Below are 59,700 nucleotides of genomic sequence, written 5' to 3'. Positions count from 1 at the left end.
TTTTCAATGAGACCCCTAGATTACATGTAATTGTGTCATGTACGTCTATGCTAACTGTTTTCATGTATTGTTTGTGTGGGAAACAATTTAACAAACTCTGACTACTTCATTTCTTGAATTCATTTTTATTGTGTACTAAAATTACTATTTTTATTTTTGGCATTCCTAGTTAAAATATACATGTGAGGATTTACAACTCTATTTTGGTGATGTATTAAAAAGCCTGATAATACTCAGCCTAGTGGCACACACCTTTAACCCCAGCAGAGGTAGAGGCAGAGGCAGAGGCAGGTGGATCTCTGTGAGTTCCAGGCCAGCCAGGTCTACACAGAGAAACTCTATCTCGAGAAACTAAAATTAAAATAAAATAAAAAGTCTGATAAAGAGGCTGGAGAGATGGTTCAGTGCTTAAGAGCACTGGCTTCTCTTCCAGAGGACCCGGGTTTGGTTCCCAGAACCTATGTAGCATCTCAAAGCATTGGTAACTCCAGTTTCAGTGGATCTGACACCCTCTTCTGGCTTCCTCAGGTACCAGGCACACAGGTGTTGTACAGACATACTTGCAGGCAAAACGCCCATGTACATAAAATAAACATGACACACACAATAATAATAATAAAAATTTAAAGGCCTGATAAGCACATACTACCTTATAAACTTGAGTGCTCTGAACATCTTAAAAATCTATTAAAATGATGTCTTTGAGTCTATTTATAAAACTTTAAATTCTAATTATTTATATAAAACAACATTCATTAGAGTCATAAGATAAAGATTTTTTTTAATCTATAAAATTTAGCTTATATAGGTGTGTATGTATGTTTATATCTATATATTGAGAGATAAAGATTGCATTTCAAAGTAGGTTCTAAGTAACTGTATTAATTTAATTTAAAGCTTCATTTCATTTATATAATAGTCATAGGCTCAGAAAATCATATTAAAATATTATTTTTAAAAGAAGTCTGTTTTTATTATTTGTTTTTATTTCATGTGCATTGGTGGTTTTGCCTGCATGTATGTCCATACAAGAGTTTCAGATCCCCTGAAACTGGAGTCACAGACAGCTGTGAGCTGCCATGTGGGTGCTGGGAACTGAACCCGGGTCCTCTGGAAGAGCAGCCAGTGCTCTTCATCACAGAGCCATCTGCCCAGCCCCACAAATACTCTTTTTTTTCTTTTCTTTTTCTTTTTTTTTTTTTTAAGACAGGGTTTCTCCGTGTAGTCTTGGCTGTCTAGGATCCACCCTGAGGATCAGGCTGGCCTCCAACTCAGAAATTTGCCTGCCTCTGCCTCCAGAGTGCTGGGATTAAAGGCGTGTGCCCAGCCCAAATACTCCTAATATAAACTGTCTCCCATCACAAACAAGACAGCCATAGAGTACACATGACTGCCAATATGGGGGAGTACCTCCATCTAGTTTTTTTTTTTAATGTGTAAATTTGTGGAGCTGAAGAGATGGCTTAGCAATTAAAAGCACTGGCTGCTCTTTCAGAGGTCCTGGGTTCAATTCCCAGCAGCTACATGGTGGCTCACAGCTGTCTATATCTGTAGTCTCGTGGGGTCTAATGACCTCCTCTAGTGTGCAAATAAAACACATATACATAAAATAAATAAATAAATAAATCTCTTTTAAAAGATGTAAATTTGGGGGCTGGAGAGATGGCTCAGAGGTTAAGAACACTGACTGCTCTTCCAGAGGTCCTAAGTTCAATTCCCAGCACCCACATGGTGGCTCACAACCGTCTATAATAGGACCTGATGCCCTCTTCTGGCAAGCAGATACATATGCAGAACACTCATATATAAAAATAAATAAATAATTTAAAAAATAAAAAGATGTAAATGTTGGGTGTAAAAATCTGTGTGCCCAGGACTGGGGAGATGACTCAGCAGTTAAGAACACTTACTGGTCTTGCAGAGGACTGGGGTTTGAATCACAGCACGCGCATGCCCTCACAACTATCTCTAACTTCAGTCCCAAGAGCTCTGACGCCCTCTTCTGGCCTCCACCAGCACTGCACTCATGTGCACAGACTCACAGACATACACAGACAAAAATACAATCTTTAAGGGGGGATGGGGCAGGTGGCCTAGGTCTGTTACCCCCAAGCTGGGGAGGGAGAGGCACACAGCCTAGCAAACAGTGAACTCCAGGTTCAGTGACAGGGTTCTGTGGCAATTTCCTCAGAACTGAAACCCTTCCAGGAGACAGGAGGCTTAAGAGCCACAGGAGGTAAACCAAAGGTCCTAGGTCTGGGTGAACAAAACCTTGCAAGAGTCTGGAGGGTCCCTCCCCAGAAAATGAGGCATACTGCTGGAGAAGGGCACGGGAGTGATAACTTGGAGCGGGGATAGGGACTGCCAACTGACGCCACTCAGAGACTCCGTTGTAGCTGTCGTCTGTGTTGGGTGGGCTTTGCAGTGATGATCTGCTTTTGGTCACCCCACTCCTGTGAGTAACCCTTCACCCACACTCCTGTATGCAACACCAATAAAACTCATTGGTTCACCAGCTTGGACTTGAACTTTAGTCTGTCATGGGCTCCCGTTCTGGGAGGAATAGATGTGTGTATGTTGCATCTCCCCAGGAAAAGCCTAACACACACACACACACACACACACACACACACACACACACACACACACACACACCACTAAGGAAAAGGAGATGCCCCATGTGTGTGACACAGCTGTGGCCATGTGGCTTCCCTTTCTGAGTGATTCTCAAACCTCTAACCCATCCCAGAGCACAGACATCTTTGGCCTTGCCATCTAAAGACCTCCCCACAGGCAGGCCCCCAAACCTTCTCCCATGAGAAAAGACTGACGCCAATTTTAGAAACTCGGCAAGTTTTAAATATGTTAGCAAAATATTAACATTAAATATACATTATAAATAAGCCTTATAAATATAAAACTGATTAAAAACTGATAAAAAAAATCAATAAATTAGTCATGTCCCTCCAAGTAATTGCTCTTCAGCTTTTGAGTCCCCTTCCAGGAGGACCGGTTCAGCGTGTGAAAATTCCACAATACACCACCAGAGGGAGCAACAAGCAGCGAGGACCCAAGATGGGGCTTCCAGGCGCTGGGAGATCTCCCATAAACCCACCCCACGACCGTTTGCACCGTATGTTCCCATTTACAGAGACTTTGATGTCCACCCTATGGCACAGAGTCCAGCAGCTGACAGGCGGAGGGGCCTTACATAAGGACGGACACACACACACACACACACACACACACACACACACACACACACACACACACACTCGACACAGCTTTCCATAGAGAACGCTGACGTTCAGATACATAAAGTGTCCTGCCCACAGTCACGCAGAGACTCAGGGAACAAACTAGAGTTCTGAGCTCTCTTCCCTTGAACTCCTAGATCAGTGCTCCTTTTAGGACACCCTGCCCCTGTCGCAACTGTCCAGCGTGAGGTCTCCCAGACGTCCAGGTATCTGGTCTGAATGGGATGAGGCACAGGAGAGAGCCCCGGACCTGACCTTGCCTTTGGAACTCAGCCACAGGGAAAGGAGGAAGTCTGGAGGCAACGGCTTCAAGTCATGAGAGGAAAGGACCAACAGCCTCGGGGGTTCAGCCCAGCCGTGAGTCAGCTTGTGTCATCAGACCCCTGAATCAATGGAAAGCCGTCCCCACGTGGCCTGACCCAGACGCCCCACTCGGACTGGAGGCTTGGAGCGGGCCACCACAACCTGACCATCCTCGTCGTCCAGCCGTGGTGGGAGGGGCCTCCCAGCGCCACGCCTTAAAGTGCTGTTCTGCACCGCTCTGAATGCAGGAGCATCTCCGAAAGCCTCTGAGAGGCGACATCCCGCATCCACAGACTATGCCGTGTCCATCCATGTGTCCTCAGGCTACCGGGGCACCTGGACCCTGGACGTGGGGCTCTGGCTGCTCCGGGAGGGTCTGATTCTGCGGGCTCCCTTGCGCCAGGCCCGGAGCGGGCTGTGTCTCGGGCTGTGTCTCCGGCTGCGGCTGGAGCCATCTCCCCACTCCCTGAAGACCCTCCCCACTGAGCTCATGAAGCAGTGGTAGCCCCACAGGAAGCGGCAGCTGTCTAGCTTGGCCTGGAAAATGCTTGGTGTTGTAGAGGTGGACGGTGAGGTCCCAGAACCGGCCTGTGTGGGCTCGGGTTTCTCCAGGGTATGGTGGAGCAGCTGCGCCATGCAGTAGACATTGTTTCTGATGCCTTGGATGTTCTGCCTGGCCCTCTCCAGCTCTGGAAAAGCTTGAATCTTCGGAAACTGCTGTCTGAAAGCACCCAGTTGGCGCCAGACTCTGCCCAGTGTGGCGTGGACAGTGTTCAGGAAGCGAGGCTTGCTCAGGGCCCGTAGGGTGTCCTCACTCGGGAAGGTCACAGGGTTCTCTGTGCAGGCAGCTCTCAGGTCCGATGTGTTCAGGCTTTGGAGGAGAATCTGAGGAAGGGAAAGAGTGAGGAATGCATGCCAGAAACCGCCCCCTCCCCCAAATACACACCGATGAAGCTGCCTTTGCTGCCTTTACAACACTAGCTCTTGTGTGTTTCACACTAGATTTTCCCAGCAAAGAGACACAAAAGCCAAGGAAGAAGAGATAACCCAGAACGGCAGAGATGGGACGCAGAACTGGGATGGGAGTGCTTCCAGGGCCCCGGGGGGGGGGGTCACTGTGCACGCAGTGGATGGGGTGAGGGTCTGCAGAAGCACTGGACTAGTTCACTCTCTACCACATCTGGGAATCTAAAACAAAGTGCCAAACCATCCAGACCAGGGGATGGAGTTGGGATCCAGACAGCTCCACCTGCCCCTTACTGGTCCTCCCTCCCTCCACTTTCTCACTAGTCCCCGAGATTCTCTGAGGCTCACGCGCCCTAAGGGCTGGCTGAGGCTTACATAGGGCTCCATGAGCGATCCCGTGTTCCCCGTGATGTTCGCCTGATTCTGCAGCTGGCTGAGGAGCTGTGGGGAAGAGCTGGAGCAGCCGCGTGTGGCCTGTGCCATGCTCAGGAACAGGAGACGGAGGGCCAGACCTGGGGCAGAGAAGGAAGGGTATGTTTACCTGACTTGTGGCATGGTACAGTTCTTACGCCTGGGGGTGCAGCCCAGAGCAAGAGCTGGGCATGCAGCAGGCACCAGGTCTGCACAGGACACCCCCCAGGCTGCCACCTCCCCAGTGAGTCACCACGCAGACCAAACAGGGTGAGGGGGGTGCAATTACTAAGCACGGAAGCTGGGTGTTTGCACACAACATCCCTGTCCTGACCTTAGGGCACGGGCTGAGGCGATGAGTCCACTATAAGACGTCTGGCCTCACACAAGGGTTGGTCTAGACCTAAGACTGACTGGTCAAGTCCCTGACTCCCATACAATCTTAACATTCCATGTAGACCGAATGGAGTGGACCTGGGTGCAGCCTTGGGCATCAGGTCACCTGAGTTCTGTTCACAGAGCTAGGGAAGGCACTCTCCACCCACAGGGCCTGCCAGTGCTGATACCCCGTCTACTGAAAGGTGAACTATGTGCCAGAGAAAGTCCTGCCCAGGTCACACATGCCCAGAACTCTGCTTGACCTTCCTGCCCCTCAGTCAAGAAACCCCCACACATGCACACTCCAGGGATACTGGGACTCCCCAAGAAGGTTGTGGGGGTGAGGGTAGACTAGCATAGTTCCAGCTCGCTGGCCCCCACCCTCAGGCACCGGCAGCCACGTGGTCGGAAGGGGCCTGTGGTGCAATGGCCCGGAAGGCTGTGACACCATCCTTCCCTTCCTACAAACCGACCAGCCCCTTGGGGAGGGCCAGGAGCCCAGGCATGCCAACCACAAGTGCCCTCCCCAGCTTCCCCAGGTGTCTGTAGCTACACTACCAGCGAGGGCCCACGGCGAGCACGTAACAGGTGCACGTGGAGCAGCGTCTGTAGGGGTGTGCCCGCGAGCCTGTGTGAAGCCCTGAGGTACCTGCCCCGTTCACTGGGGCTTCTGGTCTGCAGGTAAGCCTTCCTGCATCAGTGTGAGGGAAGACCCTCACCCACATTGGGGGCTTTGTTTGCTTGTCCCCATGGGGGTGTGGCTGTGTGTGCAGATCTGAGGCCCTGAAGCTCGGCTGAGTTTCCATCCTCCCTAGACCCTGGCAATTGAGTCAGGACAAGAAGGAGGCCCCATCCCAGGACCTGCCGCACTTCCTCACAGATCTGCAACTTCCTTTTCTGCTCCTCTTCCACCTGCCTCCGGCTTCTCCACCTTCTTCCCGCTCTATCCCCTTCCCTCATGCCCTGGGCACCAACACAGTCTATCTCACCTCCCTCTGGAAGCCCTCCAGGAATACCACATCTCCATCTGTGGGTATTCTGGGGTCTCAGTGGACCCCTGACCTCCTAGTTCTCCTTCTCATCAGCATCATTCACCTGATGCCAGATCTCCAGCTCCCAAGGGGCAGAAGGTGCCCACCGCAGCCAGTTGGCACAGCTGTGCCCTGGGATGGCAGAAAGGAAGGAAGTACTTACTGAGCAGTGTTCTCTGTGGAAGCTGTGTCTGCATGCTGGGCGCTGGTGATTCGGCCCGTGCCGCTCTGGGGTGACACGGCTCGGCTGGGTGTCCTGCGGGCTGGCAGCCACTTTATGCCCGACAGGGCGATTGGCCAACACCTCGTGAGGTGGGTGGGGAAGGGCAGGCCTTCTGGGAACATGACCCCAAAAACCAAAGTCTCCACAGGCGGCCAATGGGCGCCAGGCGCCATGACAAGCCCGCTCCTCCTCCCGTTTTCTTCGAATTCGTTCTTCGAGGTCAGCCCCACGCCCAAGGATGATGTAAACCGCAGCCTCAGCCTTTTTGGGGTGAGCGGGCAGCACGGGGGTCCATGCCATCTTCGGTGAGTCAGCCCGGGGGTCAGAGCAGGAGCTGCATGCCAGGCCTCTGGAAGCCCAGGCCACCCTTGGCCCAGGAACCGCCAACCTCACAGGACACTGAGGTTCAGGGCTCAAGGGAGCTAAGACATCTTCCTCGTTGAGTGCCCTTCCCACCCTCTCGCTTGGGCTGTCGGGACATCTGTGAGCGGAAACCACCAGGCTCTGGGCACAGAGCCAGACTCGGGCCCCGAGAATCTAATCCTAGGCCAGCATCCTCTAGCCCGGCTCCTCATCCCTGCTCTCCCCATTATCTGGTCCCTACAGCCTTCCCAATCCCAGAGCCCCTCTCTGGAGAGAGGATCCTCTAGGGAGACCCGGACACTTGGAAAGGGAGAGAGTAGAGACTAGGTCTCAAACCTTCCGACATGCTGTGTGGCCCGAGGCAGGTCACTTCGCCACTCTGAGTCTCACCTGCACAGCGAAGAGGAGAAAAGCATTTCTGGGTTTCACCCCACAAGGCCACCGCCAACATGGACATAAAAGGCAAAAAAGCCTTTGAAGGAAAAGAAAAGACAAAACTCGAATTCCAAGTACCGGTTTTCGGGGGATGGGATGCAGGGGGGCGGGGGAGATGGGGAAGCTGTGAGCTCAGAGGGGGAAGCTGGAGTCGGGGGGGGGGGGGGGGCTGCGGCGGTGGCAGTTGGAGACCAGGTTTCACTTTCTCTGAAAGATAGTGATCCATCATGGGTGGGTCTTCTGTTTCTTAGCACCCGCAGCGGAACATGACGACATTCGGCCCTGGAGACAGCGTCTCCTGGTCTGTTGGCGGCTTTGCTGTGGTAAACTGAGCCAGGCTGACCCAGGTCCACGGTCCATGCTTGGAAGCCCCAGCATGCCTACCCAGCTAGGATGAGCATCCTCAGGCTGTAACCTCGGGGACCAGAGGTAGCCTGAGGAGGTTGGGTGTGGGTCCTGGGACTGGGGGGGACCTGAGCTGCTCCAGGTGCAGGGACCCTGCAGAAGGAGCCCAGCCCCGGCCATACCACCTGCTGCTGGTCCTCATGTGTCCACTGAACAAAGATCTTCACCCCCACCCCCCATCTTGAGGCACCCACCCACTCCCTGTGCCCAGCAGAGTGCTCGCCTTGGCGGCAAACCGCCAGACTGGCCCGGTCCAGATCCTCTTCTTGAGGTCTTCATTTCCTTCTGCTGAATTTCTCACCTCTGCCCACCCCAGGGTGCTGTTCCCTAGGGCCCTGGACAGGGCTCCTTCTGCATTTCATATCCCTGATGTCATCCTGGGACATCCTATCCCCCTACACCCAAGCCCCGGCAGGGAGCTACCTCATCTCACTGTGGCGAGGAGACAGAGGGCAGCTCTGTGCAGCCCCGGGGTCTGGCAGGAGAGCACCTCTGGACCACTGTGTTGGCACGAGGGTCTCCATCACCGCAGCTCTTCCTCCTCCATCATGAATCCTACTCTGTCTCCTCTGTTCAAAGCAAGAGGTGACCCCCCCCCACTAGAGGTCCCTCTGCAGAGCTGAGAGGTCATCCAAAGCTGGTCATAGTGGTACACATTTGTAATTCCAGCTTCTGGAGAGGCTGAGGCAGCAGTGTGAGCCAGAAGCCAGCCTGGGAGAGACAGGGAGACCCGATCTCAAAATGGAATCGAACTGGGCATATGGTCCCAGCGCTCAGGAGCCGGTGGCTGACAGGGAGACTCTGTCTCAAAGAAAGAAATAAACTGAATTAAATAAAGGAAAGGGGGCTGCCAGCATCTGCCAAGGCGAGGTGCTGGCCTGGACACTTGATGTGTCTACCAAAGAAAAGAAAAAAGGAAGGAAGGAAGTACACTTTCCCTGGTGTCTAAAGGCCCATGCTCTTAGCTCTGGGGCCAATCTGAGTGTTGTGTGCACAGACTCCTGGGACCACTGTCACCGAGGGCAAGACCTGTGTGTGCATATTTATTTCCTGGAATTGTCATAATGGTGTACAGCTGACCCTTGGTATATACAAGTGACTGATTTCAGGGCCTCCTTCCCAAAGGTACCAAGATCTACCGAAGTCTCAGACCCTTTTAAAAATGGTGTGGTGCATTCATGGAACCTCCATCTGGCCTCCTTGGACCGAAACCTCCCTAGATGACATAATCCCCAGCACAAGGCACATGCTATAGCAAACAACCGTGTCGTTGGGGAATCACAGAAAAGAACGTCTGAGCATGTTCCTTGCAGAGGAGCCCATCTCAGTCGGGCTCCTTTTCTGCACACACCTCTTTGTGTCCTCTGATGTGGAGCCTATGGATGGACAAGTGGGGCACTGTCCCCCAGGCCATGCAGCCTCAGCTGTGTGCTTCCCACCACTGTAGAGCTGGACGTTTGAGTGAAGCTCTCACCGGGGCTGGCTCTTTCTCAGGGACCTCTCCTTAGCTGTTTATTTATTTAGGCCGCTTCTCAACGGTGTAGCCCAGGCTGGCCTCCGACTCCCCCTGGAGTCCAGATTGGCTTCAGGTTCTCAATCCTCTCGCCTTGGCCTCTCTGGTGTTGGGATTATTGGAATATACCACCCCACATGGCTGTTCCTTGGCTTGTAAGTGGCCACATTTTCACTGGGTCCTTACACAGTCATTTGCTGCTTCTGCAATTCTGTACCCCATCTCTGTGTGTGGCACATGCATGCCTGTGTACATATGAGGGTGGGTGCACATACAAATCGTGTCTGTGCTTGTGGAGGCCAGAGGTCATAGTTAAAGCGTCGTTAACTGTCTTCCTCTGTTACTCTCCACATTTGCATACAGGGTGTGTGTGTGTGTGTGTGTGTGTGTGTGTGTGTGTGTGTGTGTGTGTGTGTGTGTGTGGTGGATGTGGAGGTGTGTGGATGTATATGCTGTATGTGGTGGTGGTGATCTGTGGATACATGGGAGTGTGTACGTGCACACAGAAGCCACAAGAGGACACCATGCATCCTGTTCTAGCATTCTGTCTTATTCCCTTGAGATGAGATCTTTCGTCTGAATCTGGAGCTAGGCTAGCAGTTGAAAGCCCCAGGCATTTCCGTTTCTGCTCCTCCACAGTGCTGGGGCTGCAGGCCTGCATGACCACATCTGGCTTTTCACATGGATTCTGGGGATTTGAACTCAGATCCTCATGCTTGCAAAGCAAGCTTTTTCCTGATGGAGCCACCTCCCCAGCCCCCAATTTCTTCCCTAATCCAGTTACACTGAATCAGAGCCCACTCAATGACCCTTTTTGGTTTACCTCTTTAAGGGCCCCATTTCCCAATACAGTCATATCTGAGATGCCGTGAGTTAGGATCGTACATGATGACGTCAGGAACAGGCTCCAGACCCTAACAGAGGAGTCGGGATTGGAGGGTGAGACACCAGTGGAGGTCCTTGGGGCTACGCAGGGGCCGTGGGAGTGGCCCAGAGGCCCAGAGGCGGAGCCTCACCACCACCCAGGCCAAGCGTGAGGGAAGATGCGTCAGCGATTCTGGTGAGGTCAGCTCCTAGTGACGTCGCCGCCGTCGCCAGCAGGAAAGGCTTGCAACAGCCCGTATAAATAGGATCCTCAACCACAGGGCCCGGGCTGTCCCCCCTTCCTGGGCCACGTCAGCCGGGTCCTCGTGATGCGGAGAGGAAGGGAGGGTGGGTTTACTTCCTCAGAACTGCTATCTCCCGGCCTTTCCGGCCCACCCTCCGCCTGTGAGGGCTCTGCCTCTTTAAATGCATGGACAGGACCTGCCACAGCCCGAGGTGGGGTGCAGGAGGCTGCTCCACTGGGCAGAGAGAGTGGACCCCCACTTGCTGGTGGACACAGATTCAAGTTCTAGCCTCTGCTACCCATGAGCCTATTGTTCTCAACCGAGTCACGTCCTCTCTCAGGGCCTCGGTTTCTCTTCCCTGTAAACCTCAGCGGCACAATTCAACAACGAGAAGCAAAAACAATTCGATTAAAAATGGGCAAAAGGTGTGGTGGCACATGCCTGTGATCCTAGCACCGAGAGGTAGAAGCAGGAGGATCAGGAGTTCAAGGTCAGCCTCAACTACACCTTGAGATCAAGGCAGTCTGTGCTTCACGAGATCCTGGGGGATGGGTGAGGTAGTGAAACTGGGAAGAGTGTGCTGGCGATGGAGCAGTCAATGAAGCCTGGATTTCATTCCCAGAACCCGCATGGAAATGTCAGGCATGGCGGCCTACGCCTGTGAACCTGGCAGCTGGGCAGTGGAAATGGCATCCAGAGGTTCACTAGCCAGCCTAACTGGTGAGCTCTGGGCTAACAAGAGACCCTGTCTCAAAGGAGGTCACTGGTATTCCTAAGGATGACACCCAAGCTTGTCCCCAGCTTCCAAGTATGTGTGCGCACGTGTGCGCGCACGAGCACACACACACACACACACACACACACACCCTTGACAAAGGATTTGATCAGACATTTCCCACTGAAGAAAAAGGTACAGGAATGTCCTAGAAGTGTGTGAAAGGTTGCTCCCCATCAGGAGGTCCTAGGGAGGTACAGAGCCAGCACCGTGCCACCCCGTTCTGGGATAAGTCGGAGACAGACGGTAGCAAGTGTTGGTGACGATACGGGGACACTGGAACCCTTGTAGAGTACGGGCAGGAAGGCAAGACAGTGCCTGGGAAGCAGACGACAACCACGAGAATAAGCCCAGCAAGTCCACTCCTAACCTCATGCCCCAAAACACGACCCAAAACACCTTTTAGTTGTTTTTCTGAGACAGGGCCTCACTCTGTACCATAGGCTAGTCCTCACTCTGTACCACAGGCTAGTCCCCACTCTGTACCATAGGCTAGTCTGTAATTCACTAATCAAGGTTGGCCTCAAACTCATGGCAATCTTTCTGCCTTAGCCTTCCAGGCACTAGGATTACAGGCGTGCACCACCACATCAGGCCAAAAAACCTTGTCCTAGTAAGAAGCAAAACCAGAAAATACATGCCTCCACAGAAACCTTCAGGAATCACAGGAGAGATTATCTGCATTCCCCCAAAGCACAGGCCCAGTGGTCAGAAGAAATGGATAAACAGTACAACACAGTAGACTATTAAGTCCCAAACATGGGGAAGTACTGACATGTGTCACAACATGGATGAGCCTTGGAAACCTTCTGTCCGGCGAAGGAAGCCAATAGGAAAGGCCGTTGACACTGTGTGATGATGCTGATGGGGATGCTGATGCTGATGGGGATGCTGATGCTGATGCTGATGCTGATGCGCACACACCGGGGCGGGGCGGGCAGCAGCAGAATGGCGGCCAGAGTGTGGGAACCCAGGGATGAGGAGTGCCTGCTAGCAGAATCTGGGGACGAATGACGGACTAGTCAAGAACTGGATAGTGGTGATGACCACGTAACCCTGAATGAAGGGAAAACACAGATCTGCGTAAGTCTGATAATATCGAGGGCTGTATCTAGATTTTTATAAGTGTAGTGAGTGGTGCAGGGGACCTCTTAAGATACTTAGTGCCACTCAAGGGCTGAGCCTGACCTCAGGGGGAGTTTGGTAAACATGTACCTGGTAGTTCCTGGGGCACACAAAGGCACACATTGGTTTATGTCATTGGGTGGTTTTGGGGGCAGTTGGGAAAGGTGGGGTTACGTAAGACCTAGTGAACAGGGACATGCTGGGTCAGGGAGGTCATGGGCCCTGGGGATCCCTTGTTCTCCAGTTACCAGAGTCTTCCTGGGACCTGGTGAGAGAGACTAGCTCCCTCTCCCCCCCCCACCCCCCACAGGGTACTCTTGAGCAGGGAGAAACGAGGAATATGTAGATAGGAGTATATATAAGAGACAGGCAGAAAACACAGGCTAGCCTCGGGAGGGTCTGGGTCAAAACCCACCAGCCCTGTCTGTCTCTACTAAAGGGCTTTTAAAGGAATGCCAAGGGGTGGAGCAAAAGACCCCGGCCCCCAGCACAGCCAAGTGCAGACTATACAAGACACCTGGTGACCTTGCACATGATCAAGTCCTCCCCTAATGCAGCCCTGCTGTGTAAAGCAAGCTCGGACCTCACCAGGAAGCTTTCCTGGGCTCCCAACAGGCGTGCTCTATGCCTCCCAAATCGAGTAACTGACCCCAGGTCTGAAGCCTTATTCAGAGGAGAGCAAGAAAAAGTGAGAGTTCCTTCAGCTCTCTCTCTCTCTCTCTCTCTCTCTCTCTCTCTCTCTCTCTCTCTCTCTCTCTCTCTCTCTGACACACCAGCCATTACCACAGCTCCTGTGACCAGACCCGCCTCAGGGAAACCCAGACGGAGGGAAGCCTGGGGACAGTGACGTCAGGCAAACTGACAGGCTGACAACAGAGCAGGCTGCCCAGCAGTCCATTGGCTGTTTGCTCCAGGATGACCCCACCACCCACTATGAGCCCAGGTTATACCTGTGAGATAAGTGAAGGCACAATGACCACAGAAGGTCCAAAGCCCCGGCAGAGCTGTGTCCCTTCAAGGGAAACACCACGTCAAACAGTAACGTGGTAGGACTTCGGCTGTACGCCCACGTTTCTTGTGACGACAACGTAGAGCACAGTGCCCACTTTTTGAGACAGGGTCTCGCGTAGCCCAGGCTGGCCTTGAACTACTGTGTAGCTGACACTGAACTTCTGACCCCATCACCTCCACTATAGTGCCTGCCATTGCAAAGGCCTATAAGGTGTGGAGACTGAATCCCGGGCTTCGTGTAGGAAGCAAGCACTCTACTGACTGATCCACCTCTCTGGCCTTTGGGGCACCTATTTTGAAATATCAGATTCTTGCCTAAAATGTTTGGTTTCCCTGCCCCCCCCCAAACCAGGTATGTCTCTAGATTTTTCATGTGCCAGACTTGGCATTACACATTCTTGCAGGGCACACCACTGGATTCTCATAACCACTTTAGGAGCCAGCCCCATTTTGCAGATGGAGAAACTGAGGCATAGAAGGCAGAATCCTGGAAGGGGAGAAAATGCAGGCTGGGGTCCAGGTAGCCTTCCTAGGCCAAGAGATCCGGCAGCATGTTCAATGGCTTGTCCAGAACTGATGCTGCCAAGTGACAAAAATGACAGTCTCTTCACAGGGGCCGGGGTAAGTGGCACAGGACCAGGGGTAGGCGGAGGAAGGAAAACAGGGAAGGAAAGTGTGCCCTGTGCTCAGGGCGCAGACAGTGCCCAGGGTACAGTAGCGGTGAAGAAACATCAGGGGACATCTGCGTGGCCGTCCAGATGTGGCCATCTACAGAAGCTGCAACACGGGGGATTCCTGGCTGCCAGCCTGCGGGAGCCAGACGTGCCAGACATGCTCTGCTGGCACGTCTGCACTGACCATCTGCGGCCAGGCTTCTGGGAGGACAGCACCCTGGGGTGCTGCCCAGAGCAGCTGATCTCAGGCAGTCTGGCTGCTTGGGTCCCTTTCCAAAGGAATCAAGACTGTCCCCCTTGTCACACCGGAGCACGTGATCTTCCTTCTGGGCAGCTCTGAAAACATGCTGACTTTTTCCTGGACTCTTTTGTAGCATGTTCAAAAACTTGCTTTTTTTGACTACTCAAGATTGCAACACTTTCCAGGAAAAGTAACTGAAAAAAAAAAAAAGTGCCACACGTCCCCTCCTTTGTAAAATTCACTTGGGCACCCATTCCACAAAAGTGGCACCTGCTGGCCTGGCAAAGAAGGGAGCTGCCAGTGGAGGGCTGACTCCACTGTGTATGACAGGGAGGTGGCGGGGAGGGGGGGGCCGAGAGAAAGAGAGAGAGAAAGAGAGAGAGAGAGAGAGAGAGAGAGAGAGAGAGAGAGAGAGAGAGAGAGAGAGAATGTGTGTGTGCTGTGCTATGCACAGGTGTGGAGGCTAGAGGTCAACGCCCAGTGTCTTTCTCAGTCACTCTCCACTTTATTATTCATTCATGCATTTATTTATTTATAGGCAGGGTCTCACACTGACCCTGGGTCTCACCAGCCTGACTAGAACTGCTATCCAGCAAGCTCTAGGGATCTGCCTATCTCTGCCTCCCAATGCTGGGGTTACAGACCTGCACCACAGGCCCAGATTTTGCATGGATATTGGGCATCTGAACTCAGATGCTCACGCATGTAAGGCAGGCACATTGCTGACTCTTTACACTCAGGAGCTGAGCAGCAGAGACAAACAGGAAAGAGAAGTTATGGACGGGTGTGGTGGCGTACACCTTTATTTCCAGCACTCGGGAGGCAGAGGCAGGTGGGTCTCTGAATTTGAGGCCAGTCTGGTTTACAGAACAAGTTCCAGGACACCCAGGGCTACACAGAGAAACTCTGTCTCAAATAATAACTAACTAACTAAATAATAATAAAAAAGTAGAAGATGCACACGAGGAAAAGGTGGGAAGAAGCACCTGGATGACTTGGGGGGAGGCTGTGAAGTCACCTTCTTCCACGTGTGTTCTTGGGGAGACCCCAGAAAACTCCACAGGGTTACATTGATATAAAAAAGAAGTTTATCCTGCACCCCAGGAGAGAGGCCATCACAGTGTCCAAGTGAGGTGGCCATTCAGTGGAGGGGAGGGAGTTAGGGGGCTGCTGGTCCTGTGTTCTAGAACGAACTCAGAATTAGATACCGCCTTCCTCACACTCTGAGTCTAAAGCCTGAGGTGGACAACCCCCAACGTTTCAAAAGGTAATGGGCAAACAAAATGCAGCACGCTGTACAACCGAGTGTGAGCAGCCATGCAGAGGACACGCTGACACATGCAGAGGACATGCTGATACATGCAGAGGACACACGGACACATGACGAGGACACGCTGACACATGACGAGGACACGCTGACACATGACGAGGACACGCTGACACATGACGAGGACACTCTGACACATGATGAGGACACGCTGACACATGACGAGGACACGCTGACACATGACGAGGACACGCTGACACATGCAGAGGACACGCTGACACATGCAGAGGACACGCTGACACGTGCCACGGTGTGGATGGCACTCAAGGACATTAAGCTCGATGGAAGCTATGGCACACTGCTCACACACTGTGTGGTTGTGTGGCTCCACGCATATGAACTGAGAGGAAAATGCAGAGAGAACGTGGACTGGGGATGGGCAGGGCAAGGAGCAACGGCCTCCTTTCGGGGTGGTGAAAAGGTTTTGAACTAAATGTGCCAAATACCACGGAATCACTCCATTTGAAATAGCTATCAGGATGCCTGTAATCCCAGCCTGGGATCATGAGGATCATGAGTTCTGGGCCAGCCTGACATAAAAACAAGACCCTGTTCCAAGAGAGGAATAAAAGGAAAATTATGCAAGTTTTATGCCAATTTAAAAATTGGGGAAGGAGCTGGAGAGATGGCTCAGCAGTCAAGAGCACCTGTTGCTCACTCGAGGACCCAAATTCAGTTCCCAGCACCACGCGTGCACTCACACCACCTCCAACTCCAGTGCTGGGGGTCTGACACCCTCTTCCGGCATCTGCAGGCACCGCACACGCGCAGTGCACAGACGTGAACAACTGTTGTGTTAGCTGGGGACGTGGAGACGGCCGTGGGTAAAGCGCTTGCTGCGCTAACACGAAGACCTGAGTTCGGATCCCCAGCACCATGTAAAGCCGGGCTTGGTGGCGGGCATCTGAAACCCCGGCACTGGGGGTCAGGGACAGCTGTGTCCCACAGGCTCACTGGCCAGGCTAGCAGGAACATGGAGCCCCAGGTTCCATGAGACTCTACCTCAGAAATGAGGTGGCAGGCCACAGGGGAAGACACGTGACTTTGACCTCTGGCCTCCACAGACATGCACCCCTGCATCCACATACACACATGTACACGCGTGCATACACCATACAAACGCTAAGAAAAAAATTAAAGAAGGGCTTAAAGACACAGTAAGGGCCTGGGTGTTACTCGGTACGTGAGAAGCCCTGGTGATGTCTTCAGTATGGAAGGGAGGGAGGAAAGAAGGACGGCGGAGAGGGGAGGAAAGATGCAGGACAGAGGGAGGGAGACGGACATACAGCCACCTCGGGAAAGCCAAGGGTCTCCAAGGTTACGTGAGTGAGTGGGAGGCCAGGGTCTTCTTTAGAAGGAACAGAGCTGTGGGACTGTGTTCCTCGAGGGACGTGCTGGGGACAATTCACGTGTGCAGCGACAGGAAAGAGAAATAGGGTTCTACAGTCAGCAGAGACCAGGAACAAGAACACCCATGAGGTGTTGTGTGCTGACGGGGGGACCCGGGAGGGGCAGGGGCTGGAGAGCGGGTGCTATCTTGGGGTCTAGGCAGAAAGCCATACCCGCTTGCTTTGGGGGCGGCAGGCAAGGGAACGGAAGTGGGGTGAAGTGGAGGCCACTAGAAGAGCTGAAACCGGGAGGCGAGCAGGGGGCAACCTTGTCCTTGGGGACCCAGGGGCCCTGGAGAGACGCATGGGACAGAGGGCACGTGATCACGTAAACACCAAAGATGCCCCCTATTCAGAGACGCATGTGGCCATACATGCAGAGAGTCAAGCCCACAGGAAACATTCATACAGCACAGACATCCACATGCCCACCAAAGAGGATTGAGTAATGACCACACCAGGACACTGTCCCTTCTACATACGTATAGGTGGGTATTTACACACACACACACACACACACACACACACACACACACACACACACACACACACACACACACGGGCAGCACCAGCATCCACATGATGCCACAGTCAATCCCCTGGGCACCACTATGACAGACACTCATGGCTCAGAACCCCAGCACCATGACCCTCTTGGGAAAGTGATACAGACAGGGGCCATTGCTCAATATCTCCACCCTATCCAGCCCAGGGCCAGGGCCAGGCCTCGCGTGCCTGCCCACACAACCGCCGTCAGCTGTCACCAGGAGCAGACGGCCGGCCACCAACGCAGACAGCTTGGATTACAAAGGATCTTACAAAACCCTTCCCATCCTTCAGGGCTCAGTTAAAGTCTGTGTGTGTGTGTGTGTGTGTGTGTGTGTGTGTGTGTGTGTGTGTGTGTATGTATGTGTGTCAGACACGCACACACACTTTCCAGGCCTGGCGGGCACACGGACCCTTTTAGAACTCTGTTTTGTTAGCCCTAACTGGGTGGCCTTGAGCAAGGCACTTCGGCTCTCTGTGCTTCATTTCCATCTATGTAGAGTGAGGAGAAAAAGACCGGATCACGTGTGAATCACCGGGCATATCCCCTTTCTAGCCCTGCCCCCAGAGAGGGCACTGAGGTCAGGGAGAGCAGCAGCCTCCTCTGGGCATGCGGGGCCAGCTGCACACACGCACGCTCACCTCCTGCTCCTGCGGGGCCTTTCCCGCAGGGCAGGATCTCGGCAGAGCGAGGTGGCTAGCAGCTTTCTTTTCTCGCTCCTACAGAGGAGCAGGAGTCCACCTGTGAGGGCTGGAGAGATGGACTCGATGGGTAAGAGCGCTTGTTGCTCTCACAGAGGACCAGGGTTCAGTTTCCAGCAGCCGCGTGGTGGCCCACAGCCATCCATAACTCAGTTCCAGGGGTTCCAATGCCCTCTTTTGACCTCTGAGGGTACCAGGCATGCCCGTGCAGGCAAAAACACTTCTACACATAAGATAAACAAATCTTCAAAAGACAAAACAAAACAACAAACCCAACTGTGATACAACTTGGGACATACAGGACCAGGCAGCCCTGGGGACAGAGGTCTGGAAACCCTGAATTTCTATTCCTATCTTCAAGGATGGCCTGAGATGGATTCCTCGGTATTGACAAGACCTGAGGGCAGAAATGGGCCCTGGCTGAGGTTTCCTCCTGGTCCATCTCCATGTGTCTGGGCCCACACCTCAGCCAGAGTGGGGCCCTGAGCTGCATGATGGAAGCATGCCTAAGTGTACCTTCTCTGGCCTCTCGGGCAGACCTGCCAACGCCAGCCCAGGCTGACACACTGACCTCCATTGTCCCGAGACCACCGTGGAGGCCTACACAGAACAAAAGGGTTGGGTCCCAGTCCCACCTCAACCTGGAGACTGCTAGGCCCAACCTAGACCATCAGCCTCTAGAAAGGCGCCAGGCTGGGGTGCAAGCCCCTCCCTGAGGCACCAGGCTGAGGTGCAAGCCCCTCCCTGGGGTACCTTCTAAGCCCTGTCTGTGCCCTCAAATGTCTGAGGCCCCTTGGAACTCAGTGGACCTGCTAGAGGCTGGAACCCCAGCCCTGGGGCCCCAAGGATCTTAATGCCTTGAGAGCCAAGGCCCTCACACTGACGAAGTCAGGTGTGGACATAGATAGAAGTCGGCACACAGCCACATACTGTACCTGCCACCAAGATCTAGGCTCATTGAATCTGCAGCCCGAGGCCCCAGCCTCGGTGAGCCTGGCCAGCCTGCTGGGCCGAGGTTCGTGGCCCTGGCTGGATCAGACAGTGGGCAGTCCTGAGAGGCAGCTGGGCCGGTGTGGACCTGGTTAAGGCCTGAGGCTTTTGAGAGCCAGGATGACAAAGGTACCCACACCTGACAGTGACTCACGGGCAGGCCCCCCAGGGGCCAGCTGGGCACAGGAGAGGCAGGCAGCCCTGAGTGTCCTGACCCCCTCTGGTGCAGGCTGCCCCAGCTCCAGGCTTACACTAGTCTCCCGGAACAGCAGACAGGACTTCTCCATCCCGTTCCCAACCACAGACAGCTCCACGGAAATGCTCCCTCCCACGTCCCAGCAGGAACTGGTTCCTGGGCGTGGAGAAACTGAGACTGAAGAAGAGGACTGGCCAAGGCCTCTCAGCACTCACTCACCATGCCGGGCTGTGCTCTAGGCTCATCGGATCTGCAGCCTGAGGCCCCAGCCTTCGGGTCCCCAGAGCCAGGTGGGCACACTGCCAGCAGCTTAGCCTGTGTGCTGGCTTTTCTAGGGAGTCATTCTGACCTGGGTACACAGAAGTCACACCCTTCTTCCCCTCCTGAGCCTGGGTGGGTCTGAGCTGAAGGCATCTGATAACCTCCCGGGGCATGTGTGGGGCCCTGAGCGCTGCAATGGAGTCCTGGTCCTGCTGAGCAGGAGGCCCCATGACGGAAAACCCAGGCCCGGATGTGCGCAGACATATAGCACCAGAGGGCGAGGAGGGCTCCAAGTGGCCTCCAGGGTCCGGTCTGTCTGCTTAGCCCTGCACCTCAGCAGGAAAAGGCCTGACCACCATCCCAAGTGTCATAGACGGTGTGGTTTCTCCATAAGAGGGATGTAAGAATTGGGCCAGGCCCATAGGAACGCAGGCAGTAGTCTGGGAGAAAGGTGCTTTGGGAGATCCTGAATAGGTTTCCCAGTGTCCAGCCAGGGGACTATTGGATAAGAGGACGGGGGAATTTCTCTCAGTGTCCAGAACTCTCTAGGTCATCCTGTAAGTCACTAAGAATGAACAGACTCTAGACCAGAGACTCTAGAACAGCTTTGGTCGGGAAGCATGTGACTTATCACGAATGTGCCAGAGGCCTCAGCTACTCATCTGTCACGCATACATACTGCCTGAAAAGCCGCGGAGGTGGGAGGGACCCTGGCTGTCACTCAGAACCAGAGGGCCCAGCTCAGCAAGTCTTTTATTTATTTTAACAGTCATAAAAACAAGTGAGATGTAAAAACCCTTTCCTCGGGAGCCCGGGACGGGAAGGCACTGTCGGAGCTCACCTGGCCAGGGAGGCAAGCCAAGGTGGAGGCCAGAGCCCAGCCCAGGGCAGCAGGACCCAGCCAGGCGAGAGGGGGATGGCCTCAGGCAGGGACTGTGCAAATACTGAGGTCATGAGGAAAGGGATGGGTTCGGGGTCCAAGCCCCAAGCACCAAGGTGTCATCTGCGGGCAGATATCTGGAGCCAGCACCTGCCCACCGTGCCTAGGGGTGCACACATGGCCACGAGTGCCAGCTCCATGCACCTTACATATAGACAGCAGAACCAGGGTCCCTTGGCAGGATCAGGGGCTCACTCTGCAGCTTCTGGAAAGAGCTCAGAAAAGTCTCTGAGAGCCCAGTGGTAAGGAATGCTGGGAGCCTGGTGTTCCCTAGGGACCTTTGGAAGTCAGGCCTTCTTGCCTTCGCTGGAGCACATCAATGACACTGCTGATCTCATCTTCAGGAACCTGGGGTAAGGGCACAGCATGAGATGCCAGGGACGCGCAACTCCCTAAATCAGCTGGGATTTCTTCCTGCCCCCAACCTCCAGCCCAGCCCAGCCCAGGCACTCACCAGGGCATGGTCAAAGTTGAAGGTACTGATGTAATAAGCAGAGATGTCAGCAGCCGCCAGGGGACCCGCGATCTGGGCCACAATCCCACATTCATCTGAGGGGTGGAGACACAATTGGCTCAGCACAGATGCCGTGGATACCCATAGGCTCGCCCTGACCCCCAATACGGGGGATGAGTGGTCCTCACCGAAACCCAGGGGCTGTCCCCCGATGCGTACCATCCTCCACAGCTCTCCAGAGGAACTGGTCAGCAAGAGGTCACTGGGGAACCTGGAGAGGCAGGTGGGTGATGGGAAGGGTACCCATGCATCCCTATCTGCCCTGATCCCCGGGGCACGTCCTCCTGCCCACCACAGAGCCTGGCACCCTACCTCCCCCTTTCCTGAGGCTGGCTGAGGGGCTATGGCCTTCTTGGGGTCAGGGAAGGGGTTACATACTTTTTCTGGGTCTCTGCGTCCATAACAATGGAGATGTAACCCTCAATGAGGGAGAAAGCGAAAAATGGGATGGAGCTTGACTCTGGACCACCTGAGGCTGCCTCCTTGGGGACACTGGAAAGGGATGACAGGGTCAAGGGCTCTGCCAGGCCCATGGCCCTCTCCATTTCCTGACTACCAGAACACAGAGGAGGAGCCAGGATGGATGGTTCTGGAAAGGCCCTTCTAAGAGAATCCTGATTTCCTGAGGGATGAGCCCTAACTGCCAAAGACCCAGGGCCTTGGGCAGGGTGGTTCTGTCAACACCTCTGGCTGAGGGCTGACGGGCTGTCAGGAACCCTAAGACACTGAGCAGGATACAGAGTGACAGAAGGGATGGATGAGACAAAGGTCAGCGTGCCCAGAGCACTAGAGTGAGGCCAGAGATGGAGAGCATGCATGGCCCACCTGTGTGAGTAGAAGAGGACATCAATGAGGGTGGTGGCAATAGCTGGCAATGTCTCAGGGTCCAGCGTGAGGACACAAAATCGGTTCTGCGGGCTCTGAATGGGATGCACCGTGGGACTGGGCCCTGCTCAGGATACATGGGCCACAAGGTGAAAAAGCAATCCTGGGCTGGGGCGACCCCTGGTGGTTGGGCAGGGAAGGGCCTGGGTGTACCTATCCCATCTCACATTGAGAAATGGTGTTTGCTGGTCCGAGGGAAATACCCAACCCATGCATCCCATCCCTTTAAGGGACAAGCCCTCCTGTGGGAAAAGGTCCCACCTAAGTCTGGGTGTTGGAGGGCAGACCTTACCGTGCTGGGCTCGGGGAAAGCCGTTGCTGGAATCGTCCTTGGCAACAGGCACAGGCTCCCCGCCTACTTCACGGTAGATCTGGAACTCCTGGGCCAGTGTGTGGATCACCACAGATAGGTCCTGCTCCCGTACCTGGGTCAAGGCAAACGACACACATTATGCAGCCCCAGGCACCTGTGCTTACAATCTGCAGCAGCACCCGCCCAAACCCACCAGGATGAAGTCTGTCTGGTATGTGGACAGCATCAACACAGACACGTGGTGCTCAGCCAGTGGGGCAATGACAGACCGGGCAATCTTGGTAACTCCAGCGGCCTGCATCACCGCCCCACTGTGAGATGATACGTTCATCACCAGCCACGTGGCCTCGGCAACTTGCAGGAACTCGGATGGGGGTAGCTCTGTGGGCAGAGAGGTACGTGCCTGGTTAGTCTGAACCTTAGTGAGTTCGTTCTAGCAAAGCAGGTCAGGAGTTGTCTCCCATTCTGCCTCGAGGCCAGTGGTTTTTCATTGTTTGTTTGCTCTGAGACAGAGTCTTACAATGTAGACTAGGCTGGGCTTGAACTCAAACTGATCCTCTTGCCAAAGCCTCCTAAGTGCTGGGATTCCAAGCCCTGTTTAGTCTCAGTTTCCTATCTGCAAATGGGATATTCCTCGAGACTTTTCTGAGGCCGAATGGGCTTCATCACACCACCAGAGGGCGCCGAGGGATCTACTGATGGGTAGGCGCTCACTTGTAGACTAGAGATTTTCCCTGCAGAATGGGGAAACAAAGTCCTTTGGGAAGGAGGCTAGGCCAAGCTCCAGGTGGCTGGCTTGAGACTCTAGGCCTTAGAGGACAGGACAGGCAGGCAGAAATGGGAGCCAGAAGTCTGCTCCTGGTGCCAGTGCTGAAGAGGGACAAGGGCCAGTGTGGCTGTTGTTCGCCCAAGCACAGCCAGGAGGCCCCAGGACCCTGCTCTGGGCTTGCTGCCTGTTCCTGCATTCCTTCCCCAAGCCTCAGACTCCTAGCCTTCCCAGGCCAGGAAAGGAGAAGCTGGCTTTCACTGGAGAGATAATTCCAAGAAGAAATAATGACCAGGGGTTAAAACAGCGACAGAAACCCCCTTAATCTGGCCTAAAAACTGTGAGAACCCCCGCCTTTGCTGGCCTGGGACTCATATCCAGCCCTTTGTGGGCTTTAAGTTTAGAAAGCTCTCATTAAATACTGTTAAACTGCCATGACTACATCTTACATAAGAGAAAACAGTACTTAAGCGAAGAGTGGAGGATTCGAACCCAGACCCATGCCTTTGAGATCTAAGCTCTTGGGAAGCTAGATCGATCGCATGCACCTTGTAAGAATACGGTTTAGAGGCGAGCAAGGGGCCAGTTCCCACCTTTAAAGCCCTCCTCATCCACCATGAGTGTGTAATCTTCCGGGGTCTCCGTCAGGCTGAAGAACTTGCACCTAGTGGGAAGGGAAGGGGTGGGAAGACTGTCAGGCTGGACAGGACAAGTGAACTTTGTTCCAGCAGCGCTACAGGACCCCCCGCGGGGCGCCTTCCCGACCCGCCCTTAGGCTTCAATTTCTTCCCTGGAGAAATGTGGTCTGGGTTCCACCTCTCCGATCTCCCGCTGTTTTCCAACTCCAGATCTCCCCTGCATTCCACACCCTAGACAACTCTTAAACTTGACATGAGGCGTTCGGGAAAGGGCTAACGCAGGGCTAGGAAGGCATGCTCCATTACACTGCCGCCTATCCCAGGCAGCTTGCACCTTGACAAGCCCGGGGAGGAGACCTCCCCAGGCCGGATAGGCGGCGTCTCAGCAAGGGTAGGCCCCGGCCGGATGGCGGCCAGAGCGGACAGCGTCCCCACCCGGTCCCCGCTCCCTCGCGGCGACCCTAATCCTCCGCCCCTGACCTAGAGGGACAGAGGAGCCCCCACCCGTCTGACCTGCGCCCCTGACCCCGGGTGCGCACCGGCTGCGATGGGGCAGGAAGAGCAGCTTGATGAGTGGGTGGGTGTAGAGCCAGAGGCCCGAGCGGGCGAGGCTCAGTACCCGCACCCGGTGCTCTAGGATGTGAAGTTCCATCGCAGTTCGCGTGGCCACGGCCCCGCCGCCAGCTAGACCCAGGCAGGAGGCGGGGCGGCGCCCGGCTTAAAGAAGCGGCGGTGAGGGGCTCCACACCGCCCCGCTACGCCGCGGGCCCGCCCAGCCAGCGACCCACTCTTCGGCGGCCACGCCCCTCAGCCGCTATGAGGTGGCCACGCCTCCTCCCGAGCCCTGCCTTCCCGGCCCTGCGGGCTGCCCTCGGCCTGCGGTCCATTCCTCTAGCCCCTGTCTGGGGATCACAGCCTGCTTCCACCCCTCCGGGGCGTCCAGGTCACGCCCCGGCTACGCCCTATCCGCTGGCCGCCTGCGGTGTTGGGTTTGGGAACGTGCCGGAAGCTCGGGGTCCTGTCTATCCTCCAGGCCTGCACGTGGGCTTTATGGTTTGAGGTCCTCGAGACTCCAGAGGGCTTCAAGACTTGCCGGAGTTCGGCTACGGCCGGAGTGCTGTCCACAGATCTCTGGAGCGTGGAGGCCGGATGGTGACTCGCGAGCGGTACAGCTGTCCTTCCTTTTATTGCTGGAGGCAGGGATTGCAGAGCTGACCAGGCTGATGGGGACTAAAGATTACTAAGCAAGGGCTGCCCTGGGTTGGTATTGATAATACTTCATCCCCTACCTTGCCATCGTTTTGACCAGCTGAAACCTGGCCTGCATGGCCCAGTTTTTTAATCACTCGACTTCCAGAGTAGAATGCACCCCTCTAAGGGGAGGCACAGAAAAAGCCCTATCACCCATCTGAGGAACACACTGTGGGCACGGAAGCTTGAGGTTATTCCAGGGAAACCACCTGGAAGTACCTGAGCTGGGAACGCCCAGAGCTCAGACATTGAGAGGACAGGCCCTTGCATTTGAGGCTCCCTGGGTATTCAGGCCAGAGACTTGAGCCTTGTAAGTCTCCTTAAAGCTTGTCACCATTAGCTGAATTCAACTGGTCTGAGCACATCTAGATTTGCTTCAGATCCAAAAAGGCCCCAAGCACTGGCAGACACCCCAGGTATGATCAAGCATCTGAAGGTTTAAGAAGACCCCAAGGCTTAGCAGGAATGAACAAGCACAGGTTGGTTCCATGGCAGGATACAGCATGCTCCGAGGGGCCCTTATTTGGCCCAGGCACTCAAGCCTCAGCTTGGAGGCTTTGAACAAGGTAGGTTAAAGTTGGCTTCAGGAGTGATCAGGACCCAGCAGGCCCATGCAGGACCTCATGCTCTGGACCCTGTACCACAGGCAGACGGAAGCTGGGCTCAGCCCTGTTCCTGGCTTTTCTAACTCCAGATGATTCTCATGGAACACTGTGCAGCCACCACATCCTGGCTTGTCCTCTGGAGAACTGGAGGGAGGCGGGGAGTGCTTCCCAAAGGCTGAGTCCATCTCACCATGGCAGGTGTGGAGAGTGGGAAACCACAGGGGTGAGAGGCAGGAGGCAGAGTGAGTGAGCTGTCCAGAGCCTCTGGTGACCATTCACTTTGCTAGGCTCGGTATCCCCCGCTGTGCCAGGACAACATGTTCTAGGCCCAGGCTGTGTCTGAAAGCTCTCAGTGAGCATCTGTTTCTCCCTCCCTGTTCCCTCCTATGGTCTGGCCCAGCTTGGTCTCAGGCCAGGAACAGCCACTATTGTTTGACTAGAAAAGCTGCTTCCTCAGCAGAAGGGGGGCCCTCTCTCAGGGACACCCTGTTCTTGCTATTACCAGTTATCAGGTGGTCACTGAGCACCTGCCTGCCCCTCCATGGCAGTCTGCTCACTTGGGTGAGGGGCCTGGGGTGCAAATGTGGATCTTGGAGGGAGAGGGCATAGAACTCCTTTTCTGTCAGGCACAGCCCAGCCTAACAAGTAGACCGTGTCAGCAAATGGAAAGAAAGTAGCATTGTATCGAGGAGACCAACTTCTCCCCTTACCTGTCTGCCTCTGGGAAGCCTGTGCCAGACATCTACAGTGCCTCACCCTGGTGGCAGCCCCCGATACAGCGGGAAGTGCTTAGAAATTAATTGGGATCTGAAGTGGCATGGAGGCCTGGCCCTGGAGGAGGAAGAGCTCTAAGCTACCTGTTCAGGGATTCACTCCCAACCCCCAATAAAAAGTCAGGTACCAGGCCAGGCACACCTCTTTAATCCCAGCACTCAGGCAGATCTCTGTTAAATTCAAGACCAGGTCCTCCTGGTCTACAGAGTGACTTCCAAGACAGCCAGGGCTTCACAGAGAGACCCTATCTCGAAAAGGCAAAAAAGGGAATCAGGGACTTGGGGGATTATTTCCTTCCTGCTCTGCCCAGTGGTGGGCTTCAACTCTGGAGCAACTCATCTAAGTCTGAAGATAGACATGGCATCAGAGGTGGGTTCAGAGAGAATAGAGCCTAGAACAGCAGCTGGCTCTGGATTGGTGCCTCCTGTATCGAAGGTATGTTTCAGGGGGTTCCTGCTGGGTTAGGGGCCCAGGATGAGGGTGATACCCTTCTGGATCCCTAGCTGCACACCAGCTCTCTATACAAGCCTGTTTATTTCCGTACAAAACCATGTTTCTATTTTACACAAAGAGTACCCCACCGCTTCCCCGCATGTCAGCACCCCAGCCCTGGGAAACACCCCAGAAGGATGGGCTGAGTGAGACCCAACTCCTTCGGCCATAGCTTCTGCCTCTGCTGGCTGGGCCAGCTTGACTCAAGAGAAAATAAATAGGAGGCTCAGGCAGAATCTGTACTGGGCCAGCCAGATTCTACCCCAGCCCAGTGGCCAAGCAGATGAGCCTTCAGGTACACAGGACCTGGAGTGTTGTCAGTCTCTGAACCGTGTAAGATGTGTGGAGACCCCACCTGGAGGCCTGAACTCCCGGGGTTACAAGTAGGTGTCCTCACTCTCCTGGGAGGTCAGGCTCTCCTGCGAACGGTGGTAGACTAAGTCCTGGGGAGCAGAGTCCTGCGGGACTGGGTCCTGGGAGACTGAGTTCTTTGGGGGCACATCCTGAGGAGGACAGGCATCTCCTGAAGCAGTCACCACTGTGCCTGGAGTGGGGGCTGGGGACTTTTCCATCTGTCCACTGGCCTTTGTCCTCCTCTGCTCCTTCTGAACCTGCTTGGATGGCTTAGCTTTGGAGCTGAGGAGGGTTGTATCTGGGGGTAGGCGGATGGACGGTGAAGGTTGCAGGGCAGGTCGGGGACCAGGCTCTGCATCCAGGATGGCCTTGGCACCATGCATCCTAGGCGGAGAGCGACACTCCAGCTCACCACGGGTCTCTTGCCAGCGCCGCAGCTGGATGAGGTGCTCCCGCTCAATCTGGCGCTCTGTCACAGGCAACTCTATCACCTTTGGACAATGAGGGGTATGTGAGCACAGTAAGAATGCCTCCAATCCTAGGCTCTCCTGCCCACCAGCACCCCCTAACTGTGTCTGCTAAAAGCGGAACCCAGGAAGGATATGGTTGTGGTTTGAGTGTCAAACATGACTGAGACCCACTGTCTCAGAAGAAAAGGCTACCTACAGTTCACAGGCCCACTCACCTTCCTTGGACAGAAGGGGCCAGACTGAAATGAGGAACCCCACTCTCAGCCAGTATTGCCCCCTACTGACCAGGGCAACCTGGCTGTCCAGGCTTCAATTCCAGTTCCACTGATTTTCAGCTGGTTACTAAGGGGAGTCACTGAAATTTTGCCTGTATGAGGTTCTGTTTCCTACAATGGGGACAATGCTGGAAGTGGGATACAAAATGGCCCTGTATGTCTGCCCCTGCAACATGCACTAGCATCAGCCTGGCCCTGCCCCCCCCCCCCCAGAAGCTGGTCATGCCTGTGTCTCTTAATTTGTAGCCCCGGAAAAACAAATGTACAAAAGGAAAATGAGAGGGCTGTAGACCACAGCTCTTCTCGACTCCCAAAGTGGATTAGCTAAGGAGAGTACTGCAAAGCTAGGCCTCAGTGCTCCACTCGCCTAGCAAGAGGATGAGGTCCATCCACCCTGACCCGGGCTGACCAACCCTGGGAGCAGGGGCATGTAAGGTCTCCTCCAAAGCCATTGCCAGCTCCCCTTCCCTCCGATAGCAAGTGGGAGGTGTGGGCCGCACCTCTTGGACCAAGAAGGCTTCCTGCATGATCTTGGGGCTGAGGCTCCGCAGCTGCTCGATGGTTTCATACTGGCCCTGGCAGGCTTTGAGCTTCTCAGGGGAGCCTAGTGCGTGCTTCAGCAGTACCAGCCCCACACGGAAGATGATCTTGACTCCTGTATGGGGCAGGTGGTGAGACCAAGGGAGGCTTGTGGGCTTCTTTTGCACCCCCCACAATCCAGCATAGCCTGGTACCTTCACAAAAGAACATGTCCCAGACTCGCAGCACGGAGCTCCAAGGCAGGGTACGTGCAAAGGCACACATGAACCACTCTGTCATGTACAGCAGGGGGTCGATCTTCTGCCGGCTGAGGTGCTTGTGAGCCACAGGAGACACCTTCTGTAGTAGTGAGAAGAGGATCTCGCCATCCAGCTGGATTGCCTCCTGAAGAAACATCGAGGCCATAGAGCCATGAGTACAGCCCAGAGGGGCTCCTAAGGCTGGGTCAACATTAATTCATCAGGTAGTAGAGCTCATAGCACTGGCAGACAGGTGAACAAACCTACAGAATGGGGGAGGGAACAATGGGGCTGAGTATCCCAAACAAGGAAGGAACAGGAGCTCCAGCCTGTCAAGGCCAGGGAAGGGCCATGCATGGGTTGAAGGCTGAGGGAAAAGCATTCTGGAAGAACAGAATGGAGCTTCAAGTAGAAGCTCCTCCCACCCCCACCTTCAAGAAGGGTTCTCTGTAACCATGGCTATCCTGGAACTCACTATATAGACTAGGCTGGCCTTGAACTCAAAGAGATTTGCCTGTCTCTGCCTTCCAAGCACTGGGATTAAAGGCACCACCATTGCCTGGCTCAAGCATGAGCTCTTAAGCCTATGTCAAGGTCAAGGAGGGAGGGACCAGGAGTCCTGAGGTATTTTGATACTGCCAAGTGAGACCCACTGCCTCAGAGAACATCAGATGGTCAGAGGCACAGATGGAAATATTGTAACTGATGAATCTGGTGCGTGAGTGGCCTCTATCAGGTCTCGGGACTTTAGCCTAGAGTGGCTCTGAGAGAAGTGAGAAGGCCTTGGAGTGGCCACAGAAGACATCCAGCCTAGAGTGTCCCAGGCCAGTGGGTACTCACCAATTTCTCACTATAGTAGCCGGGCAGGTACTTCTCGCAGACTTGTACCAGACACCAGAAGGCTTGCTGTGGGTGAGAGAGGTGTGAGCCCTTGTGGCCGGGGTCAGGTCCCCTGCCCGCCCCCCCCAGTCCTGGGTACCTCAGCGGGCATGTGCATGAGCAGCACAGCAGCAATGGGGGCCTGGGCCTGGCAGTAGCCCTCCTCCGGGCGGTACAGCGTGTAGGCCTTCAGCACACGGAACAGGTCCTGCTGGCTATGGAGAGGACAAGCAGGGAGGATGGCAGGTATGACTGCTGCCTACCACTTCACCTGGACCTCACTGGACCAGACCTGCCTCGGAACCTGCCCTTCCCTGGAAAGGATGGTGCTTGTGGTCACCAATGGGCCAGTCTCCCCTGTGAGACCCAGGGACAGGGCCCAAAGAGAAAGCAGGGATTGGGCCAGGGCTGGAGAGCAGATAGATACAGACTGATGAGGGGCTAGAGAGGGCCCTCCTGCTAGGTAGCTCTGTCCCCTTGCCCAGTACATCACCTCCTCCTGCCTACTACTGTTTTGGTCCTCCAACCTCTCTCCCTACATCAAAAAGGCCTAACCAGGAAAGTCTAACAGTCTAGAGAGAAATGATGCAAGCAGCCCAAAGAGTCCCAAGTGGGTCAAGCACACCACAGAAGGTAAAGGATAACAGCAGGGTCTGGGGCACATGCCCCCAAGGTCACTGTACCTTCCCTGACAGCCTAAGACAGCCCACATGCTTAGCCTGCTTACCCATGGCCTCCTCGGGACACGAACATCTCATGGAAAGGGAACTGCCGGTGCAGGTCACGTTCAATCACATCTAGCCATTTGGGGTCCCCAGGAGACGTGTCCAGCTCCTGGAAGCAAGGACATAATGTCAAGAAGCAGTGGGGGACACTCCTGGTAGGAGATAATTGTTTGGGGTATCAGATGAGGCACCAGAGGACCCAATCTCTGAACCAGGCCTTCCTGAAGACAGAAAAGAAAACCCAGAGGCAAGAACGGCAGAACCCTGGGAAGCCTGAGAGGGATCCTAGCTCTCAGAAGACTTGTTTGTTTTGTTTCGTTTTTTGTTTTTTGAGACAGGGTTTCTCTGTGTAGCCCTGGGTGTCCTAGAACCCGCTCTATAGGCCAAGCTGGTATTGAACTCAGAGATCCACCTGTCTCTGCCTCCCGAGTGCTGGGATCAAAGGCATGTACCACCACCGCTGGGCTCTTAGAAGATTCTTTTTTTTTTTTTTTGGTGTGTGTGTGTGTGTGTGTATGTGTGTGTGTATGTGTGTGTTTTGTTTTGTTTTGTTTTTGTTTTTTCGAGACAGGGTTTCTCTGTGTAGCTTTGCGCCTTTTCTGGAACTCACTTGGTAGCCCAGGCTGGCCTCGAACTCACAAAGATTCTCCTGCCTCTGCCTCCTGAGTGCTGGGATTAAAGGCGTGTGCCACCACCGCCCGGCTGGAGAGATGGCTCAGCTGTTAAAGGCTAGGCTCACAACCAAAAATATAAGAAGATTCTTATGAGCAAGTATCTATCCTGGCTGTGGCTGGAATCACAGAGTCAGGACTCTGTTTATCTAGGGATAATGTCGTGTCCTTCAGATAGAAGGCTTCTTCTTGACAATGGCTACAGGTGTTACGACTGCTCAGAGCCAAATGCAGAGCTGAGTGGGAAACACACATAGGACTCATTGGCCCCTTCCCTACCCCAAAACAGAATCTTGTCATAACACCCTGTTCACAGATGAGAGAACTGAAGGGTCAAGAAAGTTGCACAAGGCCTAGAGTATGAAAATGATGGAGCTGGGGCAGGAAAGCAGGTGTGAGTCAGAGCCACCAAACCCAGATTCTCTGCTGCCTGCATCCCATGTTACAAGTATCACTGTTCAGGACTTCATTACAGGTCTACCACCCTATCCGATAGGCTAAAAGTGCTTGTTTGGTACTGAGGTTTCAACAGTTTTACTTCTTTTTTTTTTTGTTTTTTTGTTTTTGTTTTTTGTTTGTTTGTTTTTCGAGACAGGGTTTCTCTGTGTAGCTTTGCGCCTTTCCTGGAACTCACTTGGTAGCCCAGGCTGGCCTCGAACTCATAGAGATCCGTCTGCCTCTGCCTCCCGAGTGCTGGGATTAAAGGCGTGCACCACCACCGCCCGGCAACAGTTTTACTTCTTCTTCAAACCCTGAGTGTGTTTACTTTTGAAAAGTCACCAAGCTCTAACAATAAAAAAGTTGCACCGTCATTTGATCTGATTGTTGACATCATGCACATGTTTTCTCAGGCTCACTGAGCTCTATGCTCAAGTCTGTCCATCTTACTCTATGTAAACCCATATATCAATTTTCAGAAGAGAAAGAATAAATACAAAGGAACTCCAGAAGGCTGGGCAGGGAGACTAAACAAGCACTACACCTGGGAAAGTCCTATGAAGCGAGGCCTTGGCAAACATACCAGATGAGTGCAGGCTGGGCTTTGGCCCTGGCTCACAGTGACTTCACACAGGCCCCTTTTCTCTCCTAGCCTGAGGTAGTGGTGTTTAGAATACTAAAGGACTAGTGTGTTCTCTGACACACTTCTCTCTGGCCAGACCTGTTCTCTGTGAAGAGTGGTCAGGGACAGAGCAGGGCAGCCTGGAGTCTTCACTGTTGGCCTGGAGAGGACTCGAGCTGTTTGTTGGCAGCACTTGGCCCTGAAGGACAGAGAGTCTGGAGGAGTGGCCCAGTCAGTGAACCACATCTCCTGGAGGCTGGCCTTCATCTAAGGCTCTACCCTTAGCAGGCCTCAGTGGAATGGGCTTCATTACAGTTCTGCCACCCTATTCCAGCCCTTTCTCAGCAGTTACTCAGGTTTGCTTTGACGGTTGAGCTCAGTGCATTCCTTCACAGCCCTTGGCCATCAGGAAGTGACCCTCTGACCACATCCCCTCCTGATACCTTTAACATGTGCCGTAGTCTTGAGGGGCTTGCATGGTAGGACCACAAGAGCCTTCACATTTCTTGGCTCCATCCTCTACTCTGTTTCCTGTCTCTAGTGTGTCAGAAACTGGACTAGAAATCAGTGAGGAGAGACTCATGGAGTGTTAAAGGTTGCAGGGCAGAGGAAGGGGCTGGGATTTTTCAGTGGAAGGAGTGGGTGTCACCCCCTGGAGTCCCAAGTTCACTCAATTCTTCTGGTGGTTCCTGAGAACCCCAAAAGTCAGCTTCTCAGATGTAGGATCTGGTACCTCAGCAGCCCAAGGTACATAATCCCATGTGGACTGCTAAGGAAGGAAAAGGGTAGCTGCAGGGTCTTCAGGGAGAAAGGATGCTAAATACCACAGGCCGGTGCAGCTGCCAGCAGACAGATGTGCTATAATCATTGGGCCTGCAGCCTCTGTGAACCTAAGTGGTGCTGGAAGTGCTTCAGGAGATGAAGTCAGAGAACAAAACAACAACAACAAAGAGCCAGAAGATTCTGCCAAGGAAGAGGCAAGAAAGAGCAAGTGCTGGAGAAATGGAGCCACCAGATCCTGTAGTGTGGGCAAAAGGCCCCCAAGCACAGGACTAGATAAGAGCACTGACACCCCAGGTCGGGCCTGTGCTTCCCTGGGGCTCAGGCACTCAGAGCAGAAAGAAGACCCCACCCTTGTCTACTTCCTCAAGGTCATCCATAGGTTAAGTCCTTCCAGGTGTGCTTGAAAACACTGGGGCCCCCGGGACTGCTGTGATGACCCACCACCCATCTTTAGGGTTCCAAGAAGGCCTTTCTTGTCAAATCTGCCTCCTTTTATAAGTAACCTACCAGCCATCTCAGAGGTGGCCAGTTCCTCTCTGGACACTATTCTAGACACACAAATACAAAGTTCTGTGCTTCTGCTAGACAGTGGTGCACGCCTTTAATCCCAGCACTTAGAAGGCAAAGGCAAACAGATTTCTTGAGTTCGAGGCCAGCCTGGTCTACAAAGTGAGGACAGTCGGGACTACACAGAGAAACCTTGTCCTGAAAAACAAACAAACAAAAAACAACTACAACAAAACAAAACCCAAAGATCTGTGTTTCACTGCACTGTGGACACACTCCTTCTGGACAATGCACCCAGGAGGCTAGCTACTCACAGCCTTCACTCTCATGTCTGGGCCCTATGGATTCTGGGTGGAGCACCTGTCCCAGAACCGCCAACTCTGACCAGGATGGAGCCCACTGGAATATAGGAGACAGAGCTACTAGAAGGAAGATTATAGAGTTAAGTTGCTCTTGTGGGACCTGGTCTGGGTGCTGTGTGGGAATATACATCCCATCACCCTGATTCACAGCTGCCTCTAGCCAAGTGCTGCCACCCCACCAGGCCCTCTGTCCTTCAGGGCCAAGTGCTGCCAATAGCTCGAGCCCTCTCCAGGCCAACAGTGAAGACTCCAGGCTGCCCTGCTCTGTCCCTGACCACTCTTCACAGAGAACAGGTTTGGCCAGAGAGAAGTTATTTACTGAAGTATGAAGGATATCAACAAAGAGTTGGTGGCTGACAGCTCTGTCTCACTGCCTATCATAGTTCCAATGGCCTGGGGAAAGCCCTGATGCCTGGAGCCAAGTCTGGAGGTAAGCTGGGTCGACCCCAGGGTAGCCAACTTCTACCATGGTATTCTCTGGGGGAACAGGCTTTGTAGTTCAGTTCAACGAATAGAAGAGTATTATGCCATGTCAGCCCTGGGGAGGTAGGTGGGAGCAGGACGGTGGGGCATGACTACAGAAGGCACCATCTCTGACTACCAATTGACTGGCTTCTGACCCCCAAGTAGCCCTGAAGACTACCTAGTGGACCATGTCTAGCGAGGCTTAGAGACAGGAAACAGAGTAGAGGATGGGGTCAAGAAATGTGAAGGCTCTTGTGGTCCTACCATGCAAGCCCCTCAAGACTACGGCACATGTTAAAGGTATCAGGAGGGGATGTGGTCAGAGGGTCACTTCCTGATGGCCAAGGGCTGTGAAGGAATGCACTGAGCTCAACCATCAAAGCAAACCTGAGTAACTGCTGAGAAAGGGCTGGAATAGGGTGGCAGAACTGTAATGAAGCCCATTCCACTGAGGCCTGCTAAGGGTAGAGCCTTAGATGAACACCAGCCTCTAGGAGATGTGGTTCACTGACTGGGCCAATCTGGGTCTTGAGCAGTGAGGCTTGTGAGTAGAGGTCCTGCCAATTGTCATTTACTGAAGTCTAGGACAGCACATGGGGGATCCACAGCCAGGGGACATACCCAATCCAGAGACATAACAGGGAGGTGAAGGAAAGAAAACTCACATCGAATTTTCCAGGGTTCTGCTGAAGTTTCACCTTGCCTCCTGACAGGTACTGCCAAGCTCGTCCCCGAAGAGAAGGTGGGATGCCCTTCTGGCACCGAAGACGAATCTGAAAGTCAAAAGGACAGCTATGCCCCTGCATCCACCCTGGCAGCTCCTCCGCCAAGGATTGGTGGGCCTTCTGTGAGCATGCACACAAGAGCAGAAAGGGAAGAACTGAGGGCTTTCCCACCTGCAATGGAGAGCCCATAGTGGGGGTGGGGACTGCAATCAGACATGCTGCTCCCAGGTAATGGCAAAGTGTACATACATTCTCTAATGACAACACAGGCACTCCTGAGGTCAGCCACAGAATTCTGGACCCCAGGACTATAGCCAACTATTAGGAACCATGGGAGATTGTTTCTGGGATCCCCTGTAGACACCAAACTCACTTAAATCCCTCTTACAAAGAAGTCAGGCATGATGGGACATGCTGTCAGATCTTAAAGAAATCCGGACAAATGGCTAACTGTGGTGCCTATTAGCCTATCAAAGCAAATGCAAGGCTCCAGGTTCACTCAGAACCTGTGGCTCCTCTCCGCTCTTCACACCACGCCCCACCTTAAACTTCTCCAGTCCAAGGACTTCTCTTCCCTTCCCACAGCTTCTCTTTCCTGTATAACCCTGCCATTTCTGTCCTCTGCTCTTGGTTCCTGGTCTTCTCTCTTGTCCCCATCTCCCCCGACCCCCCCCCCCCCACACCTCCATATTTTCTGGTTCAGTCTGCTGGCCAAGCTCAGTCCACCACTTTCTCGCCCTGCTCTGGACTCTTCCAGATGCCTCTGGCTGTTCTCTCCCCTGTGTCTACAGTAACAACTTCCTTAACCACACCTTGGAGCATCATGTCCTCATTGTCATTCACACACCTTGAGTCTCAGAGGGAGGCTCAGGGAGGCTAGCCAGGAACTTGCTGTGTAGACCAGGCTGGCCTTGAACTCACAGATATCCACAGAGTAATGGCATGTGCTACCATGGCCAGCGAACTATAATGTCTTTTAAGAAGACACAAAACTGTTTAGGGGAACAAAGGATATTAAAGGGAAGGAGAGAGGAAAGGGACACAGGTAGGAATATGCTCTATGTACAATATATACTTTTATGAAAATTTGAAAACAAATAAGAACAGAACATTTTTCCTCAGAATAAGGAAAACTCTTATTATCACAGAATCAGAAACCCTACCGCCTCTACACTGTGCCACACAGGCTAGAGAGACCCAGCCCTGAGTACTTCCTACCCCACCAGTCCCTCAGAAACCGATGGGTGAAAGGAAGTAGGCTCCTCCAGGGCATGATCCCCAAAAGAAGCTGTCAGGGCAGTTGCCTGACCTGTCAGGTGGGTGAGTGCAAAGGCAGAGGGCCTGAGTTTGTGGGATGGTGGCAGAGAGGATGCTGGGAGACAGTAACCCTCCTTCACCCCTGAACTAAGCAGCCTGGCCTGAGATCAAGGGGGCAAGTAGTTGTGGCGTGAGAACAACTGCTGTGGGTTTGAATCCCACCCTGACCTTGGCTGTGCCACTTCTCACCTGCTTTAAGAGCTGAATGACGGGACACCTCGTGCAGCCAGGCTTGAGGCAGGGGGAAGGACTTGGACTTTCCTCTACTGGATGTGCCTCCCCATGGGAGGCCTTGCCTTCTTGTGGGTTGGGTTGGGGGAGGCTGGGGGCGGGAAGAGGGGGATCTTTGATTGGTGTGTAAAATGAATGAAAAAATTTTCTTAAGGAAAAAAAAAAGATCTGAAGATGTTACATATGACTGTGTGAGGTTGAAGAACTTACATTAGAGGGAGAAACGTGCTTAGTGCGGGGCTTTCTCTCCACCATCATCCCAGAAAGACACTTGGCACAGAAAGTGTCAGCTTTCAGCCGCCGCCTAACTTCTCCTCACCTGGAAAGCCCCTCAGATAGTCCCATTTGAAGCCTCAGGAGAGAAGCACAAAGGACCTGGCCTTCCTGATGACCAGCATAAGCAAGAGGAAGTTTCCAGAGTTCAGAGCAAGTTAAGGACCAGGAAGGAGACAGACACCAGGCTGTAGAATGCAGTCGGTAAGGAAGAGTAGCTTCTGACAGCTTGAAAACTGGGAGAGAAGGGAGCGGAAGAGAACTGCACCAGACACTGGGGACAATTTCCTGTTGCTGTGGGACAGGGGTCACCGTAAGGAAGCCACTTTAGGCAGGCTTTGGCAGTGGGACATAGGACAGTGCAGAGCCACAGGACCTTCAAGCTCCCACACTTGGGCAAGGTCAGCATGAGATAACCTTCTCTTAGCCCATCACACATGCCTGCTGCAGGACACCATGGCCAGGGCAGGGAATGGAGAGTCAGGAGCACATTCAACCTTTCCCAGATCCCTCCTCTTTAGCACAAAGGTGTTGGAGATGGTCATCACCCTGTCTTAGGGAGGATGGACAGAATGAGTTAGGATAACACATGAGGAAGCGCAGGCAGAATACTCAAAAGATCACCAGTTGCTATGGCACACTTGAAGGGCGGTCACTGATGACAGCTAAGTGAAGCCACACCCTTGCCTGCTGAACTCTGGGGGGGCAGAGCCCTGACTCCCTGCAGACCTTCATTTCTGTCCCAAGCACAACTGGGAGGTGAAGGAAGGCATCCTCCTAGCAGGACTAAGGATGAGTCCAGGAGAAATGCTGGGTCTGAGCTCACTTCCCAAAACGGTTATTATATTTCCTGTGTCATGACTTCCTGAATGGAAGAATCCATGCTTCCAGAACCAGGCAGGGGTTACCCAGGCAGAACCCAGTGTGGCCACAGCTGAGGCCACAGTGTTGGTATGGGCTTCTGTACAGTGGGATAAAGCATGTCTCTGAAGGTCTCTACTGGACAAAGGCAGCCCTTAGCCTCTACCCACAGTATGAGGGAAGCCAAAGGGAAAAGGAAGGGCTGTGGAGTGCTCTAAAAAAGAGGTAGAGAGCTAGCTACAGTTCAGGTTTATACCTGCAGGAAAGACAAGGGAGGACCCCAAAGTTAGTCGGGGAACAAGCGAAGAGTAAGTGTCCTAAAAATACAGTTTGTCAGGTATGGTGTCACATGCCTATATCCCAGCACTTAGGAGGCAGAAGAACTACAGCAAGTTAGAGACCAGCCTGATTTACAGAGCAAAACACACACACGGGCAGATATACACACATACACACAGGCACACAAGTATGCACACACACACATGCAAGCAGGTACTCACTCCATTGGGGGAAAGAAAGGAAGGGTGAGAGAGGGAGAGAAGGAAGCGGGGAGATTCTTTCCTTGTACATGCTAAGCACATATTCTATCACTGAATTCTACTCCCAACCCTACACATCAAGAAAGAGTCCCAGCCTGGGTGAGCCCCCCACCCCCAGTGTGTGAAGCACTTCCTGTTACCACCTTATAAGGATCCTTGTAAAAGGCTGATCACTCCCACTAGACTCTGAGTCTGAAAAGAGGAAGACGACTTCTCCTAAATGACATAGCTCACGCATGAAGACAGGGTGTGAGACTGAGCCCACACTCACTCCAGACTTTCAGTCCTAGGCCAGCAGACCAGTGTGTCAGCTGATGACAGGGGCAATGGGCAATGGGAAATTGTGCATAGACTATGGCCATGAGAGGCCAGGCAGTGATTAAACTCTGCAAAGGGCTGCCAAGGACACACACACTCACACACACACACACTTCAGAAAGGTAGGTGAGTATGGTATTCCCATAGGTTGAGCAAGCCTCTACCTAAGGACAGTCTAACTAGACAGGGAATGGGTGTTCTCATTTTTATAAAACTATTTGTAAATTGTAGGGCTGCTTTTCTTTCTTTTCACCCTGGCCAGGAGACAAGAGGAAAATCATCAACTTGTCTAGGCGGTGAAGAAGGCCCTTACTATGGTGGTCAATAGGGCAGATGCTAAAGTTTGCTGCCTGGCTTCAAATCTTGACTTTTAGGTCACTGATAAAAGCAAGAGCGCCACTACTACTAACTCCATCGGGGTGTTAGTAGATTATTGCAGTCAAGACATGAACCCTAAAAATGCTCCCACAAGTTAGCTGCACTAATATTAAGAAGCTCTTCAAGAAGCCCTTCACTGGGCAGGGCTAACACAAAACTACCCATGAGGGCTGTTGGCTACAGAGTGGCTTTGAGGTTTAACTCCAGGACAAAGTTCTATGCATCTCTTCTCTGAAGTCATATGCTAAGTCCTTTGTCCCTGTCCCAAAGCCAGCTTCTGCTCCCCACCTGACCAATGGAGGACACCTAAGACAGCCTGGCAGTTGGAGAGGCCCCTATTTTGCTGCAGTGATGAAGTTCACCCCCTTCCTCCTCCTCCTCCTTGGACTGCCAACTCTCAGCCCTAGGCCGAAGGGCAGGCCTCTTACCTTTTTGTGCTTCTTGGCCATCCATTTGTCCCAGTTGTTGAGCATGTCCAGCCACTTGGACTCCCTCTGCCTCAGCACCTCCAGGGGAACTTCCTCCAGCCTGTGGATCAGAGGGCAGGGTATCAGATGTGTCAAGACAAACAGAAACCCTGGCTTTGGCCAGCCCTGTAGCCCACCACACTCTGCCTCTACACCTCCTTCAGGTCTGCAGACTTATGATGCTCTACTGTAGATGAGCAGAACGCTGCCCCTGCCACAAAAGCCACAGGCCAGATACAACAGGTGCAAGTGCCTACTCTCCCAATGAGTCAAGGGGCCAGGGACACCTTGCCTCTCTGGGGCAAAGGCTGATTGTGTGCCTCTGTGCACTGAAGTCAAGCATTCCTGTCTAGGGCCTGCCTTGTAAATAAGCCTCTTCAGGGGCCAGCATGCTAGGAGTAAAGTTGGATGCAAAAACTAGTCAAGCAAGTACAGAAATAACATGCTCACCTCTTCATCACCTGAGCCAAACTAGTTACTCAGACTTTTCCCAATTACATCCTCACTCTTTCCCACCTCTCAACCTCTACTCACGCCAACCCCTTGGCTGGAATGCTCCCCAAGTGGTCTCCACCTATAAAATCATACAGACACTTCAGAGTCCCTTCAAATGCCACCTTCTATATTTGCACACCTACTGACTGAGCAGTTGTGTCAGTCCTGGGCAGGCTAAGCAGATTCTTGTTCCCAGACCCCTGTGGGGTTGACATGTGATAGGTGCCGAGGCTCAGCCCAGGCAGATCAGCACCACTGCAGGCAGAGGTGGGCTGGGGGAGGAATCCTTGTGTTAAGCAGAGAGCACAGCCATTGAGTACACATCCTCAGGGAGCCAGCCCTGAAGATCCAGTTCACAGAACTATCAAAGGCAGAGAGAAGGAAACTACATTTTTAGTGCAGGCATTCTACATACTACTTCTAATCTGACCTACAGAATCATGGCAAAGCAGACAAACATAACACAAATGTACATGTACAACTCTCTCTCACATACAATTTCCTTAAGTGCATTTTCAAGTATTGGGTTATTGAAATCTTACATTTCTTTGTTGTGTTTTTGTGAAGCTCCTCCCCGACTCCCCAAGTAAGAAAGTACTTGGTCTGGTAATATGTAGCTCCGTGATAGAGTGGATGTCTAGCATGTGCCAGGTACTATGTTCAATTCTCAGTACCACCAGAAAAAAAGTAAAAAAAGAAAAGTAGTATTTTATAAACTGGGTATAATCCCAGCCCTCTGGAAGTAGAGGCAGGAGTTTAAGAGGTCAGCCTGGGAAACATGACATCCTGCCACAAACAAACAAACAAACAAACAAAACCTTGGGGGCTGGAGAGATGGTTCAGCCGGCGGTTAAGAGCACTGGCTGCTTTTCCAGAGGACCCCAGTTCAATTCCCAGCACCCACAAGGCAGTTCACAACTGTCTGTAGTTCCAACACCCTCACACAGACATGTAGGCAGGCAATACACCAATGCACATAAAATAAAAATAAATAAATCATTTTAAAAAATTAAGTACTTTACAGTATTAAGAAGGACTGATTACAGACGAGGAAACAGGCTCAAGAGGTTACCATACCCAGGGAGGGTATCCCACTCAGAGTCAGATAAAAAATCAGGAAGGAACCTGGGACTCAATTCCGAGCCAGACCCTATACAGCCCAAAGCTGGCATTCAGTCCCATTTGACTTCCCTGAAAGGGGCACAGGGCAGGAGGCACTTGAGGCAGCTCTGGGTAGCTCTCTGGAACAGGACATGGTGGAGCTGGGCCTGGCCCAGTTTTGGAGTTTCTGATTCTCTCTGCCGGAAGGAAACATGTTGATGTGACTTGAACTGGTTGCAACAGCAGAGGGAGGGGCCATGGCAGAGCTGAGGCCTCCAGGACACCAAAAGGCAAGTCCTCTTGTTCAGTGCACTTTATCTGGGTAACTGAGCCTGAGCTGAGCCTTGGAATAGAACTTGCCTAGATAATAAACTGGGCCCCTCAACACACTGAAACTAGTCACTGTGCCTTAAACTGCTCTCTCTCTATCTAGAGGCAGAACCAAGGCACAAAGATACTTTCTTTCTCTCTTGGATAAGAACAAAGCAGTGCTCAAGCCTTTGGGTCAAGTAATTAACAAGAGTATATACATGTTCAGGCAACCCCCAAATACCAAGAAGCAGAAACCAAAGGTCTCTACACCCCACGCCACAATGACGCGTATACCAATAACAGTATTCACTTATGCAACAAGTCGGGGATGAGCCTTCTAGTTAACTAAACAGAGGGTAGAGTGCCCACGAGTCAACAGGAAGTTCTAGCAGTTATGGATGTGATAACATCTGATTCAGCCCTCCGTACAGATAGGAAACTAAGGTTCAAAGACGATGAGACTTACAACTGAAACTGTTACTTGCCAAAGAATCCCCATGTGATTAAATCCCTGCCTATATGACATCTCAACCCTGGGGTCTGGTTTTGTTGGTAAAATATGGCTATAGGGCCTCAGAAATACCTATTCTCCCAATTGCAAACAGAGGAACATGCTGAAAGTTCTTTCAACTGATGCCAGATGATAGCTTTGGCAGTTCCAAAGCCCCAATGTCAAACATCAAGCCAGAATTCAAAGAGGGTACAAAACAAAAGGTCATATTTCCTGGGTTCTAAGACACCACTGATTCTAGGCTGTACCAATGATGAGGCAAGCTCTCAAAGACAAACAGCTGCTATTGCTCTCAATGTGTATATCAACCAGAAGATCTGTTTGAAATTTAAAACCTTAAACTGAGGAAATTTTTAGGAAATACACTCCTTTAAATGACTTGTCTTCCAGTAAAAGAATTTAATCTGGATGTTGGGAGGGTTGACACTAAGGCCTGGCTGTCCCTACCTAGCACTCATAACATTCTCTAACTACAGGTGGGAATGTCTTCCCACACAGGATGTCCATTTTAAAAAAACCAGTTTTAAAAGATCCTTCAATAAAGTCCATCAGTATCCTAGAAAACATCTGTCTGGATGAAGGAATTCTTTCTACAACAACCAAGTCCCACTGGGGCTGGAGAGATGGCTCAGCAGTTAAGAGTACTGGTTGCTCTTCCAGAGTACCTGGGTTTGGTTCCCAGCACTCACATGACAGCTACCAGCTATCTATAACTCCAGTTCTAGAGGATCAGATGCCCTCTTCTTCCACAAGCACTGGTACAAAGACATACATGCAGGCAAAACACTCATACACAGTAAATAAAAATAAAATCTAAACACAAAACAACAACCAAACCACCACCAAAGCCAACAAGCTAAGCCCTTCCTTTCCTGTGCTTGTTTTCTTCTGTACGTGGACAGGCTATGTGAATTGACTTGGAAAGGATGCCAAGAAGAGAGCTGTGGGATGAAGCTGAGAGGATGGGAACACTTCAAACAGCATGGGGGCATAAAGGCCTTAAGGTGGCTTCCTCCTAATAGTGTAGAGTGTGTGAGCCAATTGCTAGTAGTGAGAGAGAAACTGACCGGATGTTCTGTGTGGGGTGTCTCAGATCAGGAGCACACTTACTTTCCAGAAAACCCTCTTCAGAGGTGGTTTCTGAGGGTGGTCTGAGGGGGTTTCTACATCCAAAGAGCCTACTAAGAACAATCTGGAACAGCCCTTCCTGGAACTGCACAGGCTAGTCCAGGGCAGCCATCCTATTGCTGAACAGGTTCTACTGCTCAATGTTCTTTCCCAAGCTAGGACAAAAGTTTCCTGGTATCTTCTCCCTATAATTTCAGCACCGCCTTCTGGTGCTACACAGTGCTCATGCCCTCTTATACCAGACACACACACACATGCTTATTCCTTGTCACCCACCCACCCCTCTTGTCTGAAATGCTCTTTCTTCTCTTGGTCAGCACCCTTTCAGGGCCTCATATACCATCAAAACCCCCAACAACAATAGCAACATCAACAACAGTAGTTAGCATTTATACATCACTTACTACTTAACTAATTTATCACATGTACATTTCCTTAGTAACCTCAGGACAAGGTCACTCTCCCCGTTAACAATAGAATGCCAGACCTACAAGCACAGCTGTACGAAGCAAGTTGAGATGAAACCCAGGGCTGTGTGGCCATGTCCATGTCCTTGACCCTTACACTATAGTCCTACACACCCAGAAGCCAAGCCTTCAGTACCCTGACAGCCTGCCCACCTGTGTGCCATAACTATCCCCCGACTTGCAGAACTTCACCCTGGCCTAGAACACTGTTTCTCATACTTTAAATTGAGACCCACAGTAAAACCTACATTCTATACTAAGTATACATACACGTAACTGAAATGTTTTATGAAATAAGTAGCCCTTACATGTATAAATATGCACTCTGGCCAGGTGGCGGCGGCAGTGGCGCACGCCTTTAATTCCAGCACTCAGGAGGCAGGGGCAGGCGGATCTCTGTGAGTTTGAGGCCAGCCTGGGCTACAGAGCGAGTTCCAGGACAGGCTCCAAAGCTATACAGAGAAACTCTGTCTCAAAAAACCAATAAATAAATAAATAAATAAATAAATAAATAAATAAATAAATATGCACTCTGATTTTCAAGCCAATGTCATACAATTTTTTAAAGTTAGGCAAGCTGGGCTTAGTAGCATAAATCCCAGTACCTGGAAGAGTGCCATGAGTTTGAGGCTAGCCTGGACTACAGACTGAGACCCAAACAACCAAAAAGCTACTTACAGGATAGTGAGATGATTCAGTGGGTGAAGGTACTTGCCTCCAAGCTTGACACCAGAATTCAATCCCTGAGACTCATGTTTTCCTTACACACACACACACACACACACACACACACACACACACACACACACACACACAGTATTAACAAAATAATCTTATTTATTTGGGGGGGGGGTTGAGATAGGGTTTCTCTATGTAATCCTGGTTGTCCTAGAATTTACTCTGTAGACCAGGCTGGCCTTGAGCTCAGAGACCCACCTGCCTCTGCCTCCTGTGTGCAAAAAAAGAATTTTTAAAGTTACATATACTCCTCTGGAACTGACTCCAGTAACTGCACGAATGGATGGAGACATTATGTCTAAAATGAATGTTCATTACAGTGTGGGTTTGCTCATACTCTTAGTACTATCCTACCCTTACCCCCCAAGTTGAATCAGGCCTCACACTTTTGCAGTAACTCCTACTCCTGATTTTCTCTATGATGTAGCAGGAATCTTAACAGTTCTTATTAATAAAATCAAACCTGTGAGCCAGGTATTGGGGTGAAGCTGGAAGATCAGAGATACAGAACAGGCCACAGCTAACCTCACCTGGCCAACTTCTCAGCTGGTCTTGTTTCCTCAGACTGGAAGCTTCTGTGTCCTCATCCCAATGGCTCTCAGCTGAACTGTGCTGCTAGAAAGCCTGAAAGCTTAACCAGCCAAATGCTTAACCAGCCAAATGCTTCTAGTTTCTGGTCCTCACGCCTTATATACCTTTCTGCTTTCTACCACCACTGCCTGGGATTAAAGTCTCGCTTTCTGGGATTAAAGGTGTGAGTGCCACCATTTTCTAGCCTTTGTATCTAGTGGCTGTTCTGTCTCTGACCCCAGATAAGTTTATTAGGGTGCACAATATTTTAGGGAACACAATACCACATTCTATGACATCATTACTTCCATGTATATTATATTCAGACATACAAGTCACTTCTACCTATAGTCATTGTCTTCGTCTCTCTAATGTCCAATGAAAGGGAGCCCTAATTGGTTAACTATAATTTCCATTTGGGCAATAAAGAGAGCTGACCAGAGAAGTTTAGGCAAAGTCACAAAGCTAGAAAGTAAGTGGCTGAATCAGAGCTTCTCCTCTGCCACAGTAACTCCTGCATTGCCTCTGACTCCCTACAGGAGTCTGGAGAAACTGGACCCTTTTCCAGATACTGCATGGCTTATCTGGCCTGTAGGCCCTTGGAGACAGTTCATCTCCCACTCCGTGTTCTTGCAGCTATAGTGAGTAGTCAGCCTATGTGTAACATGGCTCAGCAAGGCCAATAGGATGGACAGGCATTGCTGGCAAGCACAACCTCAGTTGTAAATGGTATGCCTAGGCTGTTTGCCAATAGCCCTGCCTCCTGAGAAGGAAGCTCAGAGAAGAGGAAGGTGGTAACTGGCTATAGATCCTTCCAGGCTCCCAGACTCCCAGACCTAGCTGTGTTGTGCCATGCTATGGCCCAAGGTGGCAGTGACATTTCATATACTCTACTCTCTGCAAGCTCTCCCAAAATTCAGAAGCTAGAGGCTTCCAAAAGCTCAGAGGGACAAGCCCAGTTCCCAAGGTTCCTGGAAGTTTCTCTCCCTAGTCCTTTTAGACTTCTGCTCTCAACTCCCTAGCTTGGCAAACTCAGTAAGGGTACTGCACATGGCCAGAACCTCTATATCCTTTGTGGAAGATATACCTTGGTTCCCCTCCTACAAGCTCACTCCATGAACCCTAAGCAGACATTTAGACATTCTTTCTAAAGTCACAGACCACAGGACTGGTGCTTTTCATCTCACTTATCAGGGATACTAAATAGGACATGGAAGAAAATCAAGAGTGGGGACACTCCTGAAGCCAACCCACCTACGAATGCATTACAGTTCCTCCATCTACCAGCTGGAGACCATGAGCTGGTGCATTCTCCCCCGCTGCTGATTTCTGGGTTTAAGCCTCGGGCCTTGGGTATGATGTAAAACGGCAGTCATCACCGAGCTGCATCCCCAGTACTACTTCATCTTTATTGGGACCACAATACACTCCTTGTATTACACAGGACTGCAATGAGGAATAAACATAAACTGTGGAGAGCCAGAAAATGGCAGCTAGTTCACAACTTGTATTTACAGACAGAACTTTCACACTCATTTTTTCTTCTAACTAGTTCCCAAATGCAGCTCCTGGAGGTAGGGAGGACAAGATATCCTCATTTTACCTAGGAAGTCATAGAGGCCCACAAGATGATGCTATTTACTCTATGACACATAAACTATAATTCCTGGCTTCTATCACAGCTATATGAAACATAGAGGGGCTCTGTTTCTCCATCCTCTAAGCTTCTAGTTTCTCATCTCTAATAGGGCAGCTATATAACCTGCCCAGGGAGCAACAGTAAAGATGACATATCTCAAGAACTGGCTATGTACTAACTCTACCAAGCCACCACAGGGCATACATTTCCCTCTGGAAGTAGTTCTTATTACCTCCATTCAGCATGGTTAAGCAATCTGCCCACATTAGTTAGCCTGTAAGTGGAGACTACCACTTAGACACTAACCTGTCTAATAGATATAAAGTGCCCGACACATAACAGACTCTGTTTTTGTCATACTCCCTTTCTCTCCTCTTCCCTACTTTTTAAGTTGAGAAAGACAGAAGATATGAAACAGTCTTTCACAGCTGGGCCTCTAGGATAGAGACAGGGTCACTGGAGGAAGTCTCAATCAAAGTGTGGAAAATTAGGAATATGCAGAGAAAGTATGGTTAACTATGAGTCCAGAGACAGTGAGGGAAGGAGAGCTGGGAAGAGAAATAAAGATAAAGAAGGTAGCCCTCTCTACACACTGGGTGATAACTTCTAGAGTTCATTACTCTATCTATGAGGCAGTAATGCCTGAAAGTGCACACAGCTTTACAGCCAGTTTCATAGAAAGGGAGAGGAAAACTAGAGTATGGGAGAAGGTAGTTAGGGTGTGCAAATGGCTGACAGCCAGGCCCAACAGATCACACAGTTAAGATACCCTTTCCAGGTGGCGCATGCCTTTAATCCTAGCAGTGGGAGGCAGAGGCAGCTGGATGCATCTCTGAGTTCCAGGACAGTCAGGACTGTTACACAGAAAAACCCTGTCTCAAAAAAACAAAACAAGCCGGGCGGTGGTGGCGCACGCCTTTAATCCCAGCACTCGGGAGGCAGAGCCAGGTGGATCTCTGTGAGTTCGAGGCCAGCCTGGTCTACAGAGTGAGTTCCAGGAAAGGCGCAAAGCTACACAGAGAAACCCTGTCTCGAAAAACAAACAAACAAACAAACAAACAAACAAACAAAAAAAACAAACAAAAACAACAAACAAAAGACAAAAAGATACCCCCAATTCCCTCCCCCCGCCCCAAGATAGCATTTCTCTGTGTAGTTTTGGTGCCTGTTCTGGATCTCGCTCTGTAGACCAGGCTGGCCTTGAACTCACAGAGATCCACCTGGCTCTGCCTCCTGAGTGCTGGAACTAAAGGCATGTGCTGCCACTGCCCAGCAAGAATACCCCTTCTAGACAACTGGGGAGGTCTGGTGTCCAGAGGGTAAGTGACTTGCCCAAGGACATGCTGTGAGTGGTAGGGGAAAGGTGATGTCTGTAGTAGTCTAGTGTTCCCTCCTGTGGCCTGGCCACTCTGCTTTCTGGCTGGCAGTGGTTCCTGTCTGGGTGAGAGAGTCTGGCTTGCTAGCTTCACTCTTCCTCACTCCCAGCGGTAGTTCTGGGCCAGCCTCTCTATCCCATGAGGCATTTACTGGCTCTGCTCCTTCCGGCTCTGGGTCAGTGCACAATGGTAAACAGGTTCTCTCCACCCTTCACTGGCCTCGGCATCCTGGGCCTCTGCCCAGCTCTCCACTCTACTCAGCTCCACCCTGTTCTGTTTTGCAGACTCCAAAATCAAGGAATCCTCTTCTAGTCCACTGAGCTGGGAAAGGGCATAGATAGCACAATCCCCAGGGCAGCTCTCCCTGACAACTATAGGAACTTGGGGAGCCTTTTCTTAACAGAAGACATCACTTCCCCAAAACCTAACCGTGGTCAGGCAGAGAGGTGCTTGAAATTTTCTGCCTGTTGACTGAGTACTTGGATCACAATCTCCCTTACAGATGCCCAGAGTCCAGCCTGATCTATGTGTGACTCCCAAGCCATCCTCACAGTTTTGTTAGTTCTTACCGAATTGTCCTGGCTCCTTGTGTTCACAAGGTCTCTCCGTGTGAAACTTCTTCACGGTTCCCTACTGTCCCCATCTACAACAGAAATTGTAGGCTCTGGCTCTCCAATCCTCCTGTCCCCTCGCACATTCCTCTTTTCACTCCTGGTTTTAACTCTAGGTGTCCCTTCCCTGAGCCACTTCTAACTGGCTCCTACTGACCACTGCAGAATGACCACCTCATTCAAACTGCCTCTCATCTTTCCATCACCTCTAACTGCTCCAGGCACAGCACAATCAGCACATTTCATTCCATACACATCTCTCCGGAGCCTTGCTGTAAAGATGAATAAAATACAGCCCCTGCCCTTGAGAAAGCCAATGTTGCAGAGAGGCAGCTGGGAGGATAACTAACTTACACACATTGAAATGCAGGCACAGAGCTTGTGAAAGGTGCTAGGAATCTACAAGAAGCCCCCCAGGGTGAGGGTGGAGAAGTTTGGGGAGCTGACTTTTAAATTGGGGTTTGAAGGCTGACAGGAAGTGGCTAGGCTGAGAAAGGAGGAAAGAACATACCAGGCAGAAGGCCCAGTATGTGTAAGTGCGAGCTAATAGGAAGGGCACGGCTCGTGTGGGGAATGTGAGCAGTCCAGCAGAGCAGGTCCAGCTTCCCCACCTGACCTCTGCTCTGCTGAGGCAGCATTCCTTGAGGAGGTATGCTCCTAGAGAGCTCCATCGGGCCATTCTCTGCAGTGTGTCTCAGGCTAAGAACATTACCTAGTACCTGCTTGGCTGGCACTTGATCAACACATACATGGTGGGAATACTGAGGAGGGAAACCTCAGGCCTGAGTTCTCAGCAACAAGCTGGGAATACTGACTCTGCCTTGAGACCAGGCAGGTGCACAGTAGGAATACACCCTCTCCAGCCTAACACAGCTCTGGATCTTGAAGGCCAGCACAAGGCTGAGCTCAGATTTGCTTGAATGGCCTTTTACAACATTACAGTTCTCTTATTCAATTAACTTAACTGAATGTCTGTGATAACACTTACCAGGCGCTCGCTAAAGCACCAGACACTGCTCAGCATCCAATTGACATCATTTCATTTAACCCTGGTAACAAAGCCCATGAGATGCATTCTCCAATTACCAACCCCACTTGGCAGATGAGAAAACTCAGATTTTCAGCAAGCTAATCATCACTGCTTAGGGTTTATGGCAAGCAAGCCCTGGCAGGTGAAAGTAGCCCCTCTGCTCTTCTCTGACTGTGCCACCCAACTTCAGCACTCAGTGGGATGCACAGAAGCTTTCACCGACCCTGGGAGCTTAGAGATCAATGAACTCCAACTCACAAGCAGCATAGCACTTTGCAAGTCACTTTAGCTCTCTGGGATTTGGCTCCTGCCGATGTAAAATGGGGTTTATAATGATAATCACATCTCACAGAGTTAAGTGAGAAGAGGCAGATGACAGCCCGGGCTCTTTGGTGAAATGGCATTATGATGATGGTGGTGAGAGAATGGAGGGGTCACCTAGGCATGCCAGGAAGCCAGGACAAAGACCCACAAGGCACAGAGAGGGAGAGTGGTGGTGATAATTATGAGGCAAACTTGGACTCTTTCTCAGGTGACTACTAGGTGGCCCTAGGAGGGTACAGGACCCAGGCAGCCCTCTGGCCACACACTGGCCCTGAAGTTCTCTACTCTCACTTCTTCATAGGACACAGAGAAGGAAGAGCCGTTCTAGAGTCAGGGCGGTCAGAGGACCCTGCTGCAAATGACTCAATAAGGAACTAACAGGGGAATTCCCAACCTGCCCTGGTAGGTCAGGGAGCTCCTGACCTCAAGCTGAGTGCAACTGGCTCCTGCCTTACCCCCAAGACCATGGGTGAGTGAGCCGAGCACATGAGGGAAGCTCAATCTTCATGCCTACACTGCCTTACTTCCTTACAATTGTACTAAAAGCCCATGAGGGACAGAGGAAGAGAGGAGAGAGCTGAGTCTGTTGCATGTATGTATGTATGTATGTATGTATGTATGTATGTATGTATGTATGTATGTATCTCAAGACGGCCTCACTATGCAAACCAGGCTGGCCTCAAACTCACAGAGATCCACTTAGCTCTTAAATCTCACACTTGATGTGTGAAAGCTGGTAGGACGGTGGTGGGGCATGTCTTTAATCCCAGCACTTGGGAGGTAGAGGCAGACAGATCTCTGAGTTCAAGGCCAGCTTGGTCTACAGAGTGACGGCCAAGGCTACAAAGAAAAACCCTGTCTTAAAGAACCAAAAATAGATAAATAAATATAAAGTGTGAAAGCCATCATGCATCGAGGACACAGAGCCCTTACTCTGTGGCAGATGTGCTGGGTGCTTTTTAAACATCATCCTAACATCTCCCTCTTCTAATGCCACCAATGTCCTATTTAGGGGTTCAGAGAAGTCACACGGCTGGAAAGTGTCAGAAGGAGGACTGAGAGCTAAGTCTGCTGATGTCTTGAACTTGGGCTCTCCCAGACCCAAGTCTAGGTTGTCCTTCCATGTAAGTCAAGACAGGGAGGAAAAAGAAAACAAAAACAAAAACCAGCATCTTCCAGAAGATAGACTAGAAAGACTGTTCTGTACATGCAGTGTCCAGGGCCCAGATGCACTAAGACGGAGCAAGAGCTCCTGGAACTTACGCACCCTCCTGGATCCCTCACACCTAGCTTTCCTGTCTCATCTCAGGGTACATGTGAGGGGACAGGAGTTGCACTATCTGTGTAACAACACAGAAGACCTGCTAGGAAAAGTAAACATTTGGGGCTAGGCTGAAGTCCTAAGACTGTGGCAGGAAGAGAGGCCACAAGGCGATCACCAGCTTTAGTAGGGTGTAAAATTGGGACCCCAGATAGCAGGCCCAGTTCCATCCCTTGCACAGTCACTTTCCCTGCCTGTAAACAAACAAAATAACCCTTACTCCATCCATTTCCCATTGCTCCCGTAATGATTACCAGAGACTAAAAAGATAAAGCTTGGCATAGTTACACCAGTTCTTAATCCCAGCACTCAGGAGGCAGAATCAGGCAGATCTCCCTGAGCTCAAGGAGATCTATAGGGGTTCCAGGCCAGCCAGGGCTCCATAGTGAGACACTGACTCAAACTAAATAAAGACACCCAGAAAGTCTTATCAACACGCTGCTTGCCATGACCTGAACAAGGCTGGCACGGACACCAATAGACACACTAATGTGGAAGAAGGAAAGCACACAGGGACCAACACTAAATAAAGAACCACAGACAATTGAGGAATGAGAGCTGAAGACTGGGAGAAACAGTCTTCACAGAGCTCACCTATAGGTTAACCAATACCAAATGATCAGCCCTGAACACATATGCATACAAGTAACATTACACTGACTGTGCAGGTTGTATTTATATGTTTAGAAATACACACACACACACACACACACAATGCACATGAGTGACAACTAAAGACGAGGCCATAAATTTCAGCAGACTGGAGTATGTGTGAGGATTTGGAGGAAGGGAAGGGAAAGAGAAAATAATGTAATTATATTATAATCCAAAAACTAAAAGCTTTTTTAAAAATTAAAAAAAAAAATAAATTGCTGGGTGGTGGTACAAACCTTTAGTCCCAGCACTCAGGAGGCAGAGGCAGGCAGATCTCTGTGGGTTCAAGGCCAGCCTGGTCTACAGAGAGAGTTCCAGGACAGACAAGGCTGTTACACAGAAAAACCCTGTCTCAAAAAACAAAACAAAACAAAACAAAAAAAAAAAAAGAAGAAGAGATAAAGCATCCTTCAGTCTGAATACATCTCCACACACATGAGGACCACTGGTTCTGTGCACAAAGCTCAGGTAAGAACAAAGTACACTGAAGTGCTGGCTTCTGTGGAATGTGCCACAATGACCCCTTGGGTTGGGACTACCTACCAAAGCATTTTTCCAAGGTCATTTCTCAGAATGTTTGAGATAGATGAACTCTATTTTCTCTGCAGGGAAACTGAGGTTTAGAAAGCAGCCTTCTTGGGGTTGGGGATTCAGCTCAGTGGTAAGGGTTCAGTCCTCAGCTCCAAAAAAGAAAAAAGCAAACAGCCTTCTCAAGGTCACACAGCTACTTAGTAGCTCAGGGAGACCCAGGACTAGGGTCTTTTGATCCCTGCTCAGAAGCCTTTGTTTGCACTGTGTTCCTAATCCAGTTATCTTATTTGAGCCTCACAATCCTTTGTACATAGCTGCACCAGTAACTACTTGTCTAATGTATAACTTCCTGTTAGACTATAAGTCATTTGAAAGCAAGACCGGTTTCTATCTGGAAGCTGACACAGGGCTACACATATAGTAAATGCTGGATAAAAAGCAGGGAACTAGCTCTGTGATTGAATGAGGAGACACGCTTAAGCCATGAAGCACAGGAGTCCATTGGAAAGCTGGCACCAGCACCCTCATACCCCTGTGCTTAGTAGTAGTACTTTCCCCATCCCATAGCCTAAAGCCATGTTTCCAGCTAGACTCTATAAGACTTGCTAGAAGCTTGCCTCTCATAGATACTGGACTCATCTGTCCCAGCTAAGGCACCAGCTGGAAGAAGAAAATAGACACTCCATGAAGCCGGGTGGTGGTGGCACACATCTTTAATCCTAGCACTTGGGAGGCAGAGGCAGGAGGATCTCTGTGAGTTCGAGGCCAGCCTAGTCTACAAAGCGAGTTCCAAGACAGCCAGGGCTACACAGAAAAACCCTGTCTCAAAAAACAAAAACAAAACAGCAACAAAAAACGATTCTCCGTGAACTCAGACTGCCCCTTGGTTGTCATCTGTCCTAGCTGCCATGCTACCCTAAGGAAGGATTTCTCTGTCCTCAGTCTCACTCCTAGCTCCTTGGAGAGAAGCCTGGCTCTCCTTGTAGCTTTTCTTCCCATCCAATTTGTTTACCAGGCAGCAACTACAAAGCTCAGTGTTACTCACCCTCCTGCCTCCCCCAGCCAGGTCAGCCAACTCTCTCTCCTGCTGGAGACAAAGAGCCCCTTGATGTGCCCTGGGCCTTCCAGCCAAGTATGCACCTTGGGGACATGACAAAGGCCAATCAACAGCAGCCCACTGCAAAGGCTCCAGGATAGGCTGTGTAAAGGCCTTTCCACCTCTGTCACTCTCGGGCTAGCCACTGTCCGAGCTCTAATGACTTGCCAGTCTCTTCCTCCCCTGGCTAGAGACTTCCTAGTCCCACCATAGATCCTCTGGCCTATCTTGGATTCTCATGACAATCTCATCGCCTGTGATCTAGCTCCTCTTTCTGCCATCTTCAACACCTAACCCCTCTGAACACGGGGACTCAGGCTGGCATCCAGGGCTGTCTGCCTAATCTCTTTTCCCAACCTACCCTTGCTTTCATCCTGCCTGCCACCTCTGCTCTTAGCACATTAAACTTCTCAAAGAGCTGGCTTTTGGGTGGGATGTTGCACGAAGTCCTTCCTAGCCAATGAAAAAGATCTTGTTGTCCCTTCTGAGTGCTGGGATCAAATGGTACTTCTTCATAGGCTCCTGTAGGCAAAGCTGCTGCTTCCTCTTATAGACTCTAAGAGCAGCTGCACACCTCAATTACAGCCTTTATCACTCAACATTGCAAAGATTTGTTTGTGGTCTGTCTTTCAACCAGTCTGAATTCCTTGAGGGTACCAAGACAGAGATGTCTTGTTCAGTTCTTGTCCCAATCACAGCATCTGGCAGAGCAGGTATTCAAGAGTGTCTGGGAAATAAGCTCACTGCTAAAGTGGCTAAGCTAGCAAAACGAAGCCTTTAGCTGGCTCCCCAGGCTGCTGCATGGGCTGACTACCTCACTACCTAAGCAGAAGTAAAGAGCTAATCTGTGCTGGCTTCTGAAGAGCTAGAGAAGCTGCAGAGTAGTGTCGGGTAGGAGAGGTGGAGAAAGGGAAGATGAAACTAAGAAATCCAAGGTGGCAGCTGCCCTAAACTCCTGGCTAAGGGAGCTCATAAGCAGGACTGCTGGCTTGACAGTGGGGCAGCCAGGCCAGTTTTCTCCCTTCTAGGATTCTCCCCACAGAACCCACCTGGGAGGAAGAAAATTGGCCTGGTTGCTTCAGGATTTATCAGGTGATAAGTTTGGGGCACTCTTTTCTGAGGTCTTCAGGTGCTTGTGTTCAGAACTGAGACTGCCACCCCTTCAAGGGAAGTGAGGTTCACCTGGATTAGGGTTTTCTCTTCTCACTATGGCCTGAGGTGGAGGGTAGATCACTAACTACTCATCTTTAAAAGGGGAGTTAATAGTCACTGAGCACCTACTCTGTCCCAGGCTCTTTTCACACATCATCAGTTCATTTAAACCTCACAGCAACCCCAAAAAGTCAGCACTAGCATAGTCTTTTCATGGGTAAGACACTGAAGTTCAGAAATGAGGCAACATGTTCTAAGTCACACAGACAGCCAGGCTCCAGAGGTTGTATTAGGAGAGGGCCCAGCTCTACCTTCTTCCCTCACCCTGATGCAAACAGATTGGGTGACTGAGCCTCAGTCAGTTTTTTTTTTTTCCTTTGGGTTTTTCGAGACAGGGTTTCTCTGTGTAGCTTTGGAGCCTGTCCTGGAACTCACTCTGTAGCTCAGGCTGGCCTTGAACTCCCAGAGATCCGTCTGTCTCTGCCTCCCGAGTGCTGGGATTAAGGGTGTGCGCCACCACGGCCCGGCTCAGTCAGGTATTGTTATCCCCTACCCCCAGGTCCTGTTTCAGGCCAGATGCTGGGAAGACAAAACATCAAGCAGGCTCCACCGCTTATCTCTTTCCCACAGCTTAGGGTTTCTAGAAACTGGACACACAGGCACCTTCCCAGGACAGCAGCTGTCGAGCTGCCTCCTCCTTTACCAAGTCGGATCTTGAACAGGGCCATCAAACTGGACTTTCCTTAGAGGCCGAGAGAAGGAATGAGGGAAACAAATGGGAAGGCTCATGGTCTAGAGTCAAGGACCTGGGCCACACGTGTACAGCTATATTCTTCCCAATGAACTACCCAGGGACCACTCACTGCCAGCTCCATGCTCTCCTGGGACCTGGAATACCTCAAGAGAAGTGCATAGTCTGAGCTTACAAACTAAAAAAGGCAGTGGAGGCAGCACAGCGAAGAGGCAGGCTCTGGCTTGCCAGGAGAGCCCTGGCCCCACCTCAACAAAAACTGGCACAGAACAATCTGTAAGGATGCCAATTAAGCCAGTTCTATGACTTCCAAAGTCATTGGACTGAAATTGGTTAGAAGAGAGGGAACCAGGGGATTAAAGAAGACAATACTACAGTTCCATATGTTTCTCCCTGAGCTCAGCTCAACTCACTTGCTTCCCGAACAGGAAGTCAATGCCCACAGGATCCCAAAGAGTGTAACTCCTGACTCATCTGGCCTACATACTGAGCCGAAAGAGAGGCAGGGTGGGAAGCTCCAGCCTCAGGCTAGTGCTGATAATCACTTGGGAAAAGGAGAGGAAGGTTAGGGATTTACCTCTCCAGCTACCAGGGCTTTAACTTACGTCCTTCCCCCTCCTGACCAACTTTCAGCTGCAGAAGGACCATCAGATAGGTCACTCTTCTCCCTCAAGAGATGGAAGGGTGACATCACTCATCCTCTCCCGCCCTTCCCTGCTCACAACACCTGGTCTTCTTGGAATTTCACTATCCAGCTAAGTCTTGGGCTAACCCAGAACTAATGTTGCCAGGGCCTCTGTCTGTGGCTGTGCCACCCACATGGTCATTCATGGGCTAGTTGCTTTCTTGCCTTTGGCTTCTGCTCAAGAGAAGACAGGAAACAGTTCAGTCCCACAAAAGGTTCCCTACAGAGCAGGCTGAATGACAAGATGGAAAAGTGGAACAGCATAGTAACTTGGGGGTCAACCCCCAGCTTTTCTCCTAACAGACTGAAAAAGCAAAGCTAATACTTGTTTCCCACCTATCTGTATGACAGTGGTCACCTCCAAGTTCACTTCACTTTTAGTTTTCTAACTTGGAATACCTAGCAGTAAATCATTCAATTAATAAATATTGAGCATTTACTCCACTGCAGATCTGAGGAGAAAAAGGTGAATAACCCTGGTTGGTCCAGCCCTACCTAAGCTAATCAGACCAATGACAAACATGCTCCTACCCTTCCTGGCCATTCTTGTTAGCCCCTACACGGTCAAGGGTGTAAGAAGTGTGGAGGAAGCAAGGGATTGTGATGGCAGGTAGATTCCCATTAGTTATCTTCAGTTTTACCTGCCTGCCAACCGATTTCCTGATGGTGGTGAAGGGCCACAATTATGGATGGTGAAGCTGGTCCTCATGGGATTCTCACATCCTGGATCCCAATTCTAGTTCTGCTGTAATAGGCTAAGTGAACTTAAGCAAGTTTTTGCTTCTCTGGTCTATTTTATCTTCTAGACACAGGCTATACTGGTCAATCTCTTAAGATCCATTCCAGCTTAGCCTATAATTTTATGATATACTTTAGGCCAGAATGCAACAGACACTAGAATGAGGAAGCCTCTGGTTTCTTTCCCATGCCCACAGCCCCTGGCAACTACCAAAACTGACCTGTATTGAGGCAACCTTCGGCCCAGGGTGTCTGAAATGGACCTTAAACTGGAGACAGAGTCCCCACCATCTCCACTGCAGGCCTTTGTGCAATGTTTCACTTCTCCGGGATAGCACATGGACTCCCAGCCCTCAACCACGAGACTAGGTTCAGGGCGGTCACCCTGAAACTTCCCACAACTTCCCCTCTTATGGCCTTGGGCAGGGACTGACTTTTGGCTTTTTTAGAACCACAGTATAAACTAAACAAGGAAGATCCAAGCTTTCTGATACCAGAGATTTTGCTAACAGACAAGCGGAAGAAAATGAGGCAGGGAGACAGAAGTAGATGGGGATCTCCTTCAGCCTTGGCCTCACAGACACCGGAGATGGAGAGGGCATCTTGCAGAGCCACAACCCAGGTTTGCAGTTGGAGGGTGGAGAAGACAGACATCTGGCTGCCTGATTGGGGACGAGAGCCAAAGGGAGGTGCTCCCATTGGGCGACTCTTCCCACAAATACCAGAGGTACGCCCTCATTTTTCTCTTCATTTCTCAGACCCTTAGAAGGAGAAAGAAAACTATTTCTTGGGCTATTACTTGTGCTAGGCATGGTGCCGGGTGACCCCATGCATCAGATTTTCACTTTTCTCAGTAGCATTGGATATAGGCATTAATTTTGCCCTTGAATAAACAGGATAGGGATTCAAGATCTGCCCAAGGTCACACAGCCAACAAGTATGAGCCCTAAGTCTGGCCCTTCCTCACTTTCTCACATCACCCTGCACCCTGAAATCTGGTTAAATGCCTAATATGCATGGGAGAAGAATTTTCATGCTTTAGAATTTACCAGCAGATCTGAGCTATTACTTCCAAGACCCCACAAATAAAACTGACAGTCCCTTCGCACCGCTCAAGACCTCACCCCTCCCTGGCCCCAGTTGAAACACATCCTAAATCCTCTCTACATGAAGCTCAGACCAAGGAAACAGGACAAAGTCAGGATGGAGGGCGAGACTGAGGAGTTCTCCTGGTTTGGGACTGGACTAGGCTTAGCCTAATGGGAGCAAGTCTAGATGGGGGGCGGGGGGTAGAGACAGATCCAGTGGGTGGGAGGAAACTCCATCTAGGTCAGAAGCCTGGATTTGTAAAATTTTCCTCCTAAGGAGTAGGAGGCCTGGTGAATAAGAGACTCTTGGCGGGGGGAGTTATGAGATTACGGAAGTGACATTTATATGGGACTTTATGGAGTAGGTTTCTTAAGATAGTCAAGCACTTCTGTAAGTCCTGAGAATAGCTGGGGACACCTGGGGCAGTCACAACTAGTCAGAGGGAGGGAGGGATATACTGTGGAGTAAGGCTCTCCTGGTGACTGGGAGGTTCTGTCTGTCTCTATAAAGTGGGAGGCACGCTATGGGAGGGAGGCTTATCAGTTCTCTGTGTGGCACTAGTCTCATACCACAGGACAGCTGGAATGAAGTGGGATCTAGAGGCCATCTTCCTGAGGGGACCACCAGATGAACTCACAAGTCTCTGGGAGGACTGACTTCCAGGGGTTCTGTGGGATAGAAGGCTGTAGCCCAGCATGCTCATCTTTTTCTAATGGCCAGTGGGGTGCCTGGGTGCTCAAGGGTGGGGTGCTACTTAAGCGGGGCTCCTGCTGCCTCCCTCCTCCTCCTGCCCTACATCTGGATTTGGGAAGGAAGTATACATACACACAGCAGCCTGGGAGTCTGCTGGCTGGATCCTGTGGTGATGAAGCTGGCAGTGAATCCTAGAGGTGAGGCACTGTCACCCTATAACTACTAGGAAGGGGGAGTGTCTGCCCACCTGTTGCCTGTGACAATGGACAAAGCTGCCTTTTGGCAGAAGGTGTGTGTGTGTGTGTGTGTGTGTGTGTGTGTGTGTGTGCGCGAGAGAAAAAGACACTCTCTGACTTTCCCATGATGGAAAGAAACTGTCGGTGACAAGATGGGAGTGTCTGGGAGGGAGGTGGCCAGTGTCAATGTGTCTATGTGTCTAAATGTAAGGATTAGTGTGACCTGGAGTGGGGTGGAGCCGGCCGGGAGTCCTGAAGTCGATCTAAGATTTCCTGGGGTGGGGGTCCTGAGGTGGTGAGACAAGGATTCTGTAGGGGAGGGGAGGGATGGAGAACAGCTATGGGGCAAGTATGGGGCAGCTATCTGTGCGCATGTCACGGGGTGGCAAAGTCAATCAGCCTTAAGGCCAGGGCGACCTGGTGAGTCTAGGGGCTGGTGGTGGTGGTGGCTATCCCCCAGTCGGGAGGCCAATGTGAGTCCCTCGGAGGGAGCGGATCAATCGGTCGGGGGGAAGGGGGGGGTGCCGGCGTGGGGACCGGGAGGAAGGGGGTGGCCTGTCTGTCCGACGTAGGTAGGAAGTCGACAGCCGCTCGGGGCGGGTCCGTGGGGATGGGGCAGTGGAGACACGTTGGTGGTCAGGCCCACGCCCGCGCTGGTCCCGCGCCCGGCCCAGACCCCAGCGCTACTCACGCGCCCTCGGCGCCCTGCGAACCCACGATGAAGCCGAACTTGTCGATGCGGCGCTCGGCGAAGCCGTTGGCCTCCGAGTCGGAACCGAGCGAGCTGAGCTCGTCGGCAGTGGCGGCGTCGGGGCCCTGGGCCAGGCTCTCCCGGGTCCCCGACAGGCTCCCGCCCGCTGCGGGCGCGCGCGGCCCATTCTCTCGGCTGCTCTTCGCCATCCTAGCCGCGCCCGCCACCAGAGCGCCAGCGGCCACCTCAGCCGCCTCAGCCGCTCGGCCTCCGCCGACGCTGCCGACGCCCCGCCCACGCGCCGCGCCCATTGGCTGCCGCAAAGCTGGGGGCGGCTCCCCAGGGAGCTCCCACCACGCGCCCAATGGGTGCCGAGGGCCCCGGGCCCAGCCCCTCCTCCAGGCTGGCGCCAACTGGACGGACGTGAGGGGGCGGGACAACCGTCACCAGGGTCCCTCCTTCCCTGGCTGCCAATCACGAGAACTCACCTGGACTAGCTCTTCTGGCTTTTCCG

The 59,700-nt window shown here is 51.8% G+C and overlaps 3 protein-coding genes across 6 annotated transcripts; all 3 read right to left on the bottom strand.

The window, feature by feature from the left end:
* Positions 1–2,266: 2,266 nt before the first annotated feature.
* Positions 2,267–7,424, bottom strand: Osm (oncostatin M). 2 transcript variants are annotated; one of them, XM_076545825.1, is made up of 3 exons: positions 6,510–7,424; positions 4,902–5,038; positions 2,267–4,445 (listed from the first exon to the last, which is right to left on the bottom strand). In XM_076545825.1, exons 1-3 carry the CDS (start codon positions 6,541–6,543, stop codon positions 3,885–3,887), a joined length of 732 nt encoding a protein of 243 aa, XP_076401940.1. In that variant the 5' UTR covers positions 6,544–7,424; the 3' UTR covers positions 2,267–3,884. The 2 variants fall into 2 exon arrangements, with proteins under 2 accessions (XP_076401940.1, XP_076401938.1); XM_076545823.1 differs by lacking the exon at positions 4,902–5,038 and having other exon boundaries at positions 6,510–7,245.
* A 12,942-nt stretch (positions 7,425–20,366) lies between these two features.
* On the bottom strand, positions 20,367–24,460 carry Castor1 (cytosolic arginine sensor for mTORC1 subunit 1). The gene is made up of 9 exons (XM_006972943.4): positions 24,226–24,460; positions 23,642–23,712; positions 22,476–22,663; positions 22,262–22,394; positions 21,910–22,033; positions 21,463–21,576; positions 21,213–21,295; positions 21,025–21,119; positions 20,367–20,918 (listed from the first exon to the last, which is right to left on the bottom strand). Exons 1-9 carry the CDS (start codon positions 24,336–24,338, stop codon positions 20,841–20,843), a joined length of 999 nt encoding a protein of 332 aa, XP_006973005.1. The 5' UTR covers positions 24,339–24,460; the 3' UTR covers positions 20,367–20,840.
* A 2,371-nt stretch (positions 24,461–26,831) lies between these two features.
* Tbc1d10a (TBC1 domain family member 10A) lies at positions 26,832–59,477 on the bottom strand. Of its 3 annotated transcripts, none has more exons than XM_006972942.4 (9): positions 59,187–59,477; positions 39,209–39,308; positions 34,804–34,911; positions 30,293–30,399; positions 29,666–29,780; positions 29,527–29,592; positions 28,642–28,831; positions 28,408–28,562; positions 26,832–27,653 (listed from the first exon to the last, which is right to left on the bottom strand). In XM_006972942.4, the coding sequence occupies exons 1-9, from the start codon at positions 59,393–59,395 to the stop codon at positions 27,186–27,188; spliced, it is 1,518 nt and encodes a 505-aa protein (XP_006973004.1). In that variant the 5' UTR covers positions 59,396–59,477; the 3' UTR covers positions 26,832–27,185. The 3 variants fall into 3 exon arrangements, with proteins under 3 accessions (XP_006973004.1, XP_042141659.1, XP_076401934.1); XM_042285725.2 differs by having other exon boundaries at positions 58,392–59,192; XM_076545819.1 differs by lacking the exon at positions 59,187–59,477 and adding an exon at positions 56,699–56,912.
* Between the last annotated feature and the right edge of the window lie 223 nt (positions 59,478–59,700).

The sequence above is a fragment of the Peromyscus maniculatus genome, chromosome 10, assembly GCF_049852395.1.
Source record: "Peromyscus maniculatus bairdii isolate BWxNUB_F1_BW_parent chromosome 10, HU_Pman_BW_mat_3.1, whole genome shotgun sequence".
In the NCBI taxonomy this organism is placed as follows: domain Eukaryota; kingdom Metazoa; phylum Chordata; class Mammalia; order Rodentia; family Cricetidae; genus Peromyscus; species Peromyscus maniculatus.
The sequence above is the reverse complement of the archived record's forward strand: the minus strand, read 5'-3'. Positions and strand labels throughout refer to the sequence as shown.

Coding starts and splice junctions, on each gene's coding strand:
- Osm (XM_076545823.1), bottom strand. CDS start 6,869: ATGGCATGGACCCCCGTGCTGCCCGCTCACCCCAAAAAGGCTGAGGCT. Junction 4,446..6,509: donor TCCACAGAGAACACTGCTCA/GTAAGTACTTCC, acceptor TCCCTTCCTCAG/ATTCTCCTCCAAAGCCTGAA.
- Castor1 (XM_006972943.4), bottom strand. CDS start 24,338: ATGGAACTTCACATCCTAGAGCACCGGGTGCGGGTACTGAGCCTCGCC. Junction 22,034..22,261: donor CTTTCCCCGAGCCCAGCACG/GTAAGGTCTGCC, acceptor TATCCTGAGCAG/GGCCCAGTCCCACGGTGCAT. Junction 21,296..21,462: donor GACGCAGAGACCCAGAAAAA/GTATGTAACCCC, acceptor CTGCCTCTCCAG/GTTCCCCAGTGACCTCTTGC.
- Tbc1d10a (XM_006972942.4), bottom strand. CDS start 59,395: ATGGCGAAGAGCAGCCGAGAGAATGGGCCGCGCGCGCCCGCAGCGGGC. Junction 34,912..39,208: donor TGGCCAAGAAGCACAAAAAG/GTAAGAGGCCTG, acceptor TTTGACTTTCAG/ATTCGTCTTCGGTGCCAGAA. Junction 29,593..29,665: donor TCATGCACATGCCCGCTGAG/GTACCCAGGACT, acceptor TCTCACCCACAG/CAAGCCTTCTGGTGTCTGGT.